This window comes from Chiloscyllium punctatum, chromosome 29 (genome assembly GCF_047496795.1).
Source record: "Chiloscyllium punctatum isolate Juve2018m chromosome 29, sChiPun1.3, whole genome shotgun sequence".
NCBI classification, from domain to species: domain Eukaryota; kingdom Metazoa; phylum Chordata; class Chondrichthyes; order Orectolobiformes; family Hemiscylliidae; genus Chiloscyllium; species Chiloscyllium punctatum.
The window spans coordinates 8,067,362-8,139,450 of NC_092767.1; positions in this window are offsets into that span (position 1 = coordinate 8,067,362).

The following is a 72,089-nucleotide window of genomic DNA, read 5'->3' on the forward strand; positions in this document are numbered from 1 at the left end:
ACTTCAAGTGCACATCCAAGTGATTTTGAAAGTTTGTGAGGTGTCCTTCCTGGCATTGCATTCTATACCTCACCCCACCAATGTCTGGGTGAAACAATCCTCAAAACCCCCTTGAAACCGCCTATCCTTCACCTTAACATAATGCCCACCCCCATAATCTTACACACCTCTATCAGGTCTCCCTTCAACCTTCTCTGCCCCAAAGAAAACAACCTGAGCTTATCCAGCCTCGCTACGTCGGCACACGGCTCCATGCCAGGCAACATCCTGGTGAATCTCCTCTGCACCCCTTCCAGTACAATCAATCCTTCCCATAGTGCGGAGACTGGAACTGCACACAGTGCTCCAACTTTGGCCTCACCAAAGTCCTGTCCAGCTCCAACATCACCTCTTCATTCTTATGATCCATTCCATAACTGATAAAGGAATATATTCCATACGCCTTCTTAACCACGGTATTAACCTGTGCTGCGGCCTTCAGACATCTGGGACAAATACTCCAAGATCACTCTGTTCCTCTGAGCTGGACAGGCTAAATGTGGGAAGAATGTTCTCAATATTGGGGAAGTCTAGAGCTCAGGGTCACAGTACAAGAGTCAGAGGTAAGCCAATCAGAGCTGTGATGAGGAAGAACGTCTTCACTCAGGGAATTGTCAGCCTGTGGTACTCTCCCCAACAGCAAGCTGTTGGGGCCAATAAATTAGATATATTGAGGAGGGAACCGGATGTGACTCCGGCTGTTAAAGGGATCAAGGGGTATGGAAAGAAAGGAGTATAGAAGTGAGATACTTAGATGGCATGATCAGCTGTGATCATATTGAGTAGTGATGCAGGTTCGAAGGGCCGAATGGCCTTCTCCTGCATTTATATTGGTCACAGAAAGGAGTGGGGGACAGAGGGTAACGGCTTGTGAGGAAACATTGGAAAGGAGTGGGGGGGGCAGTGGGTAATGTCTTGTTAAGGAAATGTTAGAAAGGAGTGGGGGGGCAGTGGGTAATGTCTTGTTGGGGAAACATTGGAAAGGAGTGGGGGGGCAGTGGGTAACGTCTTGTTGGGGAAACATTGGAAAGGAGTGGGGGGCAGTGGGTAATGTCTTGTTGAGGAAATGTTAGAAAGGAGTGGGGGGGCAGTGGGTAATGTCTTGTTGGGGAAACATTGGAAAGGAGTGGGGGGCAGTGGGTAACGTCTTGTTGGGGAAACATTGGAAAGGAGTGGGGGGCAGTGGGTAACGTCTTGTGACAAAACGTTGGAAAGGAGTGGGGGGGGCAGTGGGTAACGTCTTGTGACAAAACGTTGGAAAGGAGTGGGGGGGGCAGTGGGTAACGTCTTGTGACAAAACGTTGGAAAGGAGTGGGGGGGGCAGTGGGTAACGTCTTGTGACAAAACGTTGGAAAGGAGTGGGGGGCAGTGGGTAATGTCTTGTTGAGGAAATGTTAGAAAGGAGTGGGGGGGGCAGTGGGTAACGTCTTGTGACAAAACGTTGGAAAGGAGTGGGGGGGGCAGTGGGTAACGTCTTGTGATGAAACGTTGGAAAGGAGTGGGGGGGGCAGTGGGTAACGTCTTGTGACAAAACGTTGGAAAGGAGTGGGGGGGGCAGTGGGTAACGTCTTGTGACAAAACGTTGGAAAGGAGTGGGGGGCGCAGTGGGTAACGTCTTGTGACAAAACGTTGGAAAGGAGTGGGGGGGGCAGTGGGTAACGTCTTGTGATGAAACGTTGGAAAGGAGTGGGGGGGGCAGTGGGTAACGTCTTGTGACAAAACGTTGGAAAGGAGTGGGGGGGGCAGTGGGTAACGTCTTGTGACAAAACGTTGGAAAGGAGTGGGGGGGGCAGTGGGTAACGTCTTGTGACAAAACGTTGGAAAGGAGTGGGGGGGGCAGTGGGTAACGTCTTGTGATGAAACGTTGGAAAGGAGTGGGGGGGGCAGTGGGTAACGTCTTGTGACAAAACATTGGAAAGGAGTGGGGGGGGCAGTGGGTAACGTCTTGTGATGAAACGTTGGAAAGGAGTGGGGGGGGCAGTGGGTAACGTCTTGTGACAAAACGTTGGAAAGGAGTGGGGGGGGCAGTGGGTAACGTCTTGTGACAAAACGTTGGAAAGGAGTGGGGGGGGCAGTGGGTAACGTCTTGTGATGAAACGGTGGAAAGGAGTGGGGGGGGCAGTGGGTAACGTCTTGTGACAAAACGTTGGAAAGGAGTGGGGGGGGCAGTGGGTAACGTCTTGTGATGAAACGTTGGAAAGGAGTGGGGGGGGCAGTGGGTAACGTCTTGTGATGAAACGTTGGAAAGGAGTGGGGGGGGCAGTGGGTAACGTCTTGTGACAAAACGTTGGAAAGGAGTGGGGGGGGCAGTGGGTAACGTCTTGTGATGAAACGTTGGAAAGGAGTGGGGGGGGCAGTGGGTAACGTCTTGTGACAAAACGTTGGAAAGGAGTGGGGGGGGCAGTGGGTAACGTCTTGTGACAAAACGTTGGAAAGGAGTGGGGGGGGCAGTGGGTAACGTCTTGTGACAAAACGTTGGAAAGGAGTGGGGGGGGCAGTGGGTAACGTCTTGTGACAAAACGTTGGAAAGGAGTGGGGGGGGCAGTGGGTAACGTCTTGTGATGAAACGTTGGAAAGGAGTGGGGGGGGCAGTGGGTAACGTCTTGTGATGAAACGTTGGAAAGGAGTGGGGGGGGCAGTGGGTAATGTTTTGTGATGAAACGTTGGAAAGGAGTGGGGGGGGCAGTGGGTAACGTCTTGTTAAGGAAATGTTAGAAAGGAGTGGGGAGCAGTGAGCAATGTCTTGTTGGAAAGTTTGGGTCTGTATCTATTGGAGCTGGGACAAATGTAACATTAACTGGTTGAAACACATAAGATCTAATGGGACTTGACAGTGTAGATATTGCAAAGGTGAGTTGACGCATGTGAGAGACTAAGACGATTGAATCCAGCTGAAAGACCATAGTACATGCACTTACAAATGAGATGAAGGGAGTTCATTTTCCTCTCAGATCCTCATGAATCTGTGGAATTCTGTTCTCTGCTGAGCAACCAATTCCAGATGATTCATTTCATTTACAACTGAGTCAGATCGATTTTTGACTAAGGAGTGTGTAATAGATTATTGGAATTAGACAGGCATCATGAGACTCAACAAACTGACTGGAAAGGAACATTGTTTATTGTCGAACATGAAAAGGAAGCCCTTACCTTTCCTGGGTCTGCCTTATGCCTCTTTTATCTATTCATCTGCTCAGTTATGTTTCTGTATTATTGCATTTCAGGAGCCAGCTAATACCCAACATATAGATTATTCTAATCAACCTGCTCAGAAATGTTATTATACCACCTCTAGAGCAGCATATCACTGGATCTCCTGCTCCAGAGGTAAGGACACTACCACTGCACAACAGAGCCCACTGGCATGCAGACAGGTTGAGGAAGAAGGAGTTTGGCCTGCTTGCCTTCATCAGTCAGAGTATTCAGTACAGGAGTTGGGAGTCATGTGGCAGCTGTACAAAATGTTGGTGATGCCACTGGAGTACTGTGTGCAGTTCTGGTTACCCTGCTATAAGAAGGATGTTGGTAAACTGGAAAAGAAGCAGAAAAGTCTTATAAAATGAACGGAAGAGCCTTGGGAAAAGTTGATGGACAGAGAGATCTGAGAGTGCAGGTCCATTGTACCCTGAAGGTTGCTGCACAGGTGGATAGAGTGGTCAAGAAGGCATTTAGTATGCTTGCCTTCATCGGACGGAGTATTGAGTATAAGAGTTGGCAAGTCATGTTAACATTGTACAAGACATTTGGTTCGGCCACATTTAGAATACTGTGTACAGTTCTGGTCGCCACATTACCAAAAGGATGTGGACACTTTGGAGAGGGTGCAGAGAAGGTTTATGAGGATGTTGCCTGGTATGGAAGATGCTAGCTATGAAGAGAAGTTGAGTAGGTAAGGTTTCTTTTCATTAGGAAAAAGATTGAGGGGGGACCTGACTGAGGTTTATAAAATCATGAAGGATATAAACAGGTTGGATAGAAACAAACTTTTACCCAGGGTGAAGGATTCAATAACGAGAGGTCACATTTTCAAGGTGAGAGATGGAAGAGTTAAGGGGATACACGCGGCAAGTACTTCACACAGAGGGTGGTGGGTGTCTGGAATGCATTGCCAGCAGAGGTGGTAGAGGCAGGCACAGTAGATTCATTTTAGATGCGTCTGGATAAATGCATGAGTAGGTGGGGAGCAGAAGGATACAGATGCTTAGGAATTGACCGACAGGTTCAGACAGTACATTTGGATCAGCTCAGGCTTGGAGGGTCGAAGGGCCTGTTCCTGGGCTGTACATTTTCTTTGTTCTTTGTTCTTTGTTCTAAAGGATGTTGCCAGATTGGAGGGTTTGAGTTATAAGGAGAGGTTGGATAGGCTGGGACAAAAGATGCAGAGGGTGACCTTATAGAGGTTTATCCTGATGGCCATAGGCATGGTAAATAGCCAGGGTCTTTTTCCAAGGGTAGGGGAATCCAAAGCTTGAGCACATAGGTTTATAATGAGACAGGGAAAGATTAAAAAAGGACCTGAGGGAAAACTTTTTCACACAGAGGGGAATGAGTGCATGGAATAAGCTGACAGAAGAAGTGGTGGATGCTGGTACGTTGCAGCAGGTATCTGGATGGGTATATGAAGAGGAAGAGTTTGAAGGGATATGGGCCAAGGTGGGTGGAACTAATTTAGACTGGGACCATGGTCGGCATGGACTAATTGGACTGAAGGGTTTGTTTCCATTCTGCATGACTCGATGACTCTAACAGTAGTGAATTCTCACTGTAACAATACATGGGGCTGGAGAGAAGACATCTGGGGCACTGGGAGCAGTTTTATTCCCGTATTTATATCTTTTCATTGGAGGCAGCTCAGAGAACATTCACTGGGATGTTTGGAGGGATTGTCTCATGAGCAAAGGGTAAACAGGTTGGGACTCTACTCATATGTTTAGAAGAATGAGAGGTGGTCTCATAGAAATATATGGGGGCCTAGAATTGATAAACATGGTGCTGTAAAAAGCACAGATGGTCAGGCAGCATCCGAGGAGCAAGAGGGTCAATGTTTTGGGCACAATGCTTCATTGGATCTGACAGGGTCAATGATGAGAGGATGTTTCCCCCTCATGGGAGAGCCCAGGAGCAGAGGGCACAGTCTCAGAATAAAGTGACACCAATTGAAGACTGACATGAGGAGGAATTCCTTCTCTCAGAGGGCTGTGAGTCATTGGAACAATGTGGGGGGCTGTATGTGGGGGGCAGAGTCCTTATGTATAGTGAAGGATGAGACAGATGGATTCTTGATCAGTCATAGGATCAAGGCAAAGGGCAGGAAAGGGGACATGAGAATGTCCAATCTGCCATGGTGGAGCAGGCTTGAGGGGCTGAATGGCCTACTCTTGTTCCTATTTTCTGTGTCTACATTTGTCATGATGGGGCAATTCTCAGTACGGAGTGTGGAATTTTATTGGATTACGGAGCGATTTGATCTTTCCATGTATAGAAGGTAGATGTATACATTGTTGTACAGCTCTCCTTACCATCCTTTGGGAATATCAAGCCGAGTGTTTATCTCCTGCTGCACATAAACAGGAATGAGAATGTGACAGATTGAAATTCTCTATATTAATCATGGTGAACAAATGCAGATTAATCAGATGTTAAGGTGTAAAGACAGCCAAGTGGAGTGGAGGACACGCCCCTGTCCGTATCAGCTGGAGGTGGTTGAAAGCTTCAAGTTCCCAAGAGTAAATATCACCAACAATCTGTCCTGGTCCATCCATGTTGATGCTACAGTCAAGAAAACACACCAAAGCCTCTACTTCCTCAGGAGGCTAAGGAAATGTGGCAGGTGCACAATGACTCTGACCAATTTCTCTAGATGCGCCATAGAAAGCATCCTGTCTGGATGCATCACAGCGTGGTATGGCAACTGTTCTTCCCAAGACTACAAGGAACAATAGAGAGCCGTGAACACAGGCCAGTCCATCACATAAACCAACCTTATGTTCACTAACTCCATCTACACTTCCTGCTCCCTCAAGAAAGCAGCCAACATAATCAAAGACTCCCCCTACCCCAGTTAGACTCTCTTCCACTCTTTTCCAATGGCTGAAGATGCAAAACTTTGAAAACACAGACCATCAGATTCAAGAACAGCTTCATCCTTGCTGTTATCAGACTTCTAAACAGATCTCTCATATATTAGAGTTGACCTTCTCTGTAGTGGTAAAACTATGTTCTGCATTCTGTTCTACTACCCTGATGTTCTTATGTAAGGTATGATGTGCCTGGTTAGCATGCAAAAGCAATAATTTTCACTGTATCTTGGTACAGGTGACAATAATAAATCAATGAATCAAATACATGTGACAATAATAAATCCAATCAAATGAAATCAAAACATGATTTGACTTACGTTTCCAGGCAATTGTAACACTTTCACTGAATGAGGAAGCAATCGGATTCCCTGAGATTTCTGTTTGGTACAGACAGCTGTAATTCCCTGCAGCCTCTTTTCCTGTGACACTGACGGTGAAATTCACGCTTTGCTCATCCACAGTCACACGACGCAGTTGTGTGAAACTTCTAAAATGACTTTTGTACAAGTAAAATATTCCTCCTCTTGAGCGGATCTCCCCTCTACATGTAATGATAACAGTGTCTCCCTCTGGACTTGCGGAACCTTGCACTATACTCACTATCGGTGGCGACGGTTTGTCTGTCACATGGAACAGTACAACAAAATTACCAGGCAGAAAGGGGAAAGAATGATTAGTGTGGAGAATCATGCAGAGAAATCTGTCCATTTCCAGAGTCCCAAATGTCATGATTGCACATCTAAATTTGAGCCAGACCTGTCAAGTTTTGTAAGTGCTTAATCTAAACTGGTCCATTTGTGGTCATTCCATCACCAAGGTACTGCAAATCTCCCTGCACTCTGCGAGTTGCCTGATTGAACAATTGCAATTGGCAACAGAAGCAGAGAAACTAGGAGAAGAGGTTTTCACCTTGTCCACCCCCTCTGTTGTCATCTGAGATTGATAGTTAGAGAGTCATGCAGCACAGAAACAGACCTTCTGGTCCATCTATGCCGATCATGTTTCCCAGAATTAATTGGTCCCACTTGCCTGTGTTTCGCCCACATGGTTCAACATTTCATATCCATGAACCTGTCCAAATGTCTTTTTAAATGTTGTAATTGTACCTACCTCTACCCCTCCCTCTGACAGTTCATTCCATACACTTACCACGTTCCGCATAGAAATGTTGCCCCTCAGATCCATTTTAAATCTTCCTTCTCTCACCTTAAATCTATTTCCTTTGGTTTTTAACTCCCCTATCTTCAGAAAAAGACCTTGACTATTCACTCTATCCATACCCCTCATGATTTTGTAATCCACTATAAGGTCACCCTTCAGCCTCCAAAGCTCTGAGAGAAGAAGTCCCAGCCTATCCAGCTTCTACCTATTACTCACACCCTCCAGTAGTGGCAACATCCTTGTAAAATGTTTCTGTATCCTTTATAGTTTCACACTATCCTTCCGATAGCTGGGTGATCAGAATTATACAGAGTATTCCAAATGTGACCAGCTGTAACATGAAGTCCCAACTCCTGTATTCAATGATCTGACCGTTGAAGGCAAGCATGCCAAATGCCTTCTTCACCATCCTGTCTAGCTGTGATGCCACTCTCAAAGAACTATGCACCTGTACCCTTAGGTCACTCTGTTCAAAAACAGTCTCCAAGGCCCCACTATTGATAGTATAAGTCCTGTCTTAGTTTACCTTACCAAAATGCAACACCTTGCGTCTTTCAAAATTAAACTTCATTTGCTACTTCTTGATCCACCTGATCAAGATTGCTCAGGGTTAAGCATTAAGGGTTAATTGGAAATGACAAATAAGCAAGTGAAGGAAAATATGTGGAGAACAGTCTTGTTGAATATGTCAAAAGTTATTTCAGTTAATGCATTCAACTTATTAGTTTGCCCATATCTCAGTTAGATTAAGCTAATATATTTGCATTTTAAGAAAGTGCATGTCTTCTTGGATACATTTTAATAAGACCTTAAAGAATGCTTCCAGCCGAAACAATGCATATGCAGCAAGTATTTTTGTTATCCAGCATATATAAGACCTGGTGTCTGCCAGTTGATCAAATATTTTGAAATTCAAGAGTGTACTGTGTCTTTAAGAGAGATGTGTTCTGTACTGTTTCTCCTGCAGATTCATGAACGGACATCTGCTTCTGAGGCAGTGGCTAAATAACTTTGAGCTCCCTAAGTGTGTTTTTTGTAAAATTAATAAAGTAGGATCATAGAGTCAGGATCACACAGACCCAGGGTTTGAGTTGTGATTTCATTTGGGCATTTTGAGTTGGCTGTTGAAGCTGCTAGATACAGCTCTTTCTCTCTGTTCAAGCCAAAACTCTTGAGCTGTCTCTCTGCTGCTGGATTGTTTTATTCAATGTTCCTTTCTTCTGGACTGGAAGGGAGCTAGCACTTGAGAAAATCCTGTTGTGCTGAATTTGCCTTTGCCAAGGTGTGTTTATGGGATGCTATTATATTGAAACAATTGATGATTACTACTTAAATAATTTACTTATTTTATCAAGTAGTTCAATAGAGTTAAAGTAATGACAATTCTTTTTTGTTTGCATCTCAACTATTTCTAAGAATAAAGTATATTTTGCTTTAGGCCTAATGGTGTACCAATCAACTCACATCTGGAACATAGAACCTTATACTTACCTTCAAACAAAATAAACATTACAGTCCAGGTTATTTCATTGATATATTTTCAGGGGGGGGTTTGAACTGCTCCATAACTAGAAGTAACATAATCATTGTAAAATCACACACTGAGTAATAGAAATGTAGTGCAGGAACATCTACACTTTTCCCTAAATAAAACTTACTGGCAGAGAGCCTTCTCACTTGCACCCTCAACTGAATACTCAGACACTGTGGTAGATTGCAAAGTATGAGGAAAAATTGACTTGAAATTGAATCAATTGCTGATATTTCATGTGGCCATTCAATTGAGCAACAAATATATTTACATTGAGGTAAATAAATTTAAAAACTGTAATAATTGGATGGAATAGTATGGTAAACTTTGCATTATTGATGGATATAACTTTTGTTGGTTTATCAAGAATGCCTGAGCACAGGTCAGAACAAAGCTTGCTGTACATCAATCAATATAAACAGAAATTAATGTTGGAACTCAGACCTGCTTTTCTATTTTGGTCTTTGTTTTATTGTATATATCAAAACATTAAGGGAAAAATACAGAAAGGATGTCCCTGAAGATTTGGGGAATCCAGAACCAGGAAGTATAGTCTAAAGTGGACGGGGGAGGACTGAGATGAGGAGAAATATCCTCACTCCGAGTTTGGGTAATTCTCTGTGGAATTCTCTGCCGGAGAAATGTTGTTCAAGAAGGAGAGAAGGAGTTGGATGTCATGCTTATGGAGGATGGGGGTGGAAGGTGGCGGTAACAATGACTAAAGGTAATAAAGGATATGGGGGAGAAAGTGGGAACAGGCTATTGAATTGGAAGGTCAGCCATGATCATGAATGGCAGGGCTGAATGGCCTACTCCTGTTCCTAATTTCGATATTTCTACTTGAGTTGATTCTCAAACTCAATGCCATATTCCCCAGGCTCTCCCAGTATCCCTTGATGCCTTTCAAATCTTACAAAAAACTATCTCTTTCTCAGACATATTCAGTAACATCTATACCCTTCTGTGGCAGAGAATTCCACGGCTCCCCAGTCTTTGGGTGAAGACATTTATCCACATCTCAGTCCTACCCCATCTCCTTGAGACCATGACCCCCTGATTCTGGACTCCCCGGTCATTGAGCACATCCTTCTTGCCTCTACCTTGAATAGTCCCATTTCAATATGATAAGTTTCAATCTAATCCACCTCTCCTCCTTTCAAACTGGGAATTCAGGCCAATATCTCCTGCTAGGACAGCCCTGCTACTCTCAGTATCATCCTACTGAACCTCTGCTGAACTCCCTTTGTGGCAATGACATCTATTCTTGGGTAGGGAGACAACACCCTCCTATTCAACAATAAAGAGAAGATAGGACAGAGTTAGTCACCGACGGCTCATGAGTAATATGCAGTCCATTACCTTCCCTCCATTGTAAGGTCAAAAGTGAACATGTTCACTGACGGTTGCACAACATTTTGCACTATTGGCCATTCCTTGGATAATGAGACAGTCCGTGTCCAAATAGAGCAAGATTTAGAAAATATCTCAGCTTAGGCTATCAAATAGCAAGTAACATTTGCAACACACAAGAATGAGGTAATGACAATCTCTAATAAGAGACAATCTAACTATCGCCCCTTGACATTCAAAGGAATCACCAGCACTGAATACTCCCCACTTTCGACATCCTGGAGGTTACCATTGAGAGAGAATCTAACCATGTCCCTTTCACATTCAATGGCATCACTGTCACTGAATATATCCCACTATCGACATCTTGTGGATTATAATTGAGAGAGAAAATATAACCATCGCCCTTTGACCTCCAATGGTACCACCATCATTGAAACCACCCACTAACAATAATTTGGGGGTGATAGTTGAGAGAGAATCTAAGCTCTGACATTTAATGGCATTGCTATCACTGAATTTGCCTGCCCCGCCCCCACTATCAATATCTTGTGGATTACCATTGACAGTGAATCTAACCATCACCTCTTGACATTACTATCAATGAGTTCCCTTCCACTGTCAACATCTTGGGGTTATAATTGAAAAATGCACTAATCATTGCTCCTTGACATTCAATGGTGCTATCTTCTCTGGACTTTCATTATCCAAACTGGTGAGCAACAACAATCCAAACCAACAAATTGATGCCATGGATAGGAAGAAGGAAAGCATTCATGCTGACATACCTCGTACATGTATCTGAATGGGATTGCTTGGTGAAGATAGGTTCCTGTGGTCTGCAGTGAGTAGACATTGACACTGGAAAGTACCTTCATAGATATCTTTGACTTTAATGGAAAGGTAGGCATCACAGTGCAGTAGTGAAGTGTTGAGTAGATGGGAAACCTCTGAACCTCCATAAAGGTAGATCATTGAAACTGGGCACTGACAGCGACAGTGCATGGTTATCATCTCCCCATAAACGAACACTCCATAAGAAGGCTTCAGAGACAGATCCGGCTTTGGGAGAACACCTAAGGGATATGCAACCAACACAGTTCATGCACAGAATGACAGCAACAGGGTTATATGCCTTTTTTTGTATGCAACACTATGCACTTGAGCACGAAACACAGAAAGCTCGCATACAGGGGCAGCAGGTCAGGGGTAATGGAATGTTGGCCCTTATTTCAAGGGGGTTGGAGTGTAAGAATAGGAAGGTCTCACTGCCACTGTACAAGGTGCTGGGGAGTCTACATCTGCAGTACTGTGAGCAGTTTTGCATTCCCTATTTAAGGAAAGATATAATTTCATTGGCAGCCATTCAGAGAAGGTTCACGTGGATGATCCCTGGGATGGAAGAGCTGTCTAATGAGCAAAGGTTAAACAGGTTGGGATTCTACTCACTGGAATTTTGAAGAATGAGAGCAATCACATGTGAGCCTGACAGGGTAAATGCTGAGAGGATGCTTCCCCCTCATGTAAGAGTCTAGGAGCAGAGGGCACAGTCTCGGAATAATGGGACACCAATTTCAGACTGAGATGAGGAGGAATTTCTTCTCTCAGAGGGCTGTGGGTCTTTGGAGCTCCTTACCACAGAGAGCTGTGGAGGACAGAATCCTTGTGTATATTTAAGGCTGAGACAGAGAGAGATTCATGATCAGTCAGGGAATGAAGGGTTAAAGGAAAGTGGACATGAGGGATGTGGGATCAGCTATGACCTTGTTGAATGGCAGAAGAGGCTCGAGGGACTGAACAGCCCTACTGCTGTTCCTGTTTATTATGGTCTTCCACATTACCTGACAACAATGTCACAACAAGGTAGGACATAGAACATAGAACATAGAACAGTATAGAACAGGCCCTTCAGCCCACAATGTTATGCCGACCACTGATCCTCATGTATGCACCCTCAAATTTCTGTGACCATATGTATGTCCAGGAGTCTCTTAAATGTCCCCAGTGACCCTGCCTCCACAACTGCTGCTGGCAATGCATTCCATGCTCTCACAACTCTCTGTGTAAAGAACCCGCCTCTGACATCCCCCCTATACTTTCCTCCAACCAGCTTAAAACTATGACCCCTCGTGTTAGTCATTTCTGCCCTGGGAAATAGTCTCTGGCTATCGACTCTATCTATGCCTCTCATTACCTTGTATACCTCAATTAGGTCCCCTCTCCTCCTCCTTTTCTCCAATGAAAAAAGTCCGAGCTCAGTCAACCTCTCCTCATAAGATAAGCCCTCCAGTCCAGGCAGCATCCTGGTAAAAAAGATGTAAACCCTTCCTGTTTTAAAGTAGAATTATTGAGTTCAATGTCTTTGAAATCAATCGGTAGCATTTGAATTAGTGATATGGGAGTGAATGGTTGACTGAATTTCAAACAAGTTACGTCATCAGAACAATGTATAACAAGTCACTTTATTTTCAATAGTAAACTGACAAATGCTTCAAGTCAATGAATGCAACCAGCAGAACTGTTCCACACCCAAAGAAAACCATTTAGAATCTACAAGCTCCTCCAGCCTATCATGATAAATCTCATGCCCTGGTGAAAGTTGATCCCAAATTTTCCAGTCCAAAAACAAAAGGGGAAACTACAGAGACCAGAGACCTGAGCGTTGATGGAGTCAATTCTCTCTGCAGTAATTGGCATGTTTGTTTCTGCAGAAGATAAAGTGGCTATTGTCCAACCTGACCATAGAGGCTGCTCTCTCATTAGACAGAGAGATAGAGAGAGAGGATTGGGTGGTGGTGTTAATCTGAGGGTGACTGCGCCTCAAGCAAGGGGAGAGGTTTAGAAGGAGAAAGCTTCTTAGTAACCTAGCTAATGCTGGAATTGAACCGAAACCGAATTGAACTCACAGCCCCTTCACCTGCTCCCAAAACAACTACCAGCAAACAAAAAGATGTTGAACTGTGTTTTTTCTCCACTCGCAAGCAATTAATTATGACAGCATTAACATGCACAGACTTCTTACATTGGCCAATATAACTTGATTTAAAGGTCGCGTACTCACCTATCTGTCCGACCAGAATGTGGAGATTCACTAAAAAAGGGTGAGGGTATGGGAAAGTAACACATAAAGATACATACTGAATGTTTTACCAAATGTCGATAATCCGTGTGTTCTGAAGAATGGTCACTGGACTCGAATACTTAACTTTGCTTCTTCTCTCTTTCTCTCCATAGATGCTGCCAGACCTGCTGAGTTTCTCCAGCATTCTCTGCATTTGTTTTGGATTGCCAACCTTTTAGTTGCCTTCTGCCACAGCAGTCTCTCAGAATAAACTTTACATTTAAATTACTGCCATAAACCATGGACTAAACAATCCCAACACTGCTCATTGTTAATTTCTTTCCAGTCATTTCATTGTTCTGTTTTTTAAAATCAAAGTTCTCAACTAACTAGTCACACCAATCTGATTATATCGGTTTAAAATATCAATCATGAGGTGGACTGTGGTGGAAAAAGTTAAAAATCACACCAGCTAATAATTCCAAATAAACCTGTTTGACTATAACCTGGTGTTGTGTAAAATATCAATTGATGTTACATATGGCATTGTGTGCCTGCAGTTCCTCATTTTCGCGCCCTGACCTTCTTGTTGAAACTTTGTTTCTCAATTATAATAAAATTTTATGGAATTAAATTTTGGACAATACTATCTCATACTCACTCATCCCAAGCAGAAATGGGAAGATAAACATGTTCAACAATAAAATCGAGCACTCTTTGATTCCGTCGATTTGATGCGGTGGTTCAATGTGTTCCTGCCTGCTCTGTGGATGACGACGATGATGTGTCTGGGGTTTGAGTAACTGGCATTGCAAAATAGAACTAAAATTTCGAAATATGAAACCAGGAGTGAACATCAGCTTCAATTGGAACTCAGCCGCTGATAAGATTAGATTAGATTAGATTACTTACAGTGTGGAAACAGGCCCTTCGGCCCAACAAGTCCACACTGCCCCGCCGAAGCGTAACCCACCCATACCCCCTACATCTATATCTACCCCTTACCTAACACTATGGACAATTTAGCATGGCCAATTCACCTGACCTACACATCTTTGGACTGTGGGAGGAAACCGGAGCACCCGGAGGAAACCCACGCAGACACGGGGAGAATGTGCAAACTCCACACAGTCAGTCGCCTGAGGCGGGAATTGAACCCAGGTCACCGGCGCTGTGAGGCAGCAGTGCTAACCACTGTGCCACCGTGCCATCCTAATGATGAACCTTACTGGTTCATCCTGTCCAATACAATCACATCCTTCCCATAGTGTGGAGACTGGAACTGCACACAGTGCTCCAGCTGTGGCCTCACCAAATTCCTGTCCAGCTCCCCAGCATCAGGTGGCTCAGTGGTTCGCACTGCTGCCTCACAGCACCAGGGTCCCAGGTTCATTCCAGCCTCGGGTGACTGTCTGTGTGGAGTTTGCACATCCTCCCCGTGTCTGCGTGGGCTTCCTCCGGGTGCTCCAGTTTCCTCCCACAGCCCAAAGATGTGCAGGTTAGGTGGATTGGCCATGCTAAATTGTCCATAGTGCTAGGTGCATTAGTCAGAGGGAAATGGGTCTTGGTGGGTCTTCAGTGTGGACTGGTTGGGCTGAAGGGCCTGTTTCCACACTGTAGGGAATTGAATCTACTCTAAAAAAAAACCTTCTTGAAGAGACTATACTGCAGATCTACAAAACCCTGGTCAGATCCCCCTTGGAGTAAATCTGGGCACCACATCTTAGGATGGATAGATTGGCCTTTGACAGAGTACAATGTAGGTTTACTTCAGGGGTCAAGTGAAAAAGAGAGATTAAAGAAATTAGGCCTTTCTATTGAGCTGAGAGGATTAAGGAATCTTCAAGAAATTAGCAGGGAAATACAGAGTAGATAAAGAGAAGCTATTTCTACTGGTTGGAGATTCTACGACTAAGGAGGGCACAGTCTGAGAGCGAGGGCCAGACCATTCAGGAGAGTTGTTAATAAGCACTTCCACAATCCTTCCACAATCCAAAGATGTGTAGAAATAATGTCAGAAATTGCTGGAAAAGCTCAGCAGCTGTCTGTGGAGATAAATCCGAGTAAAAGTTTTGGGTCGAGTGACCCTTTCTCAGAACTGATGGTGGCTAGGAAAATGTCAATTTATATGGAGAAGATGAGGAGGGAGTAAGGAGTAAATGATAGGTGAGGATAGAGCTCAAAGTGAGAAAAGAACAGTTGGACAGACATGGGAGTGGATAAAGATCTGGCGAGGACGGTGAATAGATTATTAATGGGGACTGTTCATGGCTAAGAACAGGGATGTGCAGGTTAGGTGGGTCAGCTGCAGGAAATGCAAGGCGGGTTGGGGTGGCTATGTTTGGGATGCTGTCTGAAGGATCAATTTGAACTTAATGGGCCAAATGGTCTTCTTCCACACTGCATTGATTCTATGGGGCAATATGCCAGGATGTGGAGTTAGGCAACAGATCAGGCATTGAAGGCTCAAAGGGCCTCCTTCTGTTCCAATGTTCATCAATCTCATAATCTGTCTATAATCTATCCATGTTTCATTATTTCACTACTTATGGCTTAGGTGTTTTCTGCTTTTATTGAGCATGCTACGTAAAATAAAATGAAATCAATAATGCAACAAAAATGATAACAATTTCAAATCGGTCTACTCCATTTGCAGGTTTCTACCTTTTTATTGAGTTGGAGAACTGTGCATCTCTCTCCAATTAAAATAATCAGGCACTTTCCGTTAGCAGGACTTTCCGTACAGGGATAAACTCTCACACTGAAGAGAAAAAGTGTCATGCTGCCTGAAGAACTGATTCATTGCTGCAGCTGTGAGAGCAGTCTCAACATCTTAACATGCAGGTGGAATTCTCAGGTAAGGCGACCAGAATTCAGGAGAAGTCCCAAATCGTACAAAATGCCAACAGTGTAGGGACGGAGGAAGCAATTAAAAACTTTGCCAAATTGATTCATTTCGAAGGCAGAACAGACTCAAATTTCATGGCAGGTCATGAGTATCCTGCGTGGGAAAGCAGACTGTATGTAGTCTTGGCGGCGAAGGTTTCCATCTCTTGCAGCCTTCTCTCTGTGGCCTGCTTCCCCTCATGTTTGCCCTTCACAAAACGTTTGATTTGATTTTGAATTGGTTCAATTTAATATTGAGATATTGACATGCTAACCAGATAAATCATCCCTTACATGTACATCAGGGTAATAGAACAAAATGCAGAATATATTGTGATAGCTGCATAGAAAGTGCAGAGAAAGGTTAACTGGAATATATCAGAGATACTTCCACAATCCTGATAACAACAGGAAAGAAGCTGTTATTTTAATCCATGTTTCAACTTTTTGTATCTTCTGCCCGATGGAAGAGGGTATTGCTGGCGTGGGAAGACCTTTGTTTATGTTGGATATTTTCCTGAAGCAGCAGGAAGTACAGACAGAGTTGATGGAAGAAAGGCTGGTTTGTGTGATGGACTGAGCTGCGTTCACAACTCTAAGGCATTGTCTAAAGCATTTGCTTCCTTCTCTGGGCACGTACCATTTCAAAACCCCCTTTTCTCCATTCTAGTTTCAGCAGGTTGCCTGCAGGTCATCAAATAACACCCACTCTTCTCTTCGAAACTGTTGATGTTGTTCATTGGTTACAGTCCTGTAGTTCCTGAAAGGGATCAAAAATAAATTTGCTGTTACTTGGTCAAACAATGTGATATACAAGATTGCTCAACATCATCAAAATTTTTACACTCAGTGGCAGAGATTGCCCACGGATTTATTTCAATTGTCTGGGAATGTTTCACACAGTCACTTGTGTTCTGTAAAATTGCCACATGGCAACACAGACAATACAAAACAGGAGTAAGACTTCAACCCCACAGGCCTGTTCCACCAAGTCAATAGGATTGTGGCTGATCACTCAACTCAGTCCCTTTGCACTGCTTCCCCCCAATTTTCTCTCATTGGTCACTTTATTCCCTAAGATTAGATCCAACTCTGTCTGGAACAACATTCAACGTTGGACCCGACTGCTTTCTGTGACTGAGGATTCCACAGGATGCTCACTCTCTGGGTGAAGACATTTCTCCACATCTCAGTCCTACCCAGTCTCCTTTAGATTGTGAACCCTCTGGTTCTGGACTCCCAGCACCCCTCAGTCATCAGGAACATGCTTCCTGTGTTTACCTTGGCTAATCTTATAGGTTTCTCTAAGATTCCATCCCCCCTGCTGCCCCCATTCTCCAGTGAATACATATGCTCAGTTTTGGTTTTCACTGTGGTTTTGTTCAAGTTAAATTGTCTGACATGAATACAAATCCTCACTGAAACCACGATTAGTACAATGTTATAAGCCAATAGATTAGTGTGACAGTTTAACATTGAATATCATACATTCATGCAGCATGGAAACAGACCCTTTGGCCCAACTCATCCACGCTGATCAGGTTTGCTGAACTGGACTTATCCCATATGCCCGTGTTTGACTCATATCCCTCTAAAACTTTCCTATCCACGAGCCTGTCCGAACATCTTTTAAATGTTGGCATTGTCCCTGTCTCTACCACTTCCTCTGACAGCTCGTTCTGTATGATAAAATGACCCCTCAGATCTCTTTTAAATCTTTCTGCCCTTTCCTTAAGTCTATACCACCCAGTTTTTGACTCCCCCATTCTGTCAAATGACTTTGGCTATTCACCTTGTCTATGGTCCTCATGATTTTATAAACGTCTGTAAGGTAATTCTTTCAGGCTCCTATGCTCCAATGGAAAAGAGTGTCCCAACTTATCTACCTTCAGTCTCGCTGACGTCCTTGTAAATCTTTTCTGCACCCTTTCTAGTTTAATAATATCCTTCCTATAGAAGGGCAATCAGAATTGTACACAGTATTCCGAATACAACCTTACCAATGCCTTGCAACATGATGTCCCAAACCCCTGCACTTAATGCTCTGACCAATACAAACACCTTCTTCACCACCCTGCCTATCCTTGAAGAGCTTAACAGGATGGAAGTGCAGGACAAGCGTTAAAGTGCCAATTTCAAATTAAAAGGCTCAGTACTCACCGTCTCTCCATGGTGAGCTGGACGCAGTGTAGTTCCTTCTGAAACAGGAGAATGCATGATAAGAGGAAAACTGAAAAACGACAGATTCTGCAGATCAGAAACTAGCACAGAGAATGCATCTGGGGAGACAGAGAGAGAAAGAGAGTGAATGTTGTGAGACCTCTGTCACTCTTCTTTGGTGAGTTCCAAAGAGAAGTCATATTGGAAATGTGAACTCTGTGCCTCTCTCTCTCTCTCTCCACAGATGCTGCCAGTCCTGCTCAGTTTCTCCCACATTCTCAGGGATAATTATTTCACTTTCTGCAATTAACTAACATTGAAGGTCACACAATGTTCATAAAATCACCTTGCCTTCACGATGATAATCTACTGATAAATAAGCAAGGCCTGTTGACTAAAAGATAATACAATAATGCTGTGGATTTTATCCTTTCCTCCTCACTGTGACTAAATAATGGAAGTGAATTTTGAATTAGTTTGAGCAAGGTGTTAATGGAATATCTTGACAAGTGCAGCCCGTGTAAAGAAATAATTCTCACATCTCTGTTATGATAATATCTCTCCGAAATGTCTCAGTCAGCCCCATCGTAGGTCTTGACTCATCATGAGCTTGGAAGTAATCATTTAATGGAATGGTCACATTCATAGCTTTGTGGGGGAGAATACAAGGTGAGGTCTCTCGCCCAGGGCAAGCTAAGCATTGGAGCACCTGCATTTAAAGGCCCCAAAAGCTTCTTGAAAACACATCCCTTTAATATTTTGGCCTGAATCATATTCTGTGATAACGATTCCCATAGGCGCAACACTCTCTGGGTGAAGACACTTCTTTTCACCTCAGTCCTGAAAGGTTTACCTCTTATCCTTAAACTGTGACCCCAGTTCAGGACTGCCCTGATCACTAGGATCATCCTTCCTGTGTTTATCCTATCTAGTCCTGTTGGAATTCTACAGGTCTCTATGAGATTCCACCCCTCAATCTTCTAAAATCTAGTTAATATTGTTCTAATCAATGCAATTTCTCAACGTCTGTCTGTCCTGTCATCCCAGGAATCAGTCTGGGAAACCTTTGCTGTAATCCTTCCACAGCCACAGTAGCCTTCCTCAGATAAGAAGACCCCAAAACTGCAAACACAGTATTCCATTTGTAGAGAGGTGCAAGAGAGGAGCAGAGGACTGCTGGGAAGGTGAGTAAAAAACATTTTTTGAACAGAACGGTGAGGAGAGAAGGTGGAGAAAAACAAGGGCTGCCAGGAAATATTTAAGTGGGTGAAAGCTAAATCTGAGACCATACACCCTAGGGCCTCCCTCCCACCTACCTCCTCTAACCTTACTAAGAGTCTTTAAACATGGGAAGTTTTCAGGTTTTCTCATTTTTTTTTCTTTTCTTCTCTCCCTTTGTTTCATCCTGTGCGGGCTTTCAGAGTAGCGGGATATGGATGTTAGGGCAGTTGCATGTTCCTCCTGCAGAATGTGGCAAATGAGAGACACTTCACATGTCTCTGCTGACTACATCTGCGGGAAGTGCACCTAACTCCAGCTCCTCAAAAACTGAGTTAGGGAATTGGAGCTGGAGCTGGATGGACTACGGATCATCCGGGAGGCTGAGGGGGAAATTGAGAGGATGTACAGGGAGGTGGTCACTCCCCAGGCACAGGGTAAGGACAGTTGTGTTAATGTCAGGGGGAGGAAAGGGAACCAACAGACAGAGCAGGGATCTCCTGTGGCTGTTCCCCTCAGCAATAGTGATATTATTTTGGATACTGCAGGTGGGGACAGCCTACCAGGGGGAAGCCTTAGTTGTCAGGTCTCTGTTACTGAGCCTGTCACTGTGGCTCAGAAGGGAAGGGGGGAGAATAGAAAAGCGCTAGTGGTAGGGGACTCAATAGTTAGACGGATTGACAGGAGATTTTGTGGTCAGGAGTAGGACGCCAAGAAGGTACGTTGCCTCCCTGGTGCCAGGGTCCGGGATGTCACTGATCGGGTTGACTGGATTCTGAAAGGGGAGGGTGAGTAGCCAGAAATCATGGTGCATATTGGCACCAATGATATAGCCAGGAAAGGGATTGAGGATCTCAAAAGTGACCACAGAGAGTTAGGTTGGAAGCTGATGAGCAGGACGAGTAGAGTAGTGATCTCAGGTTTGCTACTGGTACCATGAGATAGTGAAGTGAGGAACAGGCAGCGAATGCAGCTTAACACTTGGCTGCAAAGCTGGTGCAGGAGGGAGGGCTTTAGATCCCCTGATCATTGGGAGACCTTCTGGGGAAAGTGGGACCTGGACATGAAGGGCAGGTTGCACCTGAACTGGAGGGACACAAATGCCCTGGGTGGGAGATTTGCTCTTGTGGTTCGGGAGGGTTTAAACGAGTTTGGCAGGGGGTGGGAATCAGAGCTACATATCTGAAAGAGGGGCAGTTGCAGCTGGGGCAGTGCCAGGGTGTAGTGACTCTATCAGGAAGGTTTCTCATGCGGTGAAATAAAGGGATCGGTTAAAGTGTGTGTCTGCTTAAACGCAACGAGTGTCAGAAATAAGAGTGACGAACTTAGAGCATGGATCAGTACTTTGGGCTACGATGTTGTGGCCATAACGGAGACATGGGTTTCACAGGGGCAGGAATGGTTGCTTGATGTTCCAGGGTTTAGAACATTTAAAAAGAACAAGAAGGGCGGAAAAAGAGGAGGGGGTGTAGTATTGCTAATCAGAGAGTTCATCATAGCTACAGAAATGAAGGTTGTTGAGGAAGGTTTGTCTACTGAGTCAGTATGGGTGGAAGTTAGGAACAGCAAGGTAGCAGCTACCTCATTGGTGATTTTCTACAGACCACCTAATAGCAGTAGAGAGATTGAAGAACTCATATTTTTTGGAAAAATGCAGAAGTAGCAGGATTGTTGTCATGGGTGACTTCAACTTTCCCAATGTTGACTGGAACCTCCGAAGTACCAATGGTTTGGATGGAGCCGTTTTTGTCAGGTGTGTTCAGGAGGGTGTTTTTTACTCAGTATGTCGACAGGCCGACGAGGGGAGAGGCCATTTTGGATTTGGTGCTTGGCAATGAGCCAGGACAGGTCTCAGATCTCACAGTGGGAGAACATGTTGGTGACAGTGACCACAACTGCCTCACATTTATCATAGCCTTGGAGAGGGAAAGGAGCAAAATACCAAAGAAAGATATTTAATTGGGGAAAATGAAATTATGTTGCTCTCAGACAGGAGCACAGACTGGGAGCAATTGTTCCACAGAAAGGGTACAGCAGACATGTGGAGACTATTTAAGGAGCAGTTGTTGCGAGTGATGCACGAATTTGTTCCTCTGAGACAGGTAAGAAGGGGTAAGATTAAGGAGCCTTGGATGATGAGAACAGAGGAGCTTCTCGTGAAAAGGAAGAAGGCAGTTTAAGTAAGGTGGAGGAAGCAAGGATCTAGCACAGCTTAAGAGGATTACGGGCTTGCTAGAAAGGAGCTCAGAAATGCTGTGGCCATAACAGGGACATGGGTTTCTCAGGGGCAGGAATTCTAGCTGGATTGTCTAGGGTTTAGAGCATTTAAAAAGAATAGGGAGGGAGGAAAAAGAGGAGGGGGTGTAGCACTACTAATCAGAGAGGGTATCACAGCTACAGAAGTTACCATTGTCGAGGAAGATCTGCCTACCGAGTCAGTATGGGTGGAAATTAGGAACAGCAAGGGAGCAGTCACCTCTTTCGGGGTTTACTACAGGCCCCCCAATAGCAGTAGGGAGATGGAAGAAAGCATAGGTCGGCAGATTTTGGAAAAGTGTGGACATAGTAGGGTTGTTGTAATGGGTGACTTTAACTTTCCCAATATAGATTGGAACCTCCTTAGAGCAGAAGATTTGAACGGAGCTGTTTTTGTAAGGTGTGTTCAGGAGAGTGTCCTAACTCAGTACGTTGACAGGCCGACGAGGGGAGAGGCCATTCTAGACTTAGTGCTCGGAAACGAGCCGGGGCAGGTATCAGATCTTGTGGTGGGAGAGCATTTTGGTGATAGTGACCACAACTGCCTCACATTCTACATAACTATGCAGAAGGAGAGGATTAGGCAAAATGGGAGGATATTTAATTGGGGAAGAGGAAACTATGATACGATTAGACATGAGTTAGGAAGCATGGATTGGGAGCAATTGTTCCATTGCGAAGGCACTAGAGACATGTGGAGACTGTTTAAGGAACAGTTGTTGCAAGTGATGAATAAATATGTCCCTCTGAGACAGGCAAGAAGTGGTAAGATAAAGGAACCTTAGATGACGAGAGCGGTGGAGCTTCTCGTCAAAAGGAAGAAGGTAGCTTACATAAGGTGGAGGAAGCTAGGGTCAAGCTCAGCTCTAGAGGATTACAGGCAGGCGAGGAAGGAGCTCAAAAATGGTCTGAGGAGAGCCAGGAGGGGGCACGAAAAAGGCTTGGCAGAACGGATTAGGGAGAACACAAAGGCATTTTACACTTATGTGGGGAATAAGAGAATGGTTAAAGAAAGGGTAGGGCTGATCAGGGATAGCATAGGGAATTTGTGTGTGGAGTCTGAGGAGGTGGGGGAAGCCCTAAATGAGCTTTTTGCTTCTGTCTTTACGAAAGAAAGGTTCCCCATGGTAGGCTCATTCAGAAGGTCAGGAGGAAAGGGATACAGGGGAACCTAGCTGTCTGGATACAGAATTGGCTCGCCAACAGAAGACAGCGAGTGGCAGTAGAAGGAAAATATTCTGCCTGTAAGTCTGTGGTGAGTGGTGTTCCACAGGGCTCTGTCCTTGGGCCTCCATTGTTTGTAATTTTTATTAATGACTTGGATGAGGGGATTGAAGGATGGGTCAGCAAGTTTGCAGACGACACAAAGGTTGGAGGTGTCGTTGACAGTATAGAGAGCTGTTGTAGGCTGCAGCGGGACATTGACAGGATGCAGAGATGGGCTGAGAGGTGGCAGATGGAATTCAACCTGGACAAATGCGAGGTTATGCATTTTGGAAGGTCGAATTTGAAAGCTGAGTACAGGATTAAGGACTGGATTCTTGGCAATGTGGAGGAACAGAGGGATCTTGGTGTGCAAGTACATAGATCCCTTAAAATGGCCACCCAAGTGGACAGGGTTGTTAAGAAAGCATATGGTGATTTGGCTCTCATTAACAGGGGGATTGAGTTTAAGAGTTGTGAGATCTTGTTGCAGCTCTATACAACTTTGGTTAGACCGCACTTGGAATACTGCGTCCAGTTCTGGTCGCCCTATTATAGGAAAGATGTGGATGCTTTGGAGAGGGTTCAGAGGAGGTTTACCAGGATGCTGCCTGGACTGGAGGGCTTATCTTATGAGGAGAGGTTGACTGAGCTCGGACTTTTTTCATTGGAGAAAAGGAGGAGGAGAGGGGACCTAATTGAGGTATACAAGATAATGAGAGGCATAGATAGAGTTGATAGCCAGAGACTATTTCCCAAGGCAGAAATGTATAACACGAGGGGTCATAGTTTTAAGCTGGTTGGAGGAAAGTATAGAAAGGATGTCAGAGGCGGGTTCTTTACACAGAGAGTTGTGAGAGCATGGAATGCGTTGTCAGCAGCAGTTGTGGAAGCGAGGTCATTGGGGACATTTAAGAGACTCCTGGACATGCATATGGTCACAGAAATTTGAGGGTGCATACATGAGGATCAGTGGTCGGCACAACATCGTGGGCTGAAGGGCCTGTTCTGTGCTGTACTGTTCTATGTTCTATGTTCTAAATGGACTGAGGAGAGCTAGGTGGGGGCACGAAAAAGGCTTGGCAAGAAGGATTAGGGAGAACCCAAAGGCATTTTATTCATACGCGAGGAATAGGAGAATGAACAGGGAGAAGGTAGGGCTGGTCAGGGACAGGGTAGGGAACTTACGCGTGGAGTCTGAGCAGATAGGGGAAGCCCTAAATGAGTTTTTTGCTTTGGTTTTCACTAAGGAAAGGGACCTTGTTGTGAATGAGAACTTTGAGGAGCTGGAATACAGGCTTGACCAGATCAAGATTGATGAAGTTGATGTGCTGGAAATTTTGGCAAACATTAAGATTGATAAATCCCCAGGGCCAGACCAGATTTATCCTAGGCTGCTCCAGGAAGCGAGAAAGGAGGTTGCTAATCCGTTGGCGAAGGTATTTGCCACCTCGCTCTCCATGGGAGTCATACCGGAGGATTGGAAGAAGGCAAATGTTGTTCCTCTTTTCAAGAAGGGAGTAGGGAATTCCCTGACAGATCAGTCAGTCTTATGTCTGTGGTTAGCAAGGTTTTGGAAAGAATTCTGAGGGATAGGATTTATGACTATTTGCCAAAGCATTGTGTGATTAAAGGCAGTCAGCATGGCTTTGTGAGGGATTGGTCATGCCTCACAAATCTTATTGAGTTCTTTGAGGAAGTCGATGAAAGTCGAGCAGTGGATGTGGTGTATCTGGACTTCAGCAAGGCATTTGATAAGGATCCTCATGGTAGGCTCATTCATAAAGTCAGGAGGTATGTGAAAGAGGGAGATTTGGCTATCTGGTTTCAGAATTGTTTGGCTGACAGAAGGCAGAGAGTGGTTATAGATGGAAAGTATTCTGCCTGGAGGTCAGTGTTGAGTGGGGTCCCGCAGGGTTCTGTTCTTGGGCCTCTGCTCTTTGTAGTTTTTATAAATGACTTGGATGAGGAGATTGAGAGGTTGGTTAGTAAATTTGCCGATGACAGAAAAGGTTGAAGGTGCCATTGATAGTACCGAGGGCTATTGTAGGCTCAGTGCGACATAGACAGGATGCAGAGCTGGGCTGAGAAATGGCAGATGGAGTTCAACCTGGATAAATCGAATTGATGCATTTTGGAAGCTCAAACTTGAATGCTAAATATAGGATTAGGATCTGAGCTACACGGAGAGGCTGAACTGGCTGGGGCTGTTTTCCCTGGATTGTCGGGGGCTGAGGGGAGACCTTATAGAGGTTTACAAAATTATGAGGGGCATGGAAAGGATAAATAGACAAAGTCTTTTCCCTGGGGTCGGGGAGTCCAGAACTAGAGGGTTTAGGGTGAGAGGGGAAAGATATGAAAGAGACCTAAGGGGCAACTTTTTCACGCAGAGGGTGGTATATGTATGGAATGAGCTGCCAGAGGATGTGGTGGAGGCTGATACAATTGCAACATTTAAGAGGTATTTGGATGGGTATATGAATAGGAAGGGTTTGGAGGGATATGGGCCGGGTGCTGGCAGGTGGGACTAGATTGGGTTGGGATATCTGGTCGGCATGGACGGGTTGGACCAAAGGGTCTGTTTCTATGCTGTACATCTCTATGACTCCATGACTGGCACGAGGGGTCATTGTTTTAAGACTTTAGGAGAAAGTTAGAGACGGGACATCTGTTTATGCAGAGAGTTGTGAATGCATTGAATGCGTTGCCAGCTGTGGTGGTGGCCAGCACATGGCCAGCAGTGAATTGAGGGGTGTGTAAGTTAGGTTATTTTCTTTGATATTAGGATTAATTCTCAGCACAACTTCATGAGCCGAAGGGCCTGTTCTGTGCTGTACATTTCTATGTTCTATACTCTATATTCCTGGGTGTGGTCTCAGTCTGTATTATCATAGCGAGACATCCCTACTCCAGGATTCAAATCCTCTCGCTATGAAGGCTACCATCCCATTTGCCTTCTTCACCACCTGCTGATCCTGCAATGCTCACTTTCAGCGACTGGTGCAGGAGGAACTCACAGGTCTCATTGAACATTTCCTTTCTCTGAACTACCTCCAATCAAATAATATCTTACCTTAGAGGAGGAGAGCAAACTTAATAGCAGGTCAGGAAGTCAGTAAACATCCCACCATCATCCCAAGTATCCCGACCCATTAGGTGACGTGCCATGACAAAAGCTAAAGAAGTGGAGCTCGCTTTGCTGGGTGACTCATCCAGGGAGCGAGAATCTCCAGTTGTGCGCCTGTGTTCTCCAAGGGAGACGAGAGCTAAGATGTTAGCACAGCCACTTTTAAGATACAAAAGTTTGAAAATACATACCAACTGATTCAAGAACAGCTTCTTCCCTACTGTTATCAGATTTATGAGTGTACCTTTCATACATTTGAGTTGATCTTTCTCTGCACCTTGTCTGTAGCTGTAACGCTATACTCGGCATTCTGGTCTATTACTCTGATGTACAGGGTACTTATGTAAGGTACATATGTACAACATGCAAAACAATAACTTTCATTGTATCTTGGTGCATGTGACAATAATAAATCGAGTCAAATTTTAAAAAGTATTCATTTAAATATTATAAGGTGTGTACTTACTTTTCGTGGACAGACAGACTGCCAAAAAGGCACACATCAGATTAAGTACTATGAAAGTTGTAGAAGCCAATGCTATTGGCAATATAGGACTGGAATCTGACAAAAAAAGGCAATAATCTTCAATCAGCATATCACTTTCGCATTTTCTCATTAACCTGCATCAGAAATGATGATAGGTGAGAACACTACCACTGCCCCATAAAGGTGACCCAGTATTGTGGCAAGTTTTATTTAACCCGTTTTTCTAATCAACTTGCTCAGAGATGTTATAACGCACCTCTGGAGCAGGTAGAATTTCAACCCAGGCCTCCTGGTCGAGGGGTGCAAGTACTGCTTCTGCAGCATATGAACCTCTGCCCTGTAGAATGAAAAATGTTTTTAAATTTTGTTTTAGACATCTATTTTACCGAATCAGCGTGGTATTATACATTTCAGGTCCAGGTGAGTTATGAACCGTGTCTCCAAGTACCGCGGTAGTGACCAAATCACTGCACCACAAGAGGGGCCCAGCATAATGATATTTGCTTTTATTAACCCACTTTCTTCAGAATTGACCAGATCACCCACCCCTGGAGCAGGTAGGTAGGATGTGAACATACATCTCCTTGCCCAGAGCTAGGGGCATTAACATTGGTCTATGACAGCCCCCCGCCCAGTACAGTGATTTTTTTTCCGAAGAGTGTGGTGCTGGAAAAGCACAGCAGATCAGACAACATTGATGAGCAGGGAAATCAACGTTTCGGGCAAAAGGCTTTCATCAGGAATGAGGGGGGAGGGCAAGGAAAGGGGGCTGAGAGATAAATAGGAGGGTGGGGATGAGGGAAAGGTAGCTGGGAAGGTATTAGGTAGATGCAGGTGGGGGGGGTTATAGTGAAGGTCAGAGGGATGGATGGAGCTTATAAGTGGGAAGGAAGATGGACAGGTAGGGCGGTGCAGAATTGAAGGGTTAGATGTGGGATGAGGCGGAGAAGCCAGAGATAACTTGTTCAGAGATGTTATTACACACCTTTGGAGCAAGGACTTCCCAGTCCAGCGATAGGGATACTATCACTGCACCACAAGAGGGCCCCAGTATAGCTACGTATTTTAAAAACTTCATCCACTTTTCTAACCACTCTGTTTGGAGATGTTGTGATACACTGCAGGATCAGGTGGGACTTCAATCCTGCCACCTGGTCCAGGGGGACGGATACTACTACTGTACCACAAAAGGGCCCCAGTACAGTGACTTTCTTTTTTAATTGAACATATTTTTCTGATCAACCTGTTCACAGATGATATCACACAGCTCTGGAGCAGGCAGTCTCTGCGCCTCAATCTCCTAGCCCGGGGAACCGGCACTACCACTGCACTATAACAGCTCCTGCCCCAGTACAGTGACATTAGCTTTACAACAATAGAAATCACCTGCATCATCTATCTATAGTTGGCCAGTCATCATACTTTAAGAAACTGTAGACAAACATGCGAACTGAATAAATTACTGATTGAATAATTTACCTGGATAGCTGTAATCATAAAACCCCGGGAAAACTGTGTCTTGTTTCAGCCATCCTTAAACTATAAAAATAACATACTGTTTCCAACAAGACAAGACATTACAGTACATTGTCAGAGCTAGGTTAATACTTGACTTACTTATCTCTGCTGCCACAGCTTCATTGATTTGTTCTTCACGGTCTGAAACAAGAAATTGAAAGGCCTTGATTTTTAATTCACAAAATCAGAGTTAAAGACTCAGCTGCCCCATACCTAGACTTTAATTCCCTGAGGTTTGACCATTTCCATCTTGAAGGAAATTGGCAGCAGATACATGGGATTACCACCCCGACAAGTCCTCCTCTGAGGCACTCACCAGGTTCAATTCTGGCCTCAGGTGACTGTGTGGAGTTTGCACATTCTCCCCGTGTCTGCGTGGGTTTCTTCCAGGTGCTCTGGTTTCCTCCCACAGTCCAAAAATGTGCAGGTTAGGTGAATTGGCCATGTTGAATTGCCCGTAGTGTTAGGTGAAGGGGTAAATGTAGGGGAATGGGTCTGGGTGGGTTGCTCTTTGGATAGTCGGTGTGGACTGGTTGGGCCAAAGGGCTTGTTTCCACACTGTAGGGAATCTTAAAAAAAAACTAACTTGGAAATATATTGGCTGAAATAGATTCCAGTGTTGCTGGAATCCTGAAATCCCATCCCTAAGGGCACTGTGGGTCAACCTACAGCACATGGACTGCAGTGGTTCAAGAAGGTAGCTCACCCTCACCATCCCAAGAGGGCAATTAGGGACAGGGATAATAAATACTCAAATCAGCTAACAATGCACACATTCAGGTAAGCTTAATACCGCATGTCAAAAATTCTGTTTAAATATCATCCCAATCCACAGAATCATGGCAACAATTCAACTCATCCACACTGACCAAGTTTCCCAAACTAAACTAGTCCCATTTCCCTGCATTTGACCCATTTCCCTCTAAAATATTCCTATTTATGTACCTGTGTAAATGTCTTTTAAATGTTGTAATTGTAACTGTGTCTCCCACTTCCTTTGGTAGCTCGTCCCATACACGCACCACCCTCTGTGTGAAAACGTTGCCCCTCATGTCACTGCTAAAACTTTCTTCTCTCACCTTAAAATTGTACTGCCTAGGTTTGGACTTGCATACCCTGGGGAAAAGGTGTTGTCTATTCACCTTACCTATGCCCCTCATAATTACATAAACCTCTATAAGATCATCGCTCAACTTCCCCTGCTCCAGTGAGAAAAATCCCAGCTTATTCAGCCTAATAACTTCGAACCCTCCAGATCTGGTAACCCCCTTGTAAATCTTTTCTGCCCCCTTTCCAATTTAATAATGTCCTTCCTATAGTCAGACGACCAGAACTGTACACAGTACTCCAAAAGTGGCCTCACTAATGTCCTGTACAACCACAACATGACCTCCCAACTCCTATACTCGAAGCTGTGATTCAAGGGAAGGCAAGCATGCCCAACGCCCTCTTCACCACCTTGTCTACTTGAAATGTAACTTATAACAAACTGAGTACCTCAACTCCAAGGATTCTCTGTTCGACAAAACCCCCTACCATTAACTGTGGAAGTCTATTGGTCTGCCATTTTCCACATGAAATATCACACAGCAGAGCTTACCAACAATAAACTCACCCATCACAGTTACTTGCAACCAGTCACTCTGGGCAGTGAAGACTGTTTTACCACTGACATCAATGAGGCAATAACATGAGTAATTCCCCTCATCACAATAGGTCACATTCCCTATCGTGATAGTCACGTTGCTCTTCTCTTCCTTAATTTGGAAATGCTCATTTTGTTTGTGACCCCCCTTGAAGATGAAACACCGACTGCTGGTGGCAGTGAGGCAAGTCATTGTGAAAGTTTCGCCTTCTGTGACCTCAGCTGCTGGATATACTTGGAGGACACTCAAAGGTGCCTTGATTCCACCTGGGAGACAGAGAGAGAACAAATCAGGCACACCATGTGACAGTAGAACATAGAACATAGAACATAGTACTGTGACAATGTAAACTTCTGTGCTTGGACAAATCAACAAAAGATAACCTGTTGCACGCGGGAAAAAAGCAGCAATAACTCTGCCTGGAATAAATTGTTTCTCAAGATGAAAGGGGCAAGTTATAAATCAATTAGAAGCAACATGCCAATTAACCATCTATGGGAAGAATCAACATAATCAAGCTATTTTGATTTGATGTGATTTATTGATGTCACATGTACCGAGATACAGTGAAAAATATTGTGTTGCATGCTAATCAAATGACTTATACCTTACATAAGGTAGTAGAACAAAATGCAGAATACAGTCTTACAGCTACAGAGATGGTGCAGAGAAAGATCAACTCTAATATATGAGAGATCCCTTCATGAGTCTGTTAACAGCGAGGAATAAGCTGTACTTGAATTGTTTAGTACGTGTTTTCAAACTGCTGATGGAAGTGGGTGGAAGTGAGTTGAACTGAGATGGGGTTAGTCTTTGATGATGTTGGCTGCTTTCCCAAGGCAGTGGGAAGTGTGGGTGGATCAATGGAAGGAAGGCTAGCTTGTCTAATGGACGAGGCTGCATTCTCAACTCTCTGTAATTTCTTGTGGTCTTATTCCGAACAGTTGCCATACTGAGCTGTGATGCATCTGGATAAGTTGCTTTCTACAGTGCATATATAAAAATTGGTGCGAGTCATTGCAGACATGTCAAATTTCTGTAGGTCATCCTGAGGAAGTAGAGTGTGCTTCCTTGACTGTAGGATTGATGTGAATGGACCAGGAGAGTTGATAATATTTACTCCTCCGAAACAAGAATCTAATGACCATCTCCATTTCAGCATCATTGATGAAGACACAGGTGTGAACTCCACTCCACTTCCTGATGTTGATCACTAGCTCCTTCATTTTGCTGACATTGAGGGAGAGATTGTTGTCTTTGCACTAGGTCACTATGCTCTCCATCTCATATGTACATACATGATATAAGATAGTGCAAAATAAATAAATGCTACTCACCCAATATGGACAATCGAACAGGAGTACTCGGTCTTGACCTCTGACGGTGATCGGAAATGTTTGCATACAAGCAGTGGTAATTCCCAAGATGTTGGGAAGTTATGTTGATGATGGTGTAGACCACAGACGAGCTCAAGATAGATGTAACGTTGTAAATGACCTTGTCATTTCAAAACAGATAGACATTTTTTGGATCTTCAGTGTGCGTTTCACACTTGACAATGACAACCCCACCCTGTAGGGCCAGGCCAGTCACAGGTTCCAATGTTATTGTTGGGTTTGGAAAGTTTCCTGTTAAGTGTAAAGAATTCAATCATTCTGTTGTCTTTGACTTGTGAGCAGTAATGCCTCAAAGCTTCTCCTTGGCTACACAGACATTTTGCAAAATGGTGAGATGAATTTGAATCACTCCAATGTTTTCAAGGGTCGTTCTGCTAAGTGTATCCCATCTTCTATAAGACCTTGAGGACATGAGAAATTGGAGCACGAGTAGGCTATTCAGCCCCTCAAGACTGCTCCACCCTTTGATAGGATCATAACTGATTCTATAATCCTCAGGTCCACTTTATCTCATCACTGCTGACTCCCTGACTGATCAAGAATCTATCTATCTCAGCCTTAGATATTGACAAGGACTGTCCCTAGAGCTCTCTGTGGCAACGACTTCCAAAATTTCTCAACCCAACATTAGAGAGGTCATTGTTTCTAACCAATGGGGATGCAATATATTGAAGAGGCTTCTTCTCCGTGCTGTAGATCTCGAAGTCTCTGAAGCCAGAAGACTATTAAACCACAAGAAATAGGAGCAGAATGAGGTCCTTCAGTCCATTGAGCCTATTCTAGCATTCAGTGATGATTGATATGTTTCTCAATCCCATTCTCCTTCCTTCTCCCTGTACCCTCACCAATCATGAACCTATCTATCTCTGTCTTAAAGACACTCAATGACTTGGACTCCACAGTCCTCTGTGGCAATGAGTTCCTCAGATTCACCATCTTCTGGCTGAAAAAATCCCTCCTCCCCTCAGTTCTATGGGATCATTCCTTCACTGTGTCTTTGCATCCCACTCTCTCCTATGAGTGGAAACTTCTTCTCTATGTCCAATCCAGGGCTTTCAGTATTCAGTAAGTTTCAGTCAGATCTTCCCTCTTCCTCCTAAACTCCATCGAGTACAGATCCAGAGTTATCAATCTCTCCTCATATGAGAAGTCCCTCATCCCTGGGATCCTTCTTGTAAACATACTCTGGGCTCCCTTCAACATGTCCTTCCTTAGGTACGGGGTGCCCCAAACTGCTCATGATATTTCAAATTAACTTGTTGATTCAGTGTCATGACAGGACCCGACTTAATATTGATGAACCCATAGCGTTAGAAAAGCAAGCCATAACTAGATTAGATTAGATTCCCTAAGTGTGCAAATAGGCCCTTCAGCCCAACAAGTCCACACCGACCCTCCTAAGAGTAACCCACCCAGACCCATTTCCCTCTGACTAATGCACCTAACACTATGGGCAATTTAGCGTGGCCAATTCACCCTCATCTGCACATCTTTGGAATGTGGGAGGAAACCGGACCACCCAGAGGAACTCCATGCAGACACGGGGAGAATGTGCAAATTCCACATAGACAGTTGCCCAAGGCTGGAATTGAACCTGGGACCCTTACCACTGGGCCTTCGTGCCACTGTAATGATTCGATTGCCTTCCTCATCATTGCAAAATGCAGCCTTGCCTTGTCTGTTCACTGTTATTGCTGTTGCTTCAGATTGCTACAGGGTAAAATGTGCCTGCAATTGGCAAATTTATTAATTCTATTTTATGTGATCCATATTTCCATTGGATTCACAAAATAGATCTCCTTGTAAGCTCTGAGCAAGGTATTGTTGAACCATTATATATTGAGGTTGCACTTATTTCCAAATATATTCTAAAGGAAATTAGGATGTGCTTGACTATCCTATTTGGTCTGCATCTCCCACCCAATGATGTACCTAATTCCACAGACCCAATCTGTTCTAACCTTTCATGTCTTACTTACTTTTGCTAATACATAGTCATAGAGTCATACAGAATGGAAACAAACCCTTCAGTCTAACTTATTCACATCGACCAAGTTACCCAAAATAAAGTAGTCCCAATTGCCTCCATTTGGCCCGTATCCCTCAATTCCTTTCCTATTTATATCCCTGTTCAAACGTCTTTTAAAAGTTATAACCATATCTGCACTTTCCCTGGCAGCTCATTCCATACACGCACCACCCTCTGTGTGAAAAAGGTGCCCTCAGGTCCCTTTTAAATCTTTCTCCTCTTACCTCCAACATATTCTCTCTACTTTTGGACTCCCCTACTCTGGCGAAAAGGCATTGGCTATTCATCTTATCTATGCCCCTCATGAGGTCACCCTTCCTACAAGGAACCTTCTTGTCAATCTTTTCTGTACCTTTGCCAATTTAATAACATCCTTCCTATAGCAGGGCGATCAGAATTGTACACAGTATTCCAAAAGTGGCTTCATTAACTTTCTGTACAACCACAACACAACCTCCCAACTCCTGTATTCAATGGTCTGAGCAATGAAGTCAAGAATGTCAAATGCCCCTTTACCACTCTGTCTACCTGTGACGCAGTTTTCATAGAAAGTAGTGGACTCAATGTTCATCACTACCTTCTCTAGATACTCAATGTAATTCAATGATAAAACATCATGCAAAAATTCCTGTCAATATTTCAATAGTTTGACTTTCTTTGCTAACTGCCCATGGAAAATCTTGCTCTCAAAGAAAATAGAAGACACTCTCTGAAAAGGTACCTTTTCCTGTAAAACATACTCACAGTAAAAAGAAAGAAAATGACCAGAGAGATCGAAGATGGAAGATTGAAGACAGCAGAGAAAACAGAGACCATGTGGATTTGAGATTAAGTTAATGTAATATTTAATAATTGTGTGATTGAAACAGTATGTTAATAGGATTGTATTCAGTTAGGGGAAAGAGTGTTCAGTTTGTTAATAGCTTTGGTTAATGTTCTGTTAGAAAAATAAACCATTATTTTTCTTTAAATAGTGGATGGTACGAGATCTCTCACACTTCTAATAGATTACAAGACAAGGTAAGCTTTTCTGGGGATTTTAATTAACAGAGAGGTTTGAACTCTATGTCATAATAGGGGGCATAGTTTAGATTAGCTTCTCCACAGTATGGAAACAGGCCCTTCGGCGCAAAATGTCCATGCCGACCCTCTGAAAAGTAACCCACCCAGACCCATTCCCCCACCCCATATTTATTGCTCACTAATGTGCCTAACCCTATGAGCAATTTAGCATGGCCAATTCACCCTCACCCGCACATCTTTGGATTGTGGGAGGAAATCAATACAGGCACAGAGTGAGTGTGCAAACTCCACACAGACAGTCACCCGGGAATCAAACCCAGGTCTCTGGCGCTGTGAGGCAACAGTGCTAACCACTGAGCCACCGTGCCGCCCTAGTTTAAAGGAGGTATACAAGCAAGTTTTTTTGAAACAGAAGATAGCAAATGTTTGGAACACATTGCCAGGGGAGGTGATAGAAGCAGATACAACAACAATATTCAAGAGGCATTTGGATAGCCACATGAAGAGGCAGGAAATAGAGGAATACAGACCGTGTGCAGGCCGATGGGACTAGGATAGAAAGGCATCATGGTCAGCACAGGTATGGTGGGCTGAAGGGCTGGTTCCTAGGCTGGACTAACCCATGTTCTGTAAACAGCAGATGAACAGGAAGGAGTTGGCCATCAGAGAGAGGCAACGGCCTGATGTTTTCCTCATCCAATCAAAAAGATGACATCTACAGAAATCATTTCAATTATTTTTAATCAAGGAGAAATTCAGTGTAGTAACAGTGACAGAAACTTACTGTAATCTCTTCCGTGTTCTGGACAAACAGCTGGAGAAATTCACAGGGAGACAAGAAAAAAGAACACATTACTGTTAACGCACAACAAATTGGCCAATCTTTGAAAAGCACAGACTCCTTCATGGGCAAGAGACAGAAGGGAAACTGCAATGTTTGGGGAACATAAATGACAACATCAGATCAGTTCATGGCTGATGTGGTTCGATCCTGAGAGAGGGTCCTCATTTGCAATAACTTTCAGTTTTTGATTGGGTTTGATTAAGTAAGTGGGCAAAACATTGGCAGGTGTAGCCCCACGATGGGGAAATGTGAAGGAAGGACAAAAGAGCATAGTATTAATTAATTGGAGAGAAACTGCACAAAGATGCAATGCAAAGGGACTTGGGAGGGGGACTTGTGCACGAAATGCAGAAAGCTACCCTATAGGGACAGCAGGTAATCAGGAAGGGTTAGTGGAATACTGGCTCTTCTTTCAAGGGAGGGGGGAGGCCACATCAGAGCACTGTGGATAGTTTTGCTCCTCTTATTTAAGGAAACACATCATTTCCTTGGAGGTGGTTTGGAGAATATTCACTAGGATGGTCTCCAAGATGGAGGGATTATCTTGAGCAAGAGGGTAGGACCTCTTTGTGTTGAAGAGTCTTTGTGTTGAATCCCAGGAGATGGGAGAGATATTAAATCAATATTTTACAAGAGTTTTTACTGCAGCGAAGGAAATTAAATGTAGAGAATGCATAAAATAAGATTTGATGTTTTAAAAACAGTTCGCATGACAGAACAGGAAGTTCAGGAGATCTTGGAGAATATAAAGGTGGATAAATGTCCGGGACCTGATCTAACGTATCCCAGAACGTTGTCGGAAGTAAAGGAGGAAAATACAAGACCCCTTGAGAAACATTTGCATCATCAATGAGGTGCCTGATGACTGGAGGGTGTGGCTAATGTTATACCTTTGTTTAAGAAAGACTGTAAGGAGATACCGGGGAATGTGGATCTGTGAGTCTGACTTCGGTTGTTGGTAAATTGTTGGAGGTGATTATAAGAGATAGGGTATTTAGAGAGGCAAAAATTGATTAGGGATAGTCAACATGGTTTTGTGTGAGGAAAACTGTCTCACAAACTTGATTGAGGAGGTTTTTAAGGAGGCTGTTATGGCAGAGCAGTAGACGCTGTTTATTTGGATTTTCGTAAAGCCTTTGACAAGGTTTTACAAAGTAGGCTAATTGGTAAAGTTAGGTCACATGGGATTCAGGGGAGTTTGCCAACTAGATAAATAATTGGCTTAATTGCCAGAGACAGAGTGTGATGGCAGAGGGATGCTTTTCAGACTAGAGTGGGGTTCCACACGGATCAGCTCTGGGTCCTCTTTGTCTATCATTTATATAAATTATTTGGCTGAGAACATAGAAGGTATGATTAGTAAGTTTATGGATGACACCAAAATTGTTGCCATAGCAGACAGTGAAGAAGGATTTTCAAGATGACAAAAGGTTCTTGATCAAATGGGTCAATGGGCTGGAAAATGGGAGATGAAGTTTGTTTTGGATAAGTGCAAGGCATTGCATTATGTTACAATAAACAAAGGTAGGGCTTATTTAATTAATGACAGGGCCTTGGGTACTGTTATCGAACCGGGGGAGCCGAGAGGTTCAGGTACATCATTCTTTAAAGTTTGCATCACATATAGACAGGATGGTTGGAAAGGGATTTGACACGGTTACCTTCATTGCTCAGTCCTTTGTGTATGGGAGTTGGGATGTTATGTCGAGGTTGTATAGGACATTGGTGAGGCCTCTTCCAGAATGCTACTCCCAATTCCAGTCACCCAATATAGGAAGGATATAATCAACCTGGAGAGGGTTCAGAAGAGTTTTATCAGGATGTTGCCGGGTATGGAAGGTTTGAGTTATAAAGAAAGGTTGGATAGGCCGGGAACTATTTCATCGGAGTGTAGGAGTTGAGAGGTGACCTAATAGAAGTTTATAAAATAATGAGAGGATAGAGGGAGTTGATGGTAGTTGGCTTTTCCCTAATGGGGAATTTCAACATAAGGGGGCAAGTTTTTAAGGTGAGAGGAGACAGATTTTAAAAAGACATGAGAAGAAAATATTTTAAACAGAAGATTTAAAATGTGTGGAATGAACTGCCTGACAAGTGGTGGATGCGGGTATAATTACAATGTTTAAAAGACATTTGGATGGATACATAAATAAGAAAGGTTTGAAGAGATTTGGGTCAGGACCAGGCAGGTGGGACTGGTTTAGCTTGGGGTTATGTTCTGGTCTGAAGGGTTGGATCGAAGGTTCTGTTTCCGTGCTGTATGGCTCAAGGTTGGGACTCTACTCACTGGGCTTCGAAAGAATGAGATCTCATTGAAACATATAAGGGCTTGACATGTTCAATGCTGATGTGATGCTTTCCCCTCATGGGTGAGTCCAGGACTAGAGGGCACACAAGGGGAGTTGTCGGCCTACTAGTATTATTGCCAGACTATTAATCCAGAGACCCTGGCAATGTTCAGAGAACCTGGGTTCACATCCTGCTACAGCAGATTGTTGAATTTGAATTCAGTCAATATCTAGAATTTTCTATCAATGACCATGAATCGATTGTCAGATAAAAAACATCATTAATACCCTTCAGGGATGGAAATTGCCATCCTTACCTGGTCTGGCCTATGAGTGACTCCAGACTCACAACTGTAACTGACACTTAACTCCCCTCTGGGCAATGGGTAATAAATGCTGTCCTGGCCAATGATGCCTACATCCTGTCAATGAATTTTTAAAAAGTCTCAGAACAAAGGAGTGCTAATTTCAGACTGAGATAAGGAGGAACTTCTTCTCTCAGAGAGTTGTAAGTTATTGGAACTTCTTGCCATAGAGATGTGTGTGTGGGGGCAGAGTTAGTTTGTATATTGAAGGCCAAAATAGATAAGATTCAAGGGAATCAAGGGAAAGTGGATATGAGGAATGTGGAATCAACCACAGTCCTGTTAAGTGGTGCAGCGAACTCAAGATGTGCCATAAGAGACGCTGTTCCCACCTCTTATAGCACAGAGAAGTAGATGGATGGTAGCTAATGGAGCAACTGAACAAAGTAAGATTGAAGTCACTGGACGTTATATGTTGCTGAACAAAAAAAACATGCAAAACATCCTCTACTGTTGTTCACTATTTATATAAGAATATCGGAGGTATGGTGTCATGGACAATGAAGAAGGTTTTCTAAGAGTGCAATGGGATCTTGATCATTGAGCCATTGGACCAGTGTGTGATAGATGACATTTAATTTAGATAAATGTGAGGTATTGCAGTATGTCAAGGCAAGTCAGGGCAGGAGTTATGCAGCTTACTGTAGGGCCCTGGGGAACATTGATGATCAGAGAGACCTAGAGGTGCAGATGCACGGTTCATTGAAAGTGGTGTTGCAGGTAGACAGGATGGTGATGTGTTTGCCTCCATCCATTACAACACTGAGTACAGGTGTTGGGACGTCATGCTGAGGTTTTACAAGATATTGATAAGAGCCTCTTTAGAATACTCCATACAATTTTACCCTACTCTAGGATGGATGTTTATCAGGGGAGGCTGGATGGGCTGGGACATTTTTCCCTAGATGATAGGATGCCAGAAGAGCTGGCGGAGGCAGGTACAATTACAATATTTAAAAGACATTTGGACAGATACATGAACAGGAAAGGTTTAGAGGAATTTGGGCCAATTGTAGGCAAATGGGACTCGTTCAGTTCAGGTTTCCTGAAGAAGGGCTCAAGCCCAAAACGTTGATTCTCCTGCTCCTTGGATGCTGCCTGACCTGCTGCACTTTTCCAGCAACACATTTTCAGCTCTGATCTCCAGCATCTGCAGTCCTCACTTTCTCCTCAAAGTTAGATACTACCTCTGCAATGCTTTTAACATTCGAGGAGGGAAGGGATAGCACTGGGAGAGGGTTCAGAGGGATATTCACCAGGATGTTGCCTTGGGAGCAGGAAAGTTTCAGGGATAGAGAGAGATTGGACAGACTGGGTTTGTCCGGGAGATTGTGAGAGGGAGAACATAATTGAGATACATAAAATGATGAGGGTGCATAGAAAGGGGAGACAGGAAGAAACCTTTCCCTCTTGATGGAGGGATCAGTGAGCCAGGGGGCACAGAGTGAAGGTAAGGTGCAGGAGGTTTACAGGGGGATGTGAGAAAAACCATACTTTCAAGAAAACGTTGGATAGAGCTCTTAAGGATAGTGGAATCAAGGGTTATGGGGATAAGGCAGGAACAGGATACTGATTGAGGATGATCAGCCATGATCATAATGAATGGTGGCACTGGATCAAACGGCAGAATGGCCTACTCCTGCACCTATTGGCTATTGTCTATTTTCACCCAGAGGGTGGTGGGAATCTGGAACTGACTGTCTGTAAGGGTGGGAGAGGCAGAAACCCTCATCACATTGAAGAAGGATTTAGATGTGCACTTGTGATGCTACAGCTCTGGGCCAGGTGCCGCAGAATGAGAATTTGAGAATAGTGAGGCAGTTGTTTTTGACCAACCACAGATATGATGGACCAAAGGTCCTATAGTGTAGACCTCTGTAGCTCTATGCCTCAGTGGCCACAAGGTCAGCTACTTTGACATCCCCATAATATTGATTCTCCAAGACATTAATGCTGAGATATATGAGCTGGGAACCTTAATGTCTGAATACTTTAAAACATATGGCCTCAAGCAGAAAACATGATTGAAAAGAAAGGAAAAACAAAATTAAAAAGACTCTAGATTCAATTCACAACTTGGTAGATGAACATGACAGTTTTCAAAACAAAAGGAAACAATGTTTTGGAGGACAAATACTTACCCATTAATAGCAGAAAAATCATCCGGAACATTTTATCTACAAAAGTGTGACACAACATTGAGGAACAGAGTTATGGCTGGTTAAATGTAACCCTACAATTTGAGGCCTAAGTGAAGAATGGAGTTGAAGAGTTCCGTTAACTTGACAGGAAGTATGAAACTGCAAACTCAGACACTGGGGAAGAGACGCTGATTTGGCTGTTACACTAAGACCACAGGAAGTCAGTCTGCCACTCAAAAAAGGAGGAAGAAGACACCACAATTGACGTCAGCAGAGATCGAAGATTGCTTGTAAAGCCTCAAGGAATGGGACAAGGCAGAAACGAAGCAAGTGAGGCCCATTTCATAGAGCCATAGAGAATCGCAGAGGGTCATGGAGAGACATTGAGTTATAGATAGTCATACAGCATTGAAATAGGCCCTACTTGTTGCATCAAACTTGTAAATCTATCATTCCTCCATTGCGATTATTTTGCTATTTTCTCGAGTTGGCCTCCTGACCTCCAGTGCTGGATGTAGGGGGATGGGTTTTGAGAGCCCTTTACTTCCTTTTGTTTCTCTCTGTCTCCCCACAGCCATGTTCTGGGATTGCTGAGTTGTATTTTATTCTACTGCCTGTGAGGCTCAGAGAGCAGCTATGCACACCCCTCATTGCTCTGATTCCAATTCCTGAGAGGGCTCAAACCCACAATGGGGTAATTACTCTCCCAGTATAGCTTGAAAAGGAAACCTGCAGGATTTGAATCCAGTGTAAGCAGAGGTATGTTTGCTATGTGTCCACATCCCGAAGCTATGAGGCTCGGAGCAGATTGGGCAATGGGGCTGCTCCACCAAAGACCCTTCACTCACTCGAGTAGACAGCAAAACCTCACAACATCCAAAGCTGGCACAGAGAGAGTTTGTAATAATTGTTAAGGTGCATAGCATTTATAGTACACTCTGCCACTCTTGTGTGTGTGTGTGTGTGTGTGTTTGTGTGTGTGTGTCTGTGACTGTGTATCTGAGTGTGTGAGAGTGTGACTGTGCGGATGCGTTTCTGTGTGCCCGTCTGTGCAGTGGTGTGTGTGTGTGTGTGTGTATGACTGTGTCTGGATGTGTACATGTCAGTATGTGTGCATATGTCTTTGTGTCTGTGTGCATGAGGCTATGTCTGGATGTATATGCACTGTTGGTGTGCAAGACTGTATGCATGCCCATGTGTTTCGGAAAATCTCTCGTGAACAATCTAAGACTACGCCCCTAGTTCTAGAATCCCCAACCAGTGGAAATAATTTATCTTTATCCTGTTTTTTTCCTGTCAATATCTTGAGGATTTCAATCAGATCTCCCATTGGCCTTCTGAATTGGAGAGAAAACAGGCCTCATTTACATAATTGGAACGGTGGCTCAATGGTTAACACTGCTAATTGGAGCCAGTTTCGGGTTCTGATTCTGGAGATGAGGGGTCTGTCATGAGGAGAGACTGAGCAGTTCAGGCCAATCCCCTCTGGAGTTTAGAAGAATGAGAGGATAACTAATTGAGGGATATAAAACATGAAAGGGTGGGGGGGGCTGGGGTCGACAGGGTAGATGGAGAGAAGCTGTTTCCTCATTTGCGACAGCCTAGAACGTGAAGTCATTTCAGGATAAGGGTCTGGGGCAGATTGAAAACAGATGAGAAGGAATGACTTCTCTGAAAGAGGGAGGGTGTGACTCTGTGGAAATTCACTCCCCCCAGAGTGTGAGGAGGGTGCCTGAGCACTGAATAAACTGAAGGAAGAGACAGACAGGTTTTGAATCAGTGATGGGTGAAAGGGAGTGAGGGCAGGAAGGTGAAGGTGAGGCTGATGTCAAATGTAATGGAGGAGCAGGCCTCAAGGGGCTGAATGGCCTCCTCCTACTCTGAGCCTTTATTTTTCACTGGGCCATCGATGAGACACTGAGCAAGGTGATGGTATTCCCATTGATAGTCACTGAATGATTTTTCTTTCCACTATGTGTCGTGGTTGCTTGTCTATGAGCTTATATCAATTCTACATATTGTCACAATTCTATGCAGAATTGAGCCAACCTAATTGCAACATTCATTGCCTTATAACCCTGTGTCATTTTACAATTGTGCAGAGGACATGCAAAGCTCTACTGCAATCAATAACTGGGAACTGGTGTCAAACAAAATAGTGAGAGTATGACAGGAGAGGGAACAAGACATTGGTGAGGCCACATTTGCAGTTCTGTGTCCTGCTCACCCTTCTACAGGAAGGATGTGGTTAAACTGGAAAGGGTGTCACAAAGATTAAAAAGGATGTTGCCAGGAGTGGAGGGTTTGAGTTATAAGGAGAGGTTACGTTTTTATGTCTTCATTTTTTAGTGGGATGTAGGGGTCGTTGGTTGGGCCAGCATTTATTGCCAATTCCCAGTTGCCCTTGAAAAGGTGGTGGTGAGCTGCCTTCTTGAACTGCCGCAGACTACCTGTTGGGGGTTGACCCACAATGCCATTAAGGAGGGAATTTCAGGATTCTGACCCAGCCACAGTGAAGAAACGGCAATATATTTCCAAATCAGGATGGTGAGTGGCTTGGAGGCGAACTTAAGGTCCCCATGTATCTGCTGCCCTTGTCCTTCTAGATGGAAGTGGTCGTGGGTTTGGAAGGTGGTGTCTGAGGATCTTTGGTGAATTTCTGCAATGCACCTTGTAGATAGTACATGCTGCTGCTACTGAGCACCAGTGGTGGAGAGAGTTCATGCTTGTGGATGCAGTGCCAATCAAGTGGGCTGCTTTGTCCTGGATGGTGTCAACCTTCTGGAGTGTTGTTGGGGCTGTACTCATCCAGGCAAGTGATGAATATTCCATCACACTCCTGACTTGGGCCTTGTAGATGGTGGACAGGCTTTCAGGAGTCACGAGGTGAGTTACTTGCCACACTATTCCAGGTTCTCATTGAATGTCAAGGGGTGTTGGTTAGATTGTCTCTTAGTGGTGATGGTCATTGTCTGCCATTTGTATGGCATGAACGTTATTTGCCACTTGTCAGCCCAAGCCTGGAAATTGTCCAGATCTTGTTGCATTTTAACACAGACTGCTTCAGTGTCTGAGGAGTCACAAATGGTGCAATCATCGAAGCAAACATCCCCACTTCTGACCTTATGATGAAAGGAAAATCATTAATGAAGCAGCTAAAGATGGCAAAGATCTTTGCTTCCTCACTTTCCATGGGAGTCATTCCGGAGGATTGGAAGGAGGCAAAAGTTGTTCCTCTTTTCAAGAAGGATTATAGGGAAATCCCTGGCAATTACAGACCAGTCAGTCTTACGTCTGTGGTCAGCAAGTTTTTGGAAAGAATTCTGAGGGATAGGATTTATGACAATTTGGCAAAGCATATCGTGATTAAAGGCAGTCAGTGTGGCTTTGTGAGGGGCAGGTCACGCATCACAAATCTTATTGAGTTCTTTGGTTCTTTGAGGAGGTGACGAGATAGGTTGATGAAGGTCGACAGTGGATGTTGTGTATAAGGACTTCAGATCAAGTTCCCCATAGTAGGCTCATTCATAAAATCAGGAAGTATGGGATACTTCCTGAGATTTGACTATCTGGTTTCAGAATTGGCTAGCTGACAGAAGGCAGAGAGTGGTTGCAGATGGAAAGTATTCTGCCTGGAGGTCAGTGTTGAGTGGGGTCCCGCAGGGCTCTGTTCTTGCACCTCTGCTCTTTGTAGTTTTTATAAATGACTTGGATGAGGAGGTTAAGAGGTGCATTAGTAAATTTTCCGATGACACAAAGTTGGAGGTGCCATTGAGCGTATCGAGGGCTCTTGTAGGCTGCAGTGCGACATAGACAGGATGCAGCGCTGGGCTGAGAAAAGGCAGATGGAGTTCAACCTGGAGTCGAACTTGAAAGCTGAATACAAGATTAAAGACAGGATTCTTGGCAGTGTGGAGGAACAGAGGGATCTTGGTGTGCAGGTACATAGATCCCTCAAAGTTGCCACCCAAGTAGATAAGTTTGTTAAGAAGGCATATGGTGTTTTGGCTTTCATTAACATGGGATCGAGTTTAAGAGCTGCAAGGTTTTGCTGCAGCTCTACAAGTCCCTGGTGAGACCACACTTGGAATATCGTGTCCAGTTCTGGCTGCCCTACTATAGGAAAGATACGGAGGCTTTGGAGAGGGTGCAAAGAAGGTTTACCAGGATGCTGCCTGGACTGGAGGGGCTTGTCTAACTGAGCTCAGACTTTTCTCTCTGGAGAGAAGGAAGCGAGGTGACCTGGTCGAGGTGTACAAGGTAATGAGAGGCATGGATAGAGTCAATAGTCAGAGACTTTTCCCCAGGGCAGGATTGATTGGCATGAGGGGTCATAGTTTTAAGATATTAGGAGAAAGATATAGAGGGGACATCAGAGGAAGGTTCTTTATGCAGAGAGTTGTGAATGCATGGAATGCATTGCCAGGGGTGGTGGTGGAAGCAGAGTCACTGGGGACATTTAAGCGACTGCTGGACATGTACATGGATAGCAGTGAATTGAGGGGTGCGTAGGATAGGTTATATTGTTTTAGGTTAGGATTAATCCTCGGCACAACATCGTGGGCTGTACTTTTCTATGTTCTATGATTTATGTTTGGACCTAGGATACTACCCTAAGGAACACCTAGAGAGATGTCCTAGACCTGAGATGTCTGACCTCCAACAACCCCGATTATTTTGTTTATGTCAAGTATGACTCCAACCATTGGAGTGTTTGCCCTCTGATACCCATTGATTCCAGTTTTGCCAGGGCTCCTTGATGCCATAGATCCCTCAAGTGGATAAGGTTGTTAAGAAAGCATATGGTTTTCTTTTGCAGGGGGATTGAGTTTAAGAGACACAATGTTGTGCTGCAGTTCTATAAAGGTGAAAGTGAGGACTACAGATGCCAGAGATCAGAGTCGAGATCAGAGTGGTGCTGGAAAAGCACAGCAGGTCAGACAGCATCTGAGGAGCAGGAGAATCTATGTCTTAGGCAGGGGCCTGATGAAAGGCTCCTGCCCGAAATGTTGATTATCCTGCTCCTTGGATGCTGCCTGACATGCAGCTCTATAGAGCGCTGGTTAGACCACTCTTGGAATATTGTGCTCAGTGCTGGTCGCCTCATCATAGGAAGGATGCAGAAGCTTTACAGAGGGTGCAGCGGAGATTTATCAGGATGCTGCCTGGACTGGAGGGCATGACTTATGAAGAAAAGCTGGGGCTTTTCTCACTGGAGTGAAGAAAGATGAGAGTGACATGATAGAGGTATACAAGATGATGGGAGGCATAGATAGAATGGATAGTCAGAGATACTTTTTCCCAGGGCAGAAATGGCTATCACAAGGCTGTATAATTTTAAGGTGATTGGAGGAAGGTTTAAAGGAGATGTCAGAGGTAGGTTCTTTACACAGAGAGTGGTGGGTGTGTGGAATGCTCTGCCAGCAGTGGTAGTAGAGTCAGACATTTAAGCGACTCTTGGATAGGCACATTGATGATAGCTAAATGTAGGGTGTATAGGTTAGTTGGATCTTAGAGTAGGATAAAAGGTTGGCACATTTGCTGGGCTCTTCCATCATCGAGGATAGGGATATTTGTGGAGCCTCCTCCTCCAGTGAATTGTTTAATCATCCACCACTGTTCACGACTAGATGTGGCAGAACTGCAGAACTTTGATCTGATCCATTGGTTGTGGCATTCCCTCGGTCTGTCTACCACTTGTGGCTTGGCATCAAGGCGTCCTGTCTGATGGCTTCACCAGGGTGACTCTTAATCATGAGGTTTGCCTGGTGTTGCACCTGGCATTCCCTCCTGCACTCTCCATTGAACCAGGATTGATCCCCTGGCTTGATAGTAATGGTTGAGTAGGCGATATGCCAGGCCATGAGGTTACAGAATGTGCTGGAGTACAGGCCTGCTGCTGTTGATGCCCCACAGTGCCTCATGATGCCCAGTCTGGAGTTGCTAGATCTGTTAGAAGTCTGTCCCATTTAGCACAGAGATTCTCACTGTCAAGGCAAGACAGTGGCCCCACAAGTACTGTGCGGTGGTCACTCTTACCGATACTGTCATGGACAGATACATCTGTAGCTGACAGATTGGTAATAGTGAGACCACGTATGCTTTTTCCCTCTTGTTGGTTCTCTCACAACCTGCCACAGATATAGTCGAGCAGGTATGTCCATTAGGACACAACCACTTTGATGATTAGTTCTGCTGCTGAGGTGCTCTTGGTGGTGGACATTGTAATCCAACACTCAAAGTACACTTTGTGCCCTGGTCTTCCTCAGTGCTTCCCCTAAGTATTGTTCAACGTGGAGGAGTACCGATTCATCAGCCAAGGGAGGACGCTATGTGGTAATCAGCAGGAGGTTTCCTTGCTCATGTTTAACCTGAAGCCATGAAAGTCATGGGCTTCAGAGTCAATGTTAAGGTTTCCAGGGTAACTCCATCCCAACTGTATCCCACTGTGCCACCACCTCTGCTCGGTCTGTCCTGTCCAGGGTTGGTGATGGTGGGGTCTGGGACATTATCTGTAAGATATGATTCTGTGAGTATGACGATGTCAGGCTGTTGCTTGACTAGTCTGCGAGACAGCTCTCCCATCTTTGGCACTAACCCCCAGATGTTAGTGGGGAAGGCTTTTGCAGGGCTGTTTCTGCTGTTTCCACTGGTGTTTTTTCCAGTGCCAAGATCGATGCCAGGTGATTCATTTCTTTGGGATTTTGTAGTGATTGGTAAAACTGAATACCTTGCTCGGCCACTTCAGATGGCAACTGAGAGTCAACCACATTGCTGTGTGTCTGGAGTCACATGTAGGTCAGACCAGGTTAGGATGGCAGATTTCTTTCCCTGTAGGACATTAGTGATCCTGATGGGGTTTTCTGACAATTGACAATGGTTTCATGGTCATCATTAGATCCTTAATCCCAGATTTCAAAATCCATCATCTGTTGTGCTGGGATTGAAACCTGGGTCCACAGAACATTAGCTGGGTTGCCAGATTAATAATCTATCAATAATACCATTCATGGCCAATGCATTCCAAACAAACTGGGACCTTTTTTCCCTGAAGTGTAGGAGGCTGAGGAGTGACCTTATAGTGGATTATAAAATCACGAGGGGCATAGATAAAGTAAATAGCAAAGACCTGTTCCCAAGGGTAGGGGGGCCTGAAACCAAAGAGTATCGGTTTAAGATGAAAGAGGAAAGATTTAAAAGTGAACTGGAGGGCAATGTTTTCATGCAGAGGGTGGCATGTGCATGGAACGAAGTGCCAGAGGAAGTGGTGAAGCTGGTAACAATTTCAATATTTAACAGTCTTTTAGACAGCTGCATGGATTGGAAAGGTTTAGAGGGATATGAGCCAAATGCAGGCAAATGGGACTAGTTCAATTTAGGAAACCTGGTCAGCATGAGCGAGTTGGACCAAAAGGCCTATTTCCATGTTGTATGATTCTTGTGAAACTAGGAAGGAATGTAAGCTGTGCTGAGGAAACAAAGACTGAATGAAGAATGATGATTTATTGTCACCTATACTTTACAATGAACAACACAGTCAAATACGGTGAAAGGCTTCAATTGCTACAAATGGCACCATTTGAATACTTTGCGGATAAAAAGATAACACTGATAGAAAGTCCATCTTTATTCCACAGCCTCTACCATGAGCCCCGAGCTGGCTGAGCATCGACACCTGCACTGCCTGTACTGGACCACCAACATAGGAGCTGCAACTCTCCAGGTGCCATCTTGTTCTTGCTGGGGCCACCCTGCCGATGGACCATGGACACCAGGTTCCTGCTGGACCCACACTCACCCCACAACAAGGAGTCCCCTGCTCCCACCCATCACTGCTTGATCAACAACTAGGAGAACCCGGTTCCAGTGCCAGGCCGCTCACAACTTGGGCACCCAGGTCCAGGCCTACAACAACCAGAAGACATGGGCTCTGAGCCAACCACAATTGGGAGACCCAGGCTCTGGGCCTACCAGAGCCAGGAGAAGCGGCTCTAGACCTGTCGCAATCAGCAGAATCTCCTGGCCTACCATAACCAGGAGACCTGTGTTCCCAGCATACCACAACCAAAAGAATCCAGAGACAGGCCTACCACAACCAGGAGGCCCAGGCTCCAGGCAAATCAGAACCAGGAGAATCGGCTGTGGACTTACCACAACCAAGAGAATCCGGACTCTTGACCTATCATAACCAGAAGACTTGGGCTCCCAGCCTACCACAGCCAGAAGAATCTAGGACCAGGCCTACCACAACCAAGAGACCCGGGCTCTGGGCTTACCACAATCAGGAGACAGAGAACAGAGAACATAGAACATAGAACATGGCCATTCAGCCCTTAATGTTGCGCTGACCTGTGAAATTAATCTGATGCCCACCTAACCCACACCATTCCATTATTATCCATATTTATGTCCAATGCCCATTTAAACGCCCTTAACATTGACAAGTCTACTACTAAAGGCCAAACCATTCCACATCCCTACTCTCTGAGTAAAGATACTATCCCTGATATCTGTCCTAGATCTATCACCCCTCAGTTTAAAGCTATGGCCCCCGAGTCAGACTTCACCATCGGAGGACAAAGGCTCTCCCTGACCACCCTATCTAACCCTCTGATTATCTAATACGTCTCGATTATGTCACCTCAACCTTCTTCTCTGCAATCAAAAACAGCCTCAGTTCCCTCAGCCTTTCCTCATAAGACCTTCCCTCCATACTAGCCAACATTCTAGTAAATCTCCTCTGAACCCTTTCCAAAGCTTCCACATCCTTCCTATAATGCGGTGACCAGAACTGTACACAATACTCCAAGTGCGGCCGCACTAGTGTCTTGTACAGCTGAAGCATGACCTCGTGGCTCCAAAACTCAATCCCCCTACTAATAAACACCAGCACACCACACGCCTTCTTAACAACCCTATCAACCTGAGTGGCAACTTTCAGGGATATATGCACCTGGATACGAAGTCTCTTTGTTCATCTGCACTACCACGAATTTTACCATTAGCCCAGTACACTGCACTACTGTTATTTCTTCCAAAGTGAACTACTTCACACTTCTCCACATTAAACTCCATTTGCCACTTCTCAGCCCAGCTCTGCATCTTATCTATGTCCCTCTGTAATCCACAACATCCTTCGGCACTATCCACAACTCTGCCTACCTTAGTGTCATCTGCAAATTTACTAATCCAGCCTTCTATGTCCACATGCAGATCATTTATAAAAATTACAAACAGCAGTGGTTCCAAAACAGATCTTTGCAGCGTACCACTGGTAACAGAGTTCCAGGATGAACATTTCCAATCAACCATCACCCTCTGTCTTCTTTCAGCGAGCCAATTTCTGATCCAAACCACTAACTTACCTTCAATCCCAAAACTCAGTATCTTATGCAATAGCCTACCGTGTGGAACCTTATCAAATGCCTTCCTGAAGTCCATATACATCACATCAACCACTTTATCTTCATCCACCTGTTTTGTCACCTGCTCAAAGAACTCAATAAGGTTAGTGAGGCACAACCTACCCTTCACAAAACTGTGCTGACTATACCAAACAAATTCTTCCTTTCCAGATTATCATAAATCCTATCTCTTTTAATCTTTTCCAATATTTTACCCACAACCGAAGTCAGGCTAACTGGCCTATAATTACCAGGGTTGTCTCTACTCCACTTCTTAAACAAGGGGATAATATTTGCTATCCTCCAATCTTCTGGCATGACTCCTGTTGACAATGATGACATAATAATCAAAGCCAAAGGCTCAGCAATCTCCTCCCTGGCTTCACTGAGAATCCGAGGATAAATCTCATCCGGCTCAGGGGTCTTATCTATTTTCAGGTCTTCTAAGATTGCTAAAACCTCCTCTTTGTCAAGCACAATCCCATCTAATCTAGCGTCCTGCATCTCTGTATTCTCACAAACATCGCCCTTTTCCAACATGAATATTGATGAAAGTATTCATTAAGTGCTTTCCCATGTCCTCAGATTCCACAGTTAGCTTTCCACTGCTATCATTGATTGGCCCTAATCTTACTCCAGTCATTCTTTTATTCCTGATACACCTAGAGAAGGCCTTAGAGTTTTCCTAGATCCCATCCGCCAACAACTTCTCATGTCCCATCCTGGCTCTTCTTAGCCCTTTCTTTAGATCTTTTCTGGCTAACTTATAACTCTCAAGCCTCCTAACTGATCCTTCACACCTCATCCTCACAAATGCCTTCTTCCTCTTGACAAAAGCTTTAGACTTTTTAGTGAACCATGGCTCCCTCTCTTGACAACTACCTCCCTGCCTGATAGGTATATATTTATCAAGGACCTGCAGTAGCTGTTCCTTGAATAAGGTCACATTTCAAGAGTGTCCATCCCCTGCAGTTTCCTTCCCCATCCTATGCATCCTAAATCTGGCCTAACTGCATCATAATTGCCTTTCTCCCAGTTATACCTCTTTCCCTGGGCATTGCTATTGTAAACATAACTGAATTGTAGTCACTATCGCCAAAGTACTCATCTATCTCCAAATCTAACACCTGGCTGGGCTCATTACCCAGTACCAATCCAATCTGGCCATCGCCCCTCGTTTGCCTGTCTCCATACTGTGTCAGAAAACCCTCCTGCAAACATTGAACAAAAACTGACCCATCTAAACTACTTGAACTATTGTATTCCCAGTAAATATTTGGAAAGTTAAAGTTCCCCATAACAGCTACTCTGTTACTCTCCCTCCTATCCAGAATCATCTTCACTATCCTTTCCTTTACATCTCTGGAACTATTCACAGGCCTATAGAAAACTCCCACAGGGTGACCTCTCCTTTCTTATTTCAGCCCAAACTGCCTCTATAGATGAGTTCTCAAACGTTCTCTTAGCTGCTGTAAAACTGCCCTTGACTAACAATGCCACACCCCCATCTATTTTACCATCTTCTCTGTTCTTATTGAAACATCTAAATCCTGGAACCAGCAGCAACTATTCCTGTCCCTCCTATTGCCATGTCTCTGAAATGGTCACAACATTGAAATCCCAAGTACCAATCCATGCTGCAAGTTCACCCACCTTATTCTGGATGCTCCTGGCATTGAGGTACACACATTTCAAACCAACTTCCTGATTGCCGGTGTCCTCTTGCAACCTGGTAAACCTATCCCTGACCTCCATTACCCTCAACCTCCTGTACACAGGGATGAATTCATATTCCCATCCCTGGCTGCATGAGTTTAAACCACTCCTCTCCTCAAAGAGCATTAATAAATTCCGCCCCCCCCACCCCCCCAACCAGGATATTGGTACCCACTTGTTCAGGTGAAGACTATCCTGTTTTTAGAGGTCCCACATTCCCTAAAAAGAGCTCCAATTATCCAAGAATCCAAAACCTTCCCTCCTGCACCATTCCTGCAGCTATGTGTTCAGCTCCACTCTCTCTCTGTTCCTTGCTTCACTAGCACATGGCATGGGCAACAAACCAGAGATAACAACTCTGTTTGTTCTCAGGCTAAGCTTCCACCCGAGTTCCCTGAATTTCTGCCTTCGATCCCACCTTTCTTCCTTCCTATGTCGTTGGTGCCGATGTGGACCACAACTTGGGGCTGCTCCCCCTCCCCCTCAAGAATCCCAAAAACACAATCAGAGACATCACAAACCCTGACACCTGGGAGGCAACACACCAACTGTGAGTCTCTCTTGTTCCCACAAAACATCCTATTTGTTCCCCTAACTATGGAGTCCACAATGACCAAAGGTCTGCTCCTCTTCCCCCTTCCCCTCTGAGCAACAGGGACAGACTCTGCGCCAGAGACCTGTGCCCCATTGCTTATCCCTGGTAAGTTGTCCCCCTCAACAGTAACCAAAATCCCACTTGTTGTTGAGGACAACCATCACAGGAGATCCATGAAATGCCTGCTGGTTCCCTTTCCTACCCCTGATGGTAACCCATCCACCTTCTTCACATGGCTGTGGAGTAACTACCTTCCTATAACTCCTCTCAATAACCCCCTCTGCCTCCAAATGATCCAAGGTTCATCAAGTTCCAGCTCCAGTTCTCTAACACAGTTCTTGATGAGCTGGAGTTGGGTGCACTTCCCACAGATGAAGTCAGCAGGGACACTAAGGATGACCCTTACCTCCCACATACTGCAGGAAGAACATTCAACTGCCCTAACCTCCATTCCCACTATTCTAAATTCCCAAATGGACTGCTGAAAAAATGAAATACAAAAGAAGGAGGAGAATGGGTGGGAGATACGACCTGAGTAGTGTTTCAGTAAAGCAACCACCCAAATATGTAACCTTGTGACCTCTCTGACAGCCATCAGGAACTGAAGTACAGGCTCTGGGCCTACCACAACCTGGAGAACACAGGCTTCGGGCCTACAAGAACCAGGAATATCAAACTCCGGACCTACCACAACTAGGAGAATGCAGCTCCCGGCCCACAACAACCTGGAGATTGGGGTTCCCGGCCTACCACAAGAACGTGACCTGGATTGGGGCCTACTACAACTAGGAGACCCAAGCTCCAGACCTACCACAACCAGGAGACCCAGGCGCCTGACCTATCACAAACAAGAGACCCAGGCTCCATGCCCACCACAACCAGAGGAATCCAGCTCCAGACCTACTAAAACCAGGGGACCTGGGCTCCGGGCCTAATAAAACCAAGGAGACCCTGGTTCCAGGCGTACAACCCAGGAGACCCACGTTTCAGGCCTATCACAATCAGGAGGCATGGGCTCCAAGCCTACCACAGGCCCCAGGACTACCACTATCAGAAGAACCCAGCTCCAGGCCTACCACAATCAGGAGAACCCAGGCTCTGGGCCTGCTTCAACCATGTGGACCTGGATTCTGAGTCAGCCACAACCAGGAGAAGCCGATTCTGGGTTTAACATAAACAGGAGAGCTGGGCTCGGGGCCTACCTCACGAGAAGACCCAGGTTCTGGGCCTACCAGAACCAGGCAAATCTGTGCTCTGAGCCTACCATAAACAGGAGAATCCGGCTCTGGGCCTACCACAACCAATAACTGTTGCTACACTGATAAACAATACTCCCTGCTGTGAGCCTACCCCAACCAGGTGTCCCTATCTCCACTGTCAGGCCAGGCCAGATCACTGCCTTACCAAAAGGACCCCTCCTCCATAATGTCACCTTCTTTGCTGCCAACAGGAAGAAGAAGAAGAAGAAGAAAAAATTTTAAAATGAAAGCAAGGGTAAGGGAAGAAGGGAAGAAGCTGCCACCCAGAGTGGATGAGTCAAGGAGCCCGAACGCTGCCTAACGTGCCAGCACCACCATGTTGAATGTTGCTACCAGGCCAGTCCTGTCAGGATCTGCTCTGAATGTGGGTATTCACAATCACACATTATCAAACTGTTCATGTCAGTTTGTTATGTGAAACTGGGAGTGTTATGTTTCTGTCAGTTTCTGCTATGCAGATACTTGTGTGTATCACATGATCTTTTTCATGTGATCAGGTACTGCAATGTCAATGTACAACTGTAGTTATGGACCTTTTCTTCATACTGTTTATCTTTGTTTCTGCTATGTCAATTCTTGAGTGAAGTTATCGGTCTGTAACTCTCAGTTTTGCATTTTAATGTGTGAGTGAGGTTATTAATCTCTACTAGTCAGTTTTGATTTTGCGACTATTTGTGTCTGAGAGTTTCTGCTATGCGAATATGTGAATGCCGTTATCAATCTGTACGTGTCTGTTTCTGCTATGTGAAAGTTTCAATTTTGGTATCAATATGTATCTGTCAGTTCTGTTCTGTGAAAATGTGAGTTTATTTATCAATCTATTAATATCATTTTCTGTGACATCACATTCTGTGTGCAGTTATCGTCATAGAGTCATAGAGACATGGAAACAGATCCTTCAGTCAAACTCATCCATTCCAACCAGATACCTTAACCTAATCGAGTCCCATTTGCCAGCACTTGGCCCATATCCCTCTGAACCCTTCCTATTCATATACCTATCCAGATGCATTTTAAATGCTGTAATTGTACCAGCTTCATCCACTTCCCTCTGGCAGCTCATTGTATACACGCACATTGTATTCCCTCTGCATGAAAGAGTTGCCCCTTATGTCCCTTGTAAGTTTTTCCCCTCTCAGACACCCCCCCCAGCCCTCTACTTCTGAACTCCCCACCCCATTATCAATGTATTTATGTGAATGTCTAAGTCTACATATCAGCGAGGTAAAAACAATGACTGCAGATGCTGGAAACCAGATTCTGGATTAGTGGTGCTGGAAGAGCACAGCAGTTCAGGCAGCATCCAAGTAGCTTCGAAATCAACGTTTCGGGCAAAAGCCCTTCAAGGGCTTTTGCCCGAAACGTCAAATCCTAAGTCTAATATCAGCCTGTGCATTTAATTATCAACCTCTATGTCAGTTTATGTTGTATCAATTCTTGCATGAAGTTGCCAATACGTCAGTCTCTGCTATATAAATATAGTAATCACTCTGTACCTGTCAGTTTCTGAAATATGAATTTGAGAGTGTAGTTATCAATCTGTCCGTTCCAGCTTCGGTTAGGTGTGGGAGTGGACTTATCAGGCTGTATCAGTTGCTGCTATGTAATTATGTCTGTTGATGTTTCAATACGTAACTCCAGTTCTTTTTTTATATAATTCCTTCGCAGGATGTAGGCATCACTGGCCACTCCCATGTGGGCCTCCACAGCTACAATAGACACTGCTTCACCAACAAAGATTGAAGTGAAACTTTCCTGGTGCAGATTCATGGTCTCATAAGACTAACGGATGCCAACACCAGGCATCATTGGCTATGTCAGCATTTATTGCCCATCCCTATTTGCCCAGAGAGCAGTTAAAAGTCAACCACATTGCTGTGGGTCTGGAGTCACATGAAGGCCAGAGCAGGTCAGGATGGCAGTTTCCGTCTCTAGTTAGTGAAATAGATGGGGTTTTCCAACAATCGGCAATGGATTCATGGCCATCATTACAGTCTTAATTCTGGATTTTTACTGAATTCAAATTTCACCGCTTACTGAGGCTGGATTTGAACCCTGGTTCCCAGAACATTACCTGGTCCTCTGGATTAACAGTTCAAAGTTGTGGCACTGGAAAAGCACAGCAGGTCAGGCAGCATCCGAGGAGCAGGAGAATCAATGTTTTGGGCATAAGCCTTCATCAGGAATACTGGGGAGGGGAATGGGGGGAAAGGGGAATGAGAAGTAAATAGAAAGGTAGGAGTGGGGCTGGGGGATGGTAACTGGGAAAGTTATAGGTACATGGAGGTGGAGGGGTGATGGTGGTAGGTCAGAGAGGAGGGTGGAGCAGATAGGTGTGAAGGAAGATGGATAGGTAGGACAGTTCAAGAAGGTGGTGCCAAGTTGGGGGGCTAGATCGAGGATTAGATGGGGGAGAGGAGATGAGGAAACTGGTGAAATTGACGTTGATGCAATATGGTTGGAGGGTCCCAAGATGGAAGATGAGAGTTCTTCACCCAGGCTTTGGATGGCTTAGATTTGGTGGTGGAAGAGGCCCAAGACTTGCATGTCCTTGGGTGGAGTGTGGGGGGGTGGGAGGGGGGGGTGTTAAAGTGGTTAGCCACTGGACGGTGGGGTTGTTTGGTATGTGTGTCCCAGAGATGTTCTCTAAAACATTCTGCAAGTTGCCGTGTAGAGAGAACCACATCGAGAGAGAAGTGTTTGGATGTGCAGGAAAATCTCTGCCAGATGTGGAAGGATCCTTTGGGTCCTTGGGTGGAAGAAAGAACAAAGAACTTTACAGCATAAGATCAGGCTGTTCGGCCGTCCAAGCCTGTGCCGAAACAGATCCTCTATCGAAACCTGACGCATATTTTCTAAAGATCTATGTCCCTTTGCTCCCTGCCCATATCTGTCTGGACACATCTCAAATGATGCTATCATTCCCGCCTCTACCAGGCACCCTCCACTCTCTGCATGTATATCTCCCCGAAACATTTCCACTTTCACTTTGAACTCATGACCTCTGGTAATTGTGTCCCTCACTCTGGGAAAAAAGCTTCTTGCTATCCACCCTGTCTCTACCTCTCATGATTTTGTAGTCCTCAATCAGGTCCCCCTCAACCTCCTTCTTTCCAATGAAAATAATCATAATCCATTCAACCTCTCCTCATAGCTAGCCCCCTCCACACCAGGCAACATCCTGGTGAACCTCCTCTGCACCCTGTCCAAACCATTCACATCCTTTTGGTAATGTGGTGACCAGAACTGTACACAGTATTCCAAATGCACCGAACCAATGTACTATATAACTGTACCATGACCTGCCAACTCTTATACTCAATACCCCATCCAATAAAGGAAAGCATGCCGTATGCCTTCTAGACCACTCTTCTGATCTGTATTGTCACCTTCAAGGAACAATGGACCTGAACATTCAGATCTCGCTGTACATAACATTTCCCTACAGCTTTTCCATTTACTGTATACTTTGCTCTTGAATTGGACCTTCCAAAATGCATCACCTCACACTTAGATTAGATTAGATTACTTACAGTGTGGAAACAGGCCCTTCGGCCCAACAAGTCCACACCGACCCTCCGAAGAGCAACTCACCCAGACCCATTCCCCTACATTTACCTAACACTACAGGCAATTTAAGCATGGCCAATTCACCTGACCTGCACATCTTTGGACTGTGGGAGGAAACCGGAGCACCCAGAAGAAACCCACGCAGACACTGGGAGAATGTGCAAACTCCACAAACGCAGTTGCCCGAGACGGGAATTGAACCCGGGTCTCTGGCGCTGAGGCACCAGTGCTAACCACTGTGCCACCGTGCCACCAATTGCCTGGATTTGCCCGGATTGAGCTCCATCTGCCATTTCTCTACCCAACTCTCCAATCTGTCTATATTCTGCTGTATTCTCTGACAGTCCCCTTCACTATCTGCTACTTCACCAACCTTAGAGTCATCTGCAAGCCCGCTAATCAGACCACGTATATCTTCCTCCGATCATTTCTGTATATTGCAAACAACAGTGGTCCCAGCACAGATCTCTGTGGAACATCAATAGTCACAGTTCTCCATTTCAGGAAACTCCCTTCCACTAGAACTCTCTGTCTCCTGTTGCCCAGCCAGTTCTCTATCCTTTTAACTAGCACACCCTGGATCTCAAGTGACCTCACTTTCTTTATCAGCCTGCCATGGTGGATCTTATCAAATGCCTTACTGAAATCCATGTATATGGCATCTGCAGCCCTTCTCTCATCAATCGACTTTGTCACTTTCTCAAATAATTCTATCATGTTGGTATGACATTACCTTCCCTGCACAAAACCATGTTGCCGATCACTGATACACCATTTTTTCTAAATGTAAGTACATCCTATCCCTCAGTATTTTCTCCAGCAGCTTCCCCACCACTGACCTGGGGACTTGTCCACCTGAATGCATTTTAGAATACCCAACCTTATGTTGACTTGACCAAGTGTAATCAAACATCCATCCATAACCTCAACATCCATCATGTCCCTCTCCTCAGTGAATACTGCTGCAAAGTGTTGATTAAGAATCTCACCTATTTTTTCTGACTCCACACATAACTTCCTTCCTTTGTCCTTGAGTAGGCCAACCCTCTTATTCCTTATATATGAATAAAAGGTTTTGGGATTTTCCTTAACCCTGTTTGCTAAAGATGACCCCTTGTAGCCCTCTACATTCCTTGTTTCAGATTGTTCCTGCATTCCCGATATTCTTCCAAAGCTTCATTTAATTCTTCAGTCGCCTAGACCTTATGTATGCTTCCTTTCTCCTCTTAACTAGTCTCCCAATTTCACTGGTCATCCATTGTTCCTTAATCTACTCCTTTCTATTCCTCACTTTCACAGGGTCGTGTCTGTCCTGCACACTAATCAACCTCTCTTTAAAAGCCTCCCACATATAAAATGTGGATTTACCTTCAAACAGCTACTCCTAATCTACATTCCCCAGCTCCTGCTGAATTTTGGTATAGTTGGCCTACCCTCAATTTAGCATTCTTCCTTGAGGACCTCACTCGTCTTTGTCCATGTAGTAATATCTCTAAAGAAAATGTCAAAACAAATGAAATATAATGGCAGACCAAGCGATTAGTGTACATGGGTTTTGTATTCACCATAAGCCTTCATCAACATCACCATCAGCATTGGCGTGCTGATAAACAAAATGAGCTTGCAACCACGTGTGGATGGTGGGGACAGGGAATGGGGCAGCAGCCATGTTTGAGAATGAACAGCTTGACTGACTGTTCCAATATTTCCTGCCAGGACAGAGGCAACAATGTGTTGTATTCTGTGAGTGATTTGGAAAACTGTTGCTTCAGTGGGCTTAGTGACTAAGGTTAACATTGAATCAAATCAACAAAGCAGACAGGAAATGGATATGCCGAGTGACTGAGATGTGCAGGTACAGGGATAGCATTGCAGGAAGCATATCCCAGTCAGACCGAATGGACACTTTCCTGTTGTCAATTATATGCAATTCTCTGAAATACAGTCAGTTCAGAATTTGTTATCACATCACACATTTTATTACAGAGTCACTGTTATTTGATTTGGCAAAATTACAACCCTCTGACTGAAGATTGCATTGTGAAAACCAGACATTTAACAATTATATTTGCTTCTTCTCACATCTCGGATCTGAGGGTGGATATTTAATCATATTATGTAATAGAAATTAAATTACCAGACACGGTAGCAGGACAGTAAACTTCGGCATGTGTATCATAGATCCTATTTTATTCATCTGCGAGATTTGGATGTTGCTGTCTAGACCAATATTTGTTGCACATTTCTAATTTCCCCTCAGTTGGATATGCTGTTTATCACACTTCCACTCTCTCACTCAAAACCTTTAACAATTGCCCCTCTGCTGGTCACGCTCTGTGCCTTTTTTTTCCTTGCTCTCTCTCTCTCTCTTTCTCACACACACACACACACACATAAATCTTCAATAATCAACCATCCACTGGATGTTCTCTGTACCACACATACTTTAACACACACACAAATCTTTAATAATCCACCCTGGCACCCCCACACTCCGGGGATTCCCCTGTTCACTCTCTGTCTCTGGAAGAAGGGTTGTCCTCATCATACTGTCTCTGTTTTGATCTCTCCCTCTGTGGGGAAGGGAGATGTCCTCTCTCACTCATTTAGTCTCACTATCTCTCCCTCTCTCTATTCCCTCATCTGCATCTGATGAAATTGCATGTTTGTAAAATTTCCTGTTGATGCAATGACTGACAGATCAAGAGTGTCCCAGGAACTTGTGGAAAGTTAGGGGGCGGCATGGTGGCTCAGTGGTTAGCACTGCTGCCTCACAGCACCAGGTTCAATCCCAGCCTTGGGTGACTGTCCGTGTGGAGTTTGCACATTCTCCCCGTGTCTATGAGGGTTTCCTCTGGGTGCTCCGGTTTCCTCCCACAGTCCAAAGATGTGCAGGTCAGGTGAACTGACCATGGTAAATTGCCCGTAGTGTTAGGTGCATTAGTCAGAGGGAAATGGAACTGGGTGGTTACTCCTCGGAGGGTCGGTGTGGACTGTTTGGCCTGTTTCCATGCTGTAGTTAATCAAATCTAATAAAAAAGACCAACAGGCAATCACATCAAGATCATACCGAGTTTATTTGAAACAATTTGTCAGAGGGAGAGCAGCTTTAAAATGACAGGTAATCTGTAAGTGAATACCAGTTGGTTAGTTAAATCTTATCCCAAAAATCTCTCATTCTTTGTTTCCATCATTTCTTCCTCATTTGAAGTCCCAGAGTCAACAGCTTATTGAAGAGGAAGTTTTCAGATTGCCAATGTGCATATGTGAAGGACCATCACTCTAACAAAGTATAAATGAGAAAGCTCCTGATCCTGACCCACTGGGAGAGAGGCAGCAGCACTGCGCATGTTCATCTCCATCATACCAGCGACAACATCGCAAGGAAGAGGACATGACCTCCAAAGAATTTTTTTTTGAAGAATGAAACAACCATTTGGCTGACAGATTGTCAACGTTCGACGTCTTGTCAAACCAAACCCTGCCACTTGTGCAGTAGCAGTCCAGTGAAAGGTGCCCAGACATTACTTTTAACAAGAGGGAGAAAAGGGGAGGAAGGCTTTGAGAATTTAACGCATCACGTTTCAATTCATTCAGGCTTCCTTCCAGGCCAAAGTGTCTTCCATTGCATACAGGGATGGTCACACCCGTAGCCACATAGATAAGCACAAATTCACAGGTACACATTCACAGCTACACACTTCAGAAGAGAGAAAGAGAACAACAAAGAGGTTTTGACCCGATTTCAATGGATTTATCTCAAAACTGCAGAGACCCCATTGCAACAGTAATGTGGACTAGGAGATACACACAAACACAAATTCACACTAACAGTAAAAGACTAACACATAGATACAAATATAGCTACCAATATATGGATATATGCATCCACACGCTGAACTGCACATAGATGTCGAAGCAGCAACACACAGCTGATCATATTACAAACAGAACACTTGATAGTGTGCACACACAGATATACAAAGACACACATTTACTTATAGAGACAGAAAAACATAGACATGACATGAAATAACAAACATGATTGCTTAGAATTTATGGTGGAGAAATTCATTAACGTTGAGGAAAACCAGCAAGAATGGAATGGTGCATACAGAAATTAAGAAAAATAAATGAAGTGGAAGATTTATGGGTGAATCAAAATAGATGCTGTGGGATGGAACCCAAGCACATCTGATGGGGTTTCAAAAGTTAAAACTCAGGAAATGTTTTCTGATGTCTGACCAATTTTGAATTGACAAATACTTGTCTTCTAACTGGAAAGGTCGCTAATCGACTTGGAATCAGGAGCTGAAGACATGCTCTATGTTGGACAGAAGGTTTTGATCGCATTTTTTCTTATTTTAACCAAAGTCAAAAAATATGTCCAAGGAAACTTAACCATGTTAATTAGCTCTTCTCGGAATTTAGCTTGCATCACTGCGTAAGGTTATACAAGACTTCAATTGCGTCAACATATACCCGATTTCAGTGGCGATATATGCAGGCGCTGTATGGTCAAGTCGAGTATGCTTGAGCAGTGTACTAGTCCATTGGCATACCACCGATGTTAGACTCAATAATATGAAATTTACCGACACAGCAAATAGTAAAACAATAGATTTCCTTCGGGTTTCCATCTTCGGGTATTCCCAACCTTAGCAGCGTGGAGTCTCCTGTGGGTCTCACTGGTTACAATAATATACCGGATTGTCAGACAATTAAAAAGTGATATCAAAGCAAAAGGAATCAATGAAATAAAAAAACTTTGTAACTTAAAGTAAGCTCGACCTGCAGCCGATGTGAAAAACGCCACACTAGAATATTCTTAATTATTCTTTTATGTTCATATGCAAACCAAAAAGGGATGGTCTCCAAACACATTAGCACAGAAACAATGCATACAACTATTAATGCTGTCTTACCCGTGCAATATTTTGTTTTCAGTTTCTGGCAACAAATAGCTACAAATCTGTCATCTGCAAAGGAGACTGTAAATCAAACTGATATCGAGACAGCAGCAGGACACAAGTACAGCAAAAGCTTACAAATGACAGTATAGCAGAGGAATGAATGTGGAAAACATTTACTCAAAATCTGATATGCAACTCTATGGAAGAGAGTGACCAGTAGATCTCCTGTAGCCATGGCTACCATATGGATAGAAATCGATTTGGAGAGGCCACAATTCCTTCTGCATAAGGTCATAATTGTCAATAGGCTTACTGTAAAAAATGAGAGAAAGAGAAGGCAAGGAAAGGAAGACCAGATAAATCCTGTAAGATTTAATGGGGCAATCTCTTGATAATGAGATTGTCTCCTAATGAGAACTCATAGAGTCATAGAGATGTACAGCATTGAAACAGATCCTTCAGTCCAACCCGTCCATGCTGACTAGATATCCCAACCCAATCTAGTCCCACCCGCCAGCACCCAGCCCATATCCTTCCAAACCCTTATTATTCATATACCCATCCAAATGCCTCTTAAATGTCGCAATTGTACCAGCCTCCACCACTTCCTCTGGCAGCTCATTCCATACATACACTACCCTCTGCGTGAAAAAATTGCCCCTTAGGTCGCTTTTATGTCTTTCCCTTCTCAACCTAAACCTATGCCCTCTAGTTCTGGACTCCCCAATCCCAGGGAAAAGACTTTGCCTATTTACCCTATCCATGCCCCTCATAATTTTATAAATCTCTACAAGGTCACCCCTCAGCCTCTGACACTCCAGGGAAAACAGCCCCAGCCTGATCAGCCTCTCCCTGTAGCTCAAATCCTCCAACCCTCGCAACATCCTTGTAAATCTTTTCTGAACCCTTTCAAGTTTCGCAACGTCTTTCTAATAGGAAGGAGACCAGAATTGCACGCAATATTCTAACAGTGGCCTAACCAATGTCCCGTACAGCTGCAACATGACCTCTCAACCCCTGTACTTAATACTCTGACCAATAAAGGAAAGCATACCAAATGCCTTCTTCACCAAACGCCAAATAACAACAAACAACCTCTCCTCTCCTCTCCAATATCCACCGGGTTGTTAGCACCAAATACCGCGGTTGTGCTGCAGCAACGGCCAAGTCGATATCGACCAGCAGCGGAGTGGATGAAGATGGATGATATACCATATCTACCTGCGACTCCACTTTCAAGGAGCTATAAACCTGCACTCCAAGGTCTCTTTGTTCAGCAACACTTCCTAGGACCTTACCATTAAGTGTATAAGTCCTGCTAAGATTTGCTTTCCCAAAATGCAGCACCTCGCATTTATCTGAATTAAACTCCATTTGCCACTTCTCAGCCCATTGGCCCATCTGGTCCAGATCCTGTTGTAATCTTTGCTGTCCACAACACCTCCAATTTTGGTGTCATCTGCAAACTTACTAACTGTACCTCTTATGCTTGCCTCCAAATTATTTATGTAAATGACAAAAAGTAGAGGATCCAGCACCGATCCTTGTGACACGCCTCCAGTCTGAAAAACAACCCCGCACCACCACCCTCTGTTTTCTACCTTTGAACCAGTTCTGTATCCAAATGGCTAGTCCTCTCTGTATACTGTGAGATCTAACCTTGCTAATCAGTCTCCCATGGGGAACCTTGTCGAACATCTTACTGAAGTCAATATAGATCACATCAGTGAAGCTTTTACCTTTTGAATGTAGGCAATTGTATTAATTGTATTTCTTTCAAAATTAATATAGACCTTTGAGCATAAGTTTGTAGTTCCTTGAAATAGTATGTAGACAGGGTAGTGAAGAAAGCATTTAATACAGTTGGCTTTACTAGTCATATATTGAGTATAGGTATGGGGAGATCATGTTGTGGTTGCACAGAAAATTGTGTTGCAAAGTTGGTGTGTGTAAAATTGTAAAATGGGAAAGCCCTGCATGGTCCCTTTAAAAGATGGTGTTTTGTTTGCTTAGATATTCAAAAAGGACGTCTGTAGGTTTGCACGTATGCAGAGCAGTTGAATTGAAACATTTGTACCAAAAGGCTATAGTATTAGCAGGCAAAGCAGCAGTTTTTATCAGGACAACATTTCAAGTTTAGCCAAGCAATTTAACTCAGGCCCTTAGCTACCAAAAACCTATTAAATTTAGATGGGATGGTTTTGACTATTTCAGACCAATCCAATTGTAAAGATATGGATAAGTCATCAAGAGTATAAAAGATGAGGGCATTTGGAAAATTGGGAGGGAGCCAACTGCCATCTACTAAGAGATAACAGCTCTCAGTTCTTACAGGAAGCCCCATCTATTTACCACAGCACTGTGACACACCATTAAAGTCCTGAGAAAGGAATCTACAAAGAAAACATTCCTGACAGTGCAGAAAACACAACGTTCCAGAAGACATGTAACTTGGCTGCAATTTCAAGAGACTAAATTCTATTGTTTTGTTATAGAAGTGGGACTTTTATTTATTGGAACAGCATACTTTTAGAATCTTGCATTAAGCTAAAATAGTTAGTGGTTAAAGGGGAATTCTTCAGTCACTCAGTGGTTCAATTAATTTGGTCACTATTGGAGTTAGATAAATAAATTATTACTTGTGGTTTGCAAAGTTCTACTTAACCATGATAAGTCACTGAAAAAAAAGACCTTCTCACACTCCTATTAACAGATTAGGGGTGAAGTACTCCCCTTTGAGTGATTCAGTTGAGTTCTCAGACATGGGGTGGGGTGGGGGGGGGGGGTCAACTTCCACTTTATTGATTTGGTGAGGCCACTTTTGAAATATTGCATTCAGTTCTGGTCTCCCTGCTCTAGGAAAGATGTTGTGAAACTTGGAAGATCATAGAAAAGTTTGACAAAGACATTGCCACGATTGGAGGGTTTGAGCTATAAGGAGACGCTGAATAGGCTGTGGCCATGTTTCCTGGAGCATAGCAACCTAAGGGATGACCTCATCGAAGTTCATAAAATTGTTAGGGACACAGGGCACGGAAAGGGTAAATAGTCAAGGTCTTTTCCCCCAGTAGGGGAGTCCAAAAACTAGAGGGCATAGGTTTGAGGTGAGAGGGGAACGATTTAAAAGGGACCGAAGAAGCAACTTTTTTCACGCAGAGGGTGGTGAGTGTAAGGAATGAAATGCCAGAGGAAGTGGTCGTGGCTGGGACAATTACAACAGTTAAAAGGATGGTATACAAATAGGAAGGTTTAGAGAGATATAGGCCAAATGCTGGTTGATGGGACCAGATTAATTTAGGATATCTGGTTTGGCATGGACGGGTTGAACTGAAGGGTCTACTTCTGTGCTGTACATCTCGATGTCTCCAATCAGTTCTGGCAAAATGCTCTTCAGTCATATTTAATTCAGTGGGTACCAGTATCATTTGATTTCAGAGTGGTAAAGTAAAACTTAAATAATTGACCTTCCATCTGAGAGATATAGGACAGGTGTCAGAGGTAGTTTCTTTACTCAGAGAGTAGGAAGGGTATGGAATGCTTTGACTGCAACAGTCGTAGATTCACCAACTTTAAGTACATTTAAATCGTCATTGGACAATCATATGGACGTACGTGGAATAGTGTAGGTGGGATGGGAATTCAGATTGGTATGACAGGTCAGTGCAACATCAAGGGCCGAAGGGCCTGTACTGCGCTGGAATGTTCTACATTCTAGGTAATGTTCTACATTCTACAGTGTGGGAGTTTCAGTGGCCGTTGGCGGGGCTGTCAGTGGTCAGTGTAGGAGTGTCAGGGGACAGTGCGGATGTGTCAGTGGTCAGTTGTGGGAGTGTCAGTGGTCAGTGAAGAGGTTTCAGTGGTCCGTGTGGGAGTGTCAGTGGTCAGTGTGGGAGTGCGGGAGTGTCAGTGGTCAGTGCGCGAGTGTCAGTGGTTAGCAGCGGGGGAGAAACCACGGGGATCATATTGCGAGTCGTCAGAGCTGCTGGAGGCCATCGCTGGATCATGATTGGATGTTGGTGGATCGTTTGGTTGTACTGACCTGCTCTTGGTGGATCTTCATGCTGGCTTTGGCCTAACGCCAATTCAGGGACCAGCCAACCTCAGAGCTATGGCCTCGACAGCTGCCCGCAGCCCAGGCCAGGGCATTCGCAACACAGTCAGGGTGACTGTGAAGACGATTGAGGATCGTACGCCACTTGACCGCACCCTGTTCATTAAGAAGGTACTGTTGGGATGCTGTGGGTTTGCTGCTGCGGACGTGTACTGCCTGCAGGACAGCGCGGCCTCCCAGTCGTTCCTGTCCTCTATCACGGAGGTCCTAGATGACGGAACACGAGAGAGGCTGGACCAGCCGCTATCTCTGGATGAACTGACCAAGGCCCTCGAGTCTTTCGAAAAGAATAAAACTCCCGGAAGCGACGGCTTACCGGTCGAGGTTTATTCCGCTCTCTGGGACTTGATCGGCCAGGACCTGCTGGAGGTGTATGTCAGTATGCTTCGGGCAGGTACCATGAGTGAATCCATGAGGAAAGGCATCATCACCCTCGTCTGCAAGCGGAAGGGGGAGAGGGAGGAAATTAGAAATTGGAGACCGATCTCACTGTTAAATGCAGACTACAAAATCTTGTCAAAGGTCATCGCCAACCGGGTCAGGTCTGCTCTGGGATCGGTGATCCACCCGGACCAAACCTGTGCTGTACCGGGCAGGAAGATCTCTGAGAGTCTCGCACTCCTCAGGGATACGATCGCCTACGTGCAGGACAGGGGGGTGGACACATGCCTCATCAGCCTGGACCAGGAGAAAGCCTTTGACAGGATATCGCATACATATATGAGGGATGTCCTCTCCAAAATGGGCTTTGGGGAGGGAATCGGAAATTGGATCAGACTGCTCTACACCAACATTGTCAGTGCAGTCTCAATCAATGGGTGGGAATCAGATAGCTTCCCTGTAAGATCTGGAGTCAGGCAGGGATGCCCCCTCTCACCCGCCTTGTTTGTGTGTTGCATAGAACCATTTGCCGAATCCATCAGGAAGGATGCGAGCCTGAGAGGGGTGACTATTCCTGGCAGCGGGGGCCTGCAGGTTAAGGCCTCCCTGTACATGGATGACGTCGCTGTTTTCTGCTCGGATCCGCTGTCCGTGCACAGACTCGTGTGCATCTGTGACCTGTTCGAATGGGCCTCGGGGGCCAAGGTAAACCGAGGCAAGAGGGAGGCCATGCTCTTCGGGAACTGGGCCGACCAATCCTCTATCCCCTTCACCGTCAGGACTGACCACCTGAAGGTGCTGGGTATTTGGTTCGGGGGGGCTGGGGCGTGCGCCAAGACCTGGGAGGAGCGGATCAGGAAGATGAGACAGAAACTAGGCAGATGGGGGCAACGGTCGCTCTCCATCGCGGGAAAAAACCTGGTCATCAGGTGTGAGGTACTCTCAGTCTTGCTATATGTGGCACAGGTCTGGCCTATCCCCAGGACCTGTGCCGCCGCAGTCACCCGGGCCATCTTCCAATTTATTTGGAGATCAAAGATGGACAGGGTCCGAAGAGACTCTATGTACAAAGACCGGTGCAATGGGGGAAAAAACACGCCCAATACCACCCTCACCCTGATGGCCACCTTTGTGTGCGGCTACATCAAGCTGTGCGTGGATCCCCGGTACGCAAACACCAAGTGTCACTACGTACTGAGGTTCTACCTGTTCCCAGTGTTGCGAAGGATGGGCCTGGCCCCGCTGCCGCGGAACGCTCCGAGTAGTTGGACCGTTCCGTATCACCTGTCCTTCGTGGAGAAATTTATGAGGAAAAACACCTTTGACCACAAGTCCATCAGGAAGTGGTCAGCACGTAGCGTCCTTGAGACCCTTCGGGAAAAGGAGAGGGCGGATCCTGTCGAGCGGTTCCCTGAGCAGACTGTCAAAGCCATTTGGCAGAATGCGTCATCGCCAGAACTTTCCAACAAGCACCAAGACGTGGCTTGGCTGGTGGTGAGAAGGGCTCTGCCTGTGAGATCCTTTATGCACGCCCGGACTCTCTGCCGCACCGCACGCTGCCCTCGAAGTGGCTGCGGGGGGGACGAGACTGTCACACACCTCCTTCTGGAATGTGCCTATGCAGAGGAAGTCTGGAGAGGAATGCAGTGGTGCTTGTCGAGGTTCGTCCCGAGCAGTGCCGTGACGCGGGACTCCGTACTCTACGGCCTGTTCCCCGGGACTCACACCGAGACGAACATTAACTGCGCCTGGAGGATCATCAACTCGGTGAAGGACGCTCTCTGGGCGGTCCGAAACCAGTTGATCTTCCAGCTGAAGGAGTTGACCCCGACCGAGTGTTGCAGACTGGCACATTCCAAGGTCCAAGACTACGTGTTGAGGGACGCGCTGAAGCTTGGGGCAGCTGCCGCCAAGGCGCGGTGGGGAAAGACCACCGTGTAAGATCGGCCTGCCGAAAGAAGAACAGGGGGCCCATATAGACGTTTTTTTGGGCTCTGCTGATGCCTCAGCCAAATATATGTATATGTACAAGATTGAAAAATGCACAGGATTGTAAATGCGAATGACAAGGATAAAGTCGAATCTGTGTTTGTAAATATGGACATATGTATGGCATGATCCAATGTACAGACCATCAAATCATTCTATGAATAAAGTATATTTTTGAAATAAAAAAAAGTGTACTGCCTGCAGGATTTCCCTGGGGCAGGCTACTTCGATGTGACCTTCAGAAGTGTGAAGCAGTGCGAACAGCTCCTGAAGGTCTTCAAGGAGAAGGAAGGGGAGCCGCTGTTTTCCATCTTGTCAGCGACCCCATTGTGTGTGCTTCCTGCACAGAGGAATCGGGTTGTTACAATCCATATGTACAACCCCTATGTTCCAGCGGCTGATGTCCTGACCTTCCTGGGAAGGTACGTCCAAGTTGAGGGAGAAGCCACTGATGTGATCGACCCCTTTGGGATCTGGACCAGTAAGCGGCAGGTCAGGGTAACTCTGAGGGCTGATGATAGTGGGAACATCCTCCACCCACCCTCGAGCTTCGCAATCGGAGGGAGCAGAGGCTACCTGACATCTGCAGGGCAGCCGAAAGTGTGCCGAACCTGCGGGAAGTCGGGACACGTGGCGGCGGATTGCACAGTGACCATCTGCAGGAACTGCAAACAGGAGGGTCTCTTGACCAAGGACTGTCAGGAAGAAAAGAGCTGCAACCTGTGCGGAGAGGCGGGCCACATGTATAAGACCTTCCCAAGACGGGGGGGGGGGCCCACTTACGCACAGATGGCTGGAGGTGGCAATGTGAGCCGTGGACCCCCAAAGACCAGTAAGGTCCACCCGGACAGCAGGGAAACGGAGTCTGGTGGCACCCAGAAAGAAGAACAGGCTGGAGTGGAGGAGGCGGCAGCCAGCGGGGAGACACAGCAGCTGATCCTAGCTCTAGCCGGGCAGATGGAAGAAATGGAGGAGAAGGTAATCAAGCAGGCGGAGGAGTGGATACCTGTTAAAAACAGGAAGAGGAAATCTTGCCAGGCCCCCAAAGCCTCCCAGCAAAAGGGGAAAAGACAGCTGCACGAGGGAGGGACGGCCAGCTCTTCCGAGGGGGAAGATGGACGGAAAGAAGACCATCACCACCAGAAGAAGAGACAGAGCGCTGTCGGTAAAGAGGAGGGCATTTCCTCCCAACCAGGAAACAACGGACCCTCCAAAGTCCACCCTCCACCCAGTGAGAACCAGGGGGTACCCACTGCCCCACAACTACAGGCAACCGAGAGCTGTGATCCTCTGACAGTCCCATTGTCAGATACAGAACTGGACAGTGAGGACCCTTGCCTTGGCTCAATGACACCAGAGCGGGTAAATGACCCCAGTGAGGAGCTGCATAGCTACCTCAGCCCAGCGAAGGTCCAGCAGTTCGTGCTTACCTTGGGGATGTAGACAGCCACCCCAGAGACAGGACAATAAAATGGACAATGGTAACCCCATAAACTGGGGGTTAAAGAAGTTTCATTTGCTTTCATATAACAGGGGACCCACTCAGTAGGTGGGTTCCGCTGAAGCCACAGCCAAATACCAAGAGACTGGATAGTTAATAAAGGTAACTGTTAATAGGATAACTATAAATTCGATTAATTCAATTTGTTCTTTGTAATGTTAAGACATGCAATGTATATAACTATGAATGACATGGAAAATTGTACAAGTACCAAAGATTTATTTACATGAATAAAGTATATTTTGAAATAAAAAAAAAGACGTGTACTGCCTGCAGGATTTCCCTGCAGCAGGCTATTTTGACGTGACCTTCAGGAGCGTGAAGAATTGCGAGCAGCTCCTGAAGGTCTTCAAGGAGAAGGAAGGGGAACCTCTGTTCTCCATCTTGTCAGCGACCCCATTGTGTGTGCTTCCTGCGCAGAGGAGTCAGGTTGTAACAATCCAGATATACAACCCCCATGTCCCAGCAGCAGATGTCCTGACCTTCCTGAGAAGATATGTCCAGGTCGAGGGAGAGAGTACCGATGTGGTCGATCCTTTCGGGATCTGGACCAGCAAAAGACAGGTCAGGGTAACACGGAGGGTCGATGCCAGTGGGAACATCCTTCACTCACCCTCCAGCTTTGCCATCGGAGGAAGCAGAGGTTACCTGACATACGCAGGGCAGCCGAAAGTGTGCCGAAACTGCAAGCAGGAAGGCCACCTGACCAAAGAATGTAAGGAGGCCAAGAACTGTAATCTGTGCGGAGAGGTGGGCCACATGTACAAGGCCTGCCCAAGACGAAGGGCTGCCACCTACGCACAGATGGCCGGAAGTGGCAACACAAGCCATGGACCGCCTAAGACCAGCAAGGTACCACAAAACAGCACGGGAACGGTGTCTGGAGGCACCCAGAAGGAAGGGCAGGCTGTAGCAGAGCAGACGGCAGGCAGTGGGGAGGTGCAGCAGCTGATCCAAGCTCCTTAAAGACAGACAAAGGAAATGGAAGAGGAGGGAACAAAGGAGGCAGTGGATTGGATTACTGTCGAAAGCAGGAAGAGGAAACCTTACAAGGCCCCCAAAGCCACCCAGCAAAGGGGGAAGCGACATCTACACGACGAGGATACAGGCAGCTCTTCCAACGGTGAGGACGGGCGCAAGGAGGGTCGTCACCAGAGGAAGCGACAGAGCACCGCAGGGAAAAAGGAGGGCAGCACTGCCCAAACAGGGAAAGACAATCCCTCTGAGAGGATGGGTAAAGGCCTCCCCCCACCCGGTGAGAACCAAGAGGTAACCACTGGCCCATAGCTCCAGGTAACTGGGAGCAGCGGTCCTATAACAGACTCGCTGTCAGATGGAGACCTATACTGTGCGGACCCTGGGCCCGACCCGAAGACACCAGAGCGGGGAAATGGCCCCAGCGTGGAGCCGGACAGCTACCTCAGCCCTGGGAGGGTCCAGCAGTTTGCCGTCACCACGGGGATGCACACAGCTACCCCAGAGAGGCAAGACCAGCAGCAAATGGACACTTGTAACCTCATAAACTGTTAAAATGGGGATAAGAATTGCCAGCATCAATGTGCGTAGTATCAAATCGGCTATGCAATGTGTTTCTATGATGGCCTTCCTGGCCAATGTTAAAGCCAATGTCCTGTTTCTGTAGGAGTGTGGGATACTGACTTCAGCAGCTTCAGGAGATGGTTGAGCTTGTGGGCCCATGGGCCGTCAGTTTGGTTGGGGGGTAACGATAGCCACGCCTCCAGCCTGGGTATCCTGTTGCGAGGAGGCAACTTCACCATCTCCGAAGTTAAGGAGGTAGTGGGCGGGCACCTCCTCATCACCGACATCATGTACAGGAATGCTCCCCTGAGACTGAATAAATGTGTACGCCCCAGTGGGTAAGAGTGAATGGTTGGCCGTCCTGCAGCAGCTTCCACTGTTGTTGGCTACGTCCAGGCCGGTCATTCTGGCCGGAGACTTCTGGCAGATGGACGATCCAGCAGGGGGGACAGTAAACTGGACGTCACGTCCAGAGCACTGATGGACATGGTAAAAGATGCCAAGCTGCATGACATCTTCAGCACCCCCCCTGCAGATGGAGCGCAGCGTAGATACACCTGGTCACGGGCAGATGGGTCTATCTGCTCAAGGATAGATTACCTGTTTGTGTCCTGAACGCTCTCGGTCAGATCCACCGATGTCAAGCCGGTGTTCTTCTCTGACCACTGCCTCCTGCTGGCCGACTGTCACCTACAGGACAAGCAGTGGGCTGGTAAGGGAACGTGGAAGCTGAGCACAAAGCTGTTGACCCCTGGAAACATTGAGGAGCTCAAGAGGGATTACGCAGGTTGGAGAACCGTGAAGCCCCTCTTTGAATCCCCAGCGGACTGGTGGGAAACAGTAAAAAGGAACATCAAGAGGTTCTTCATCCTCAAAGGTGTTCTGGAGGCTAGAGAGAGGTGGGGAAAACTGTCCCAGCTCCAGGAAAGTATGCAGAACCTGCTCCTGCTGCAGACGATGGGGGTCGATGTCACGGAGGACCTCAAGGAGGTGAAGGGCCAGCAAGCCTCGCTCTTTGCCTCGGAGGCCTCCAGGATAATCTTCCGGTCCAGGGTCCGCTCGGTGGAGCAGGACGAGACGTGCTCACGTTTCTTTTTCCAGAAGGTGCATAAAGAGAGCTCCGTGCTCAGCAGCCTGAAGGAAGAAGATGGCTCGGTAACGTCATCTCAGGCTGACGTCATGAGGATCAGCAAATCCTTCTACACCAGCCTGTATGACTCGAAGCCAACCGACAGCGCGGCCTCCCAGTCATTCCTGTCCTCTATCACGGAGGTCCTAGACGACGGAACACGAGAGAGGCT